We start from the raw sequence: 72,089 nt of genomic DNA on the forward strand, positions 1-72,089 counted from the left end.
CCTTGTACGATACAGTACAATGAATTAAGAAAATGTGTGTATAAAAATTAATCTGAAATTCATCCAGATGGTGTACATAATTGCACTGAATAAACCTCCTTTATTCAGATTTATACTACGCCTTTCATTTCTCTGTGTCTCTGCTCTCAACAGTGCATCAATATCATTTAACACCCCAATGCTGCAAACATTTAGGCACATGAATAGTCCTCAGTGACATCCATAGTACTTTTCACATGCAAAGTGTCAAACATTTACTTAAGTGTTTGCAGGATCAGGGACTAACTCTTTATAGCTTTTTGAGATAGCCTTTATTTGAAAGACACAAAAACAAAATAAAGATGAAACCATAATCCCCAAATCCAAATTCTGAAGATGCTTAAAATCTATGAATTCTTGTAATGAGCCAAACCAAAAATCCAGATCAAAACTACTCCAAATTTTGAGGTGTTAGAAACCAGGATGGAATTCCTGATCTGGAATTTGCATCTTGAGCTTTTCTCAAATTGATTATTCTGTACATTAATATTAATATTTAAACAAACCTATTTCATTAAGCATTTTTTACGCTATAAACAGTTAAAACAACACCCTGATCCTCTTTATTCAAGAAAGAGAGAAATAATTATGGTGAAATGTTACTCATCACGAACTTTTAGATGGGACCCAGATCAGCCTTGAGAGTCAAGGTCAGCATTAGGGGATTGTTGGTCCCAAGTTTGTGGAAATGGCCCTGGAACGACCCTACCCAGTGGACATGCACCTTCCTGAACATCTTGAATATTCCAGGCAGTTCCTGAGTGAGTGAAAAATAATAGGCACCCATCACCAAAACCATTAAGGCTGAAAAATCATGCACCAAAGGCAAAAGCAATAGCCTTCCCGTGAAGATAAAGCACCAGTGAAAATATAACTTCTTCACACATTAAAGAGGAGGTGGCTGGATATCCTGCAAGATATTATTTTCATGGAAGCAGAATTATGGGTAAGTGATTCTCCCTCTAAAGATTCTGGGTGAAATCCTGAGTCCACTGAAGTCAGTGGCAAAACTTCCATTGATTTCAAAGGGGTTAGGGTTTCACCCTCTGTCAGTGCAGGAATTTCACAACTGGAGAGTAAGTAGCTCAAAAGTGCCAAAGGAGAAAAGTAGTGATATAAAATGAAGGCAAACACCAGTTGGGAATAGCTCATCGTCTCTCACATAACATCAGAGAGCCAACATACATTTTTTTTTTCCTTGGCCGACTGAGGGAACAAACTGGTATTCTTCTTTCTTCACTTTTTTATCTCCTTTTTAGGGGTGTGTGTTTCAGTATTTTCTTATTTTCTTCCTGCTAGGACCATATTAATGATGCATGCTGATGAGACAATACTGAGCCCAATCCCAGACAGTCTTGGATCACTGAAAGTATGTTCTTATAAACAAACAGCTGAGGGGCTACCCATATCCTGCTTTTTCATAAATGATTCATTGCAGCAGAAATTGTATGTAATCTTAAGTGCCTCAACAGTCTACACAACATTATAAATGTTGAACTCCCGGGACTTAGCTAAATTGAATAGAAAGCAGGTCTAAGGTGAGTCCACAAAGATGGCTTGCAGCTCATCCTCTTCCACTCCCCTGAGCCTGCTGCAGTTCTGTGCAGGCTGGTCTTCCTGTGCTGTGTCAGAGCATCCTGCAGGCAGCTTTAACGCATGCTGGACTGCAAAAGTCATAGCCCTGGTCTACACTGGGACTTTAGGTCGAATTTAGCAGCGTTAAATCAATGTAAACCTGCACCCGTCCACACGATGAAGCCCTTTATTTCGACTTAAAGGGCTCTTAAAATCGATTTCCTTACTCCACCCCGACAAGTGGATTAGCGCTTAAATCGGCCTTGTCGGGTGGAATTTGGGGTACTGTGGACACAATTCGATGGTATTGGCCTCTGGGAGCTATCCCAGAGTGCTCCATTGTGACCGCTCTGGACAGCACTCTCAACTCAGATGCACTGGCCAGGTAGACAGGAAAAGAACTGCGAACTTTTGAATCTCATTTCCTGTTTGGCCAGCGTGGCAAGCTGCAGGTGACCATGCAGAGCTCATCAGCACAGGTGACCATGATGGAGTCCCAGAATCGCAAAAGAGCTCCAGCATGGACCGAACGGGAGGTACAGGATCTGATCGCTGTATGGGGAGAGGAATCCGTGCTATCAGAATTCCGTTCCAGTTTTCGAAATGCCAAAACCTTTGTCAAAATCTTCCAGAGCATGAAGGACAGAGGCCATAAAAGGGACCCGAACCAGTGCCACGTGAAACTTAAGGAGCTGAGGCAAACCTACCAGAAAACCAGAGAGGCGAATGGCCGCTCCGGGTCAGAGCCCCAAACATGCCGCTTCTATGATGAGCTGCATGCCATTTTAGGGGGTTCAGCCACCACTACCCCAGCCATGTTGTTTGACTCCTTCAATGGAGATGGAGGCAACATGGAAGCAGGTTTTGGGGATGAAGAAGATGATGATGATGAGGTTGTAGATAGCTCACAGCAAGCAAGCGGAGAAACCGGTTTTCCCGACAGCCAGGAACTGTTTCTCACCCTGGACCTGGAGCCAGTACCCCCCAAAGCCACCCAAGGCTGCCTCCTGGACCCAGCAGGCGGAGAAGGGACCTCCGGTGAGTGTACCTTTTAAAATATTATACATGGTTTAAAAGCAAGCATGTGAAAGGATTACTTTGCCCTGGCATTCGCGGCTCTTCTGGATGTACTCCCACAGCCTTTGCAAAAGGTTTCTGGGGAGGGCAGCCTTATTGCGTCCTTCATGGTAGGACACTTTACCACTCCAGGCCAGTAACACGTACTCGGGAAACATTGTACAACAAAGCATTGCAGTGTATGTTTGCTGGCGTTCAAACAACATCCGTTCTTTATCTCTCTGTGTTATCCTCAGGAGAGTGAGATATCGTTCATGGTCACCTGGTTGAAATAGGGTGCTTTTCTTCAGGGGACACTCAGAGGAGCCCGTTCCTGCTGGGCTGTTTACCTGTGGCTGAACAGAAATGTTCCCCACCAGCTGCATGTGTTTCAATGATCACAGGATCTTCTCCTTCCCAGAGGCTAGTGAAGATTAGAAAGAAAAAAAAATGCACTCGTGATGAAATGTTCTCTGAGCTCATGCTGTCCTCCCACACTGACAGAGCACAGACGAATGCGTGGAGGCAAATAACGTCAGAGTGCAGGAAAGCACAAAATGACTGGGAGGAGAGGAGGTGGGCTGAAGAGAGTAAGTGGCAGGCTGAAGCCAGGGCTGAAGCTCAAATGTGGCGGCAGCGTGATGAGAGGAGGCAGGATTTAATGCTGAGGCTGCTGGAGGACCAAACCAGTATGCTCCAGTGTATGGTTGAGCTGCAGCAAAGGCAGCTGGAGCACAGACTGCCACTACAGCCCCTGTGTAACCAACCGCCCTCCTCCCCAAGTTCCATAGCCTCCACACCCAGACGCCCAAGTACGCGGTGGGGGGGCCACCGGCCAACCAGCCACTCCGCCACAGAGGATTGCCCCCCCCAAAAAAGGCTGGCATTCAATAAATTTTAAAGTTGTAAACTTCTAAAGTGCTGTGTGGCATTCTCCTTCCCTCCTCCACCACCCCTCCTGGGCTACCTTGGTAGTCATCCCCCTATTTGTGTGATGAATGAATAAAGAATGCATGAATGTGAAGCAACAATGACTTTATTGCCTCTGCAAGAGGTGATCGAAGGGAGGAGGGGAGGGTGGTTAGCTTACAGGGAAGTAGAGTGAACCAAGGGGCGGGGGGGTTCATCAAGGAGAAACAAAGAGAACTTTCACACCGTAGTCTGGCCAGTCATGAAACTGGTTTTCAAAGCTTCTCTGATGCGTACCGCGCCCTCCTGTGCTCTTCTAACCACCCTGGTGTCTGGCTGCGCGTAACCAACAGCCAGACGATTTGCCTCAACCTCCCACCCCGCCATAAACGTCTCCCCCTTACTCTCACAGATATTGTGGAGCACACAGCAAGCAGTAATAACAGTGGGAATATTGGTTTCGCTGAGGTCTAAGCAAGTCAGTAAACTGCGCCAGCGCGCCTTTAAACGTCCAAATGCACATTCTACCACCATTCTGCACTTGCTCAGCCTGTAGTTGAACAGCTCCTGACTACTGTCCAGGCTGCCTGTGTACGGCTTCATGAGCCATGGCATTAAGGGGTAGGCTTGGTCCCCAAGGATAAAAATATAGGCATTTCAACGTCCCCAACAGTTATTTTCTGGTCTGGGAATAAAGTCCCTTCCTGCAGCTTTTGAAACAGACCAGAGTTCCTGAAGATGCGAGTGTCATGTACCTTTCCTGGCCATCCCATGTTGATGTTGGTGAAACATCCCTTGTGATCCACCAGAGCTTGCAGCACTATTGAAAAGTACCCCTTGCAGATTATGTACTCGCAGGCTTGGTGCTCCAGTGCCAAGATAGGGATATGGGTTCCGTCTATGGCCCCACCACAGTTAGGGAATCCCATTGCAGCAAAGCCATTCACTATGACCTGCACATTTCCCAGGGTCACTACCCTTGATATCAGCAGATCTTTGATTGCGTGGGCTACTTGCATCACAGCAGCCCCCACAGTAGATTTGCCCACTCCAAATTGATTCCCAACTGACCGGTAGCTGTCTGGCGTTGCAAGCTTCCACGGGGCTATCGCCACTCGCTTCTCAACTGTGAGGGCTACTCTCATCTTGGTATTCATGCGCCTCAGGGCAGGGGAAAGCAAGTCACAAAGTTCCATGAAAGTGCCCTTACGCATGCGAAAGTTTCGCAGCCACTGGGAATCGTCCCAGACCTGCAACACTACGCGGTCCCACCAGTCTGTGCTTGTTTCCCGAGCCCAGAATCGGCATTCCACAGCATGAACCTACCCCATTAGCACCATGATGCATGCATTGGTAGGGCCCATGCTTTCACAGAAATCTGTGTCCATGTTCTGATCACTCATGTGACTGCGCTGATGTCGCCTCCTCGCCCAGTATCGGTCTGCCAGGTTCTGGTGCTGCATATACTGCTGGATAATGCGTGTGGTGTCTAATGTGCTCCTAATTGCCAAAGTGAGCTGAGCGGCCTCCATGCTTGCCTTGGTATGGCGTCCGCACAGAAAAAAGGCGTGGAATGATTGTCTGCCGTTGCTCTGATGGAGGGAGGGGCGACTGATGACACGGCTTACAGGGTTGGCTTCAGGGAGCTAAAATCAACAAAGGGGGTGGCTTTACATCAAGGAGTATTTCAGGCAGGACTTCATGGAGGGTTCCAATAAGAAATGGTGCACCTAAGTTATTGTTCTTATTAGAACAAGGAGGTTAGTCTGGCCTCTGATTGATACATGGCTAGATTTATCTCGCTGCACCTTCTCTGTGATTGACTAGTGTGACCTAGAGGAATGAGTCCCCTAGACAGGGGATGGGGGGAAGCAAATGAGTACAAAACAAATCTGGTCTATTTCTTGTTTTGATCCACTCCATCTATCTTTTACAACTTTGGCTGGCAGCAGACGGTGCAGAAGGACTGCATTCCATCCACATCTCATGGCTGCCCGGCAGAAGATGGTACAATACGACTGCTAGCCATCCTCATCTCTTGCCTGCCCGGCAGAAGATGGTACAGTACGACTGCTAGCAATCCGTATCGCCTGCCTGCTCACCATAAGACGGTTCAATAGGACTGACTGCAGGACTAAAGAGAATGACCTGGTCAAGTCACTCCAAATTTAGTCCCTGCACCCATGTCTGCCCAGGCGCTCCTGGCCGATGTGGCCGGGAGCACCTCGGACATGACGATGACGGCTACCAGTCCTATTGCACCGTCTGCTGCCACAAGGCAAGGGGTTGCTGCTACTGTGTAGCAATGCAGTACCGCGTCTGCCAGCACCCAGGAGACATACCGTGACGGTTACCTGAGCGGGCTCCATGCTTGCCGTGGTATGGCGTCTGCACAGGTAACTCAGGAAAAAAGGTGCGAAATGATTGTCTGCCCTTGCTTTCACGGAGGGAGGGAGGGAACGGGGGCCTGACGATATGTACCCAGAACCACCCGCGACAACGTTTTAGCCCCATCAAGCATTGGGATCTCAACCCAGAATTCCAATGGGCAGCAGAGACTGCGGGAACTGTGGGATAGCTACCCTCAGTGCAACGCTCCGGAAGTCGACTCTAGCCTCAGTACTGTGGAAGCACTCCGCCGAGTTAATGCACTTAATGCACTTACAGCATTTTCTGTGGGGACACACACACTCGAATATATAAAACCGATTTCTAAAAAACCGACTTCTATAAATTCGACCTAATTCCATAGTGTAGACATACCCATAGGCTGGGAGAGAGGGTGTTGAACAGGCAGTCGAATATAAGTGTAGTGCACAGACATCTGTTTTCCTCAGGCCACACTGCCTTTCCCCCCTCCACTGGCAGCAGGGATGGTGAATGTAGTTTCCTACTGATGAGGAGAGTGATGTCAAGATAAACCCTTTATTATGAACAGAAACTATGTACAAAAATGAGGAAATCCACTTTCTATTACTCTGTAGCTGAGGCTGTGACTGCCCTGTCCTGGGCTTCTTTGTTTCTGTGTATCTGTCCCAGGAAACCAAAGATTTTGAGTGTATTGGAGGTGTGGAATCTCTATATTTCACAGAGGACTTACTCTATAGTATATCTTCCCCTTTTAAGATCCCCTTCTAAATTTCTTTACTGAATTAAAACAATATTAAACTATCAAACTATTACATGTACAATAACTAATGTTAGCAACCCTTCAGGTAGCTCTAAGACAACAATAGCATGTCTCAGTCAGTCTCTTTGGGCATTTCAGCAATCTTCCTGTATTGCAAACCATTTTTAGGCAAAGCCTTGTCTGTAACAGACTGTTCAGCCTCATGGTTGATAACAGGGTCAGTTTGTGAATAGTTTTCAACATGTATGTCTCTTCTCATTTATGTTTCTCAGCCAAGTTGTCCAGTATCTTGAGAAGATGCTTATGATTCCTTCTTAATATGTTTGCCTTTTTCTGATCACTGAGTATGAGTGGGGTGGCTCCACTTTTATAACTGTAGCTTTGACAGGCCAGTGCTCATCTTGCCAAATTCTCACCAAGTTTTTGTTTTTTTAACTGAGGAAGAGGTCTTTCTCCTTTATAGTACTATTTTATCTGACTGTACTTTCCTCGTCTTTCCCTCACTATCACAGACTCCTTAGTCATCCTTTGTTTTTGTCCCATGTCTGGTAAGCAAGTATTTATAAGTCTGTTCTAAAGGAGCTCAGCAGCTCACTTCCCACATTGTAGCAGAGTAGTGATAAATGTGGATCTTCTCTTGCATCCATTGCTTTTTTGAGCAAGTTCATCGCTTACTTGTACTTGAGAATATCTGGGACTAGATGTCTCATGATGAAAGTTATATATTGTAGCAAAGCCCAGGTATTCCCTATTCTTGAACTGTGGTCCACTGTCAGTTGTTGGTATTCTTGGAATTCCATTATGTGCAAATACAGATAGGATGTGCCTGACAATTGTTGCTGCTGTGGTATCTTCAAGTGTGACCAGTTCTGGGAAAATGGCAAAGGAGACTATTATAACCAGGTGATCATCTCTTCTTAGGCTGAACTTTGTCCCATGAAACTATGAACGTTTATGTGGTTATGCCATCCCCCAGGGTGCAACCTAAACTGCTGAGTTCCTGCCTCCCCTTAACTCTCCAGGCTGGGATACTTTTCTACACTGCTTTGCCACTGAACAACAAACCTCTCCGTAAAATCACTCCCAGCTGAGTACATGAATGCTATGCCCAGCCAACTCTGAATAGGTACTGGCACACCCCTCAGTCCCAGCCTTGCACCCCAGAAATGTGCATCTTGCTCTGTCCAGCACACAACTGAACAGAGCAAGCTCATTAATAGTTCATCATTTTATTTAAAAAAAAAGATTATGACTCAGCCTTTGTTAACCTTAGTAGAGATTCCCCAAACACTTCAACCAAAGCACACTGGCTTAAATAAAAGAATAAAACAGTTTATTTGCTATAGAAAGATAGATTTTAAGTGAGTATAAGTGTTTAAGACATAAAAGTCAGAATTGGTTACCAAAGAAATAAAAGACAAAACCACAATCTAACTCCTAAACTTTCCCAGGCTAAATAAGATTTGAAAGCAAAAAGATTTGACTCTCACCCAGAAACTTTCAGCAGTTCATGCTAACTGGAAAGCCTTCCACTTAGGAAGGATGGAGCATATGCTCTTAAAAGCGTGTCTGCCATTACTGAATGGCATCCAGGTTGGATCTCCAGGGTCATATCATACTCCTGTATTCTCACAAGTAGTTACTGTATCTAGATCAACTGTGCAGGTAGAACTTTTCCAAGTCTCTTTCTGTGTTTTGCAGTCGGTGGTTTATGATCATTTCTGCTATGAAACTAAAACCATATTGAAAGTCATGAAACCTTGAACATCCAATGCCAGACCTGTGCATAGATCTTCATTGCAGCTGTAATAGCCCTAGATGCATACAAGACTGGCAACCAATCAGTTCCATGACACTGAAACAACTCCAGGCCTTCCTTTCAAGGCATCTATGAAGATTTTGATGTCTTCCAATGGGTCACAAAATTGAAGCACTGAAGCTGATGTAAGAATGTGCTTTAAATCACTGAATTCTCTTTCGTGCTCTGGCTTCCATACTCATTCAATGACCTTGTGGATGTCTTAGACTAGTTGTGCAAGCTGTATAGTTAGGTATGAACTTGCTGATATAGTTCAACATGCCTAGCTGTCTTTGAATTCCCTTTCTTATCTTTAGATCTGGGGATGTTCACTATTGCTTGAATCTTTGTTTCATTAGGCAAGATTCTCTTAGAAGTCAGTCTCTCTCACTCTTCCAAGTATGTTATTTCTGTTGTTTGAAATTGACATTTAGCCTTATTCAGTTTAAGGTTATTAGCTCTCTTTCCAGCGCTCTCCACAGTCATTTCTGATCATCAGTGACAGTGCTGCCACAAATCATTATGTCCTCAATGTATAATTTTCACAGCGGCTAGACCCTCTAGCATTCAGCTCACTGTATGGTGAAATACTTCTGGAGTGGAGCATATTCCAAAAGGCAGTCTTAGGAAGCAGTATCTGCCAAATGCTGTGCTGAACGTGCAGATGTTAGAGCTCTCAGTGTCCAAGAAAAATCCTGCCAACACATCTCCTTTGCTGAAGAATTTGGCTCCTGCCACCTCAGACAATATTTCCCTTCTTGTGGGCAAATGGCAGTGTTCTCTTTATATGCTTTTGTTCAGCATCTTATTGTCCATACACAGCCATAGCTCTCCTCCTTTTATTTTTTTTCTATAATTTCTAAGGAGTTAACCCTATCTGTTGGTTCTTCCAACCTCCAAATGAAACCATTTACCGTCAGGTTTTGCAGCTCTTCTTCTAGACTCTTTCTTAAAGCTTATGGATTTTTTTCATGCAGCACAGCATCTTCCCTTAATTGTATTTTCTGTGCTACTTTCTGGCACCCATTTCTTGTGAATGCATCTTCATATGCTATTAATATTTTCATAACTAGCTCTGTGTTGTGTTTCTGTCTTTCTATGACAGACATCCTCTTAATGAAACAAAGCACCTCACATATTTGTAGGCCCAAAACTGGTTGCTTGCCTATGTGTATCACCACAAACTTATTTTATCATTTCCCAGTTGTATTTAAGTGTCAGCATGCATTCCCCCAACACTGAAATTGTTCCTCCATTATAGTATTTTACAGACACTTTTGATTCTTCCATCTCTATGTGCTCCTTGTATCTCTCTATTTCAGTTTCTGTTATTACATTTAGTTGTGCTCCAATGTCTATCCTGTATGTCACATAAGTGTCATTTGTGCACATTTTAATTAACCATCTGTTGACTTTATTATTGTGCTTAAGAACAAGATCTTCTTATTCACTCGAGGAATCCTTTTACCTATTTAATACATGCACTTTCCTGCTTTCTATGTATATTTTGCCATACTAGTTTATTAAAGTTTCTAAATATTTGCCTGAACGCTGGGGATTTCCTACATGCATGCTGGTTGCCACATTGCTGGCATTGTTTCCTACTTTTCATGTTTCTGTCCCTGGCCAATTTCATTTCTGTGAACTTTATCCCTTGCACGTTTAGCTGTGGTACTCATAGTCATATGCTCTGTGCCTTTCTCTACACACTTAATTGTCTGGCTATACCAGGAGGAGGACAGGAGATATTTGATATGGATTTTAATCAGGCCCCAACTTTATTAGATATCTGGGACTACTCGGTGGATAAAAGCGTACAGTGCAGGCAACTCCATGTTCATTCAATAACTACCCGGAGCTTCCATCAGCCCCCTTCATTTTCCATCCAGGTCTCCCAGCCACCCCATGGCTTGGACCTTACCATACACTTCCCCCCTCATAAGAGGGTTAAGGTAGGCTACAGAAAAGGTGGTTTGGCTCCCTGCCATACCAATCACAGGAGCCTCGAACTCCCCGCCCCATTGCATTAACCAGCATCTCCTTTTCAAGTCCATTACCAGGCCATTTATTTGGTCACTGGATGCTTTCCTTCTGGAGTACCTGCACGAGACATCCACCCCACACTTACAAAATACATTGCACCATACAGCCTACTCCCTTTTCTCCTCATAATAGGTTCTCCCTGACACCATCTGTGGTGAAGGCAAAAAACTCACCATTTTACTGAAGCCAATATGGTGGTGAGGGAAAAATTCCTTCCCATCCCCCCTATAAAGGAGCGACTAGCACAAAGTCCACAGCAGGTCCTAACCCAACTGGATATTAGCAACTCCAGGGGAGAGACAGTGGGTGCTGTTTTGACTGCTGTATGGAGAAAGGGCTTCCAATGCCTGGGGTTACACCTTGCATGGTGAAATACTTAGAGCTTTCCACCCTCACATTCCCAGGGGGTTAGTCAGCGCTGCAAAGCTGACCACAACCCACCTTTTTGCAGCAGTTTCTGACCTCCTCCATGATCCCTGCCATAAAGCACTACTCTTCCTCCAGCAAGCCAGGACTTAAGGTGTGGTGTATTCATTTGTGTTTCTGTTTGTTTTGTTGCTTGATACATACATATTGCCCTTTCTAGTGTCAGTTCTATGTCCCTTAGTGATTGTTCACAGACTTTTTATTGTTACATCCCAGGACAATCTAATCTTTAATGAGTGTCTTTTAATATTCCCTAATCACATGACTGACTTTTTAGTTTTAGTCTGTGACAAACTCCTCTATTGTTTCCCCTTCATTCTGTGTTCTTTTCCTGAATCTCTCTCTCATAAGTAACATTTTTGTCTAGGGACATGATGATTCTCAAACATTTTAATTATTTCTGCAGAGCTTTCCTCTTCTTCTTACCACCATCTTTATGGAATGTGTTATATATTTCCAGGGCTTCTGTGCCTACCACAGAGAGCAGAGGAATCTTTTCCCCATCATCCAATTTATTTGCCCGATTGCTTCCATATACAGTTCAAATTGCTGTTTGAAGCTTTTCCAGTCACATCCAGCATTTCCCATGAGTCTCAGGGCTGGTGGGAGGCTTACTTGCAGTTGCACAGGCTCTGTAGGAACCATGTCAACCTTACCTTTCACTAGGTAATCCCACAGGCTGTGCCTTCCATTCCTGGAAATATTTGACTGCCATGCTGAGACCAGTGTCAAGATACTCCTTTTATTAGGAGCTGGAACTATGTACAGAAATGAGGTAACCAACTTTCTACTCCTCTATGGCTGCAGCCTGAGATGGTCCTTTCCTGGGCTGCTTTGTTTCTGCCCCAGCAGGAAGTGTGACACCAGCAACCAAAGCCTACATCTAGAGTGTACAGCAGGTGTGGTATCCTTACACTACCTGGAGCACTTCCTCTATAGCACAGTGAATAGCATAAGAGCACCTATGTTTTGCCTTATACCACAGGAGGACCCCCTTATAAAAGCATGATCCTCTCTGACCCTATTAAGGTGGCTTAAGAGCTAGGTTCTGTCAGTGATACAGTACAAAGGTCAAATAAAAGTCACAGTTCATGCTGTTTTGGTTAGTTAAGCAAAAGTCATGCACTCAGGAAACAGTGAAAATACCACATGGCTCATCAAAGTAACAAACAGCGCAAATTTTAACTTGTGCATTTGATGGAATCCTGACAATGGTATAGGTCCATAACTGGATAGAAATTATGAAATTATAATAATAATACAGCAAAGGCAGAAGTGTTCAGCAAATATTTCTGTTCTGTATTTGGGGAAAAACAGATAATATTGCCTTATCAAATGGTGATAACACTCTTTCCATTCGACTAGTGTCTCTAGAGGATGTTAAACAGAGCTAATAAAATTAAACATTTTAAAATCAGCAGGTCCAGATAACTTGCACCCAAGAGTTTTATAAGAGCAGGTTGAGGAGCTCAATGGATGGTTAATGTTGATTTTCAATAAGTTTTGGAGCACTGAGGAAGTTCTATAAGACTGGACAAAAGCTAATGTTATGTTACACTTTTTAAGAGTGTAAATGGGTAATTATAGGTAATTCAGGTAATTATAGGCCTGTCAGCCTGACATTGATCCCAGGCAAGATGATGGAGCAGCTAATATGGGACTTGATTAATAAACAGTTAAAGTAGGGCAAAGAAATTAATGCAAATCAACATGGGTTTATGGAAAATAGATCCTGTCAGACTAACTTGATAACCTTTTTTGGATGAGATTACAAGTATGGTTGATAAAGATACTATTGTTTAGATTTCTATAAGGCGTTTTACTTGGTACTACAAGACATTTGGATTGAAAAAAAACCCCTAGAAAAACTAGAATATAAAATTAACACAGCACACGTGAAATTGATTACAAACTGACTAAGTGATAGGTCTCAAAATGTAATTGTAAACTGGGAATCATCACTGAGCAGGCATATTTCCAGTGGGGTTCCACCAGGATCAGTTCTTGGCCCTATGCTATTCAACAATTTTATCAAAGGCTTGGAATAAAACATAAAATCATCGCTGATAAATTTTGCAGATGACACAAAAATTGGGGAAATGGTACATAATGAAGAGGACAGGTCACTAATTCAGCTTAATAAATTGGGCATAAGAAAACAATACATATTTTCATATGGCTAAATGTAAACGTACACATCCAGGAACAAAGAATGTAAGCCATACTTAGACAGTGGGGGACTCTACCCTTGGAAGCAGAGACTCTGAAACAGATGTGGTGATCATGGTGGATAATCAGCTGAACATGAGCTCCCAAGGTGAGACTGAAGCCAAATGAGCTAATGTGATACTGAGATGCACAACAGGGGACTCTCTAGTAGGAGTAGAGAGGTTATTTTTTCCTCTATATTTGGCTCTGGTGTGACCACTGCTGGAATAATGTGTCCAGTTCTGTGTACATAGTTCATGAAGGACATTGAAAAATTGGAGAGAGTTCAGAAAAGAGCTATAAGAATGATGAAAGGATTAGAAAACATGCCATATAGTGATAGACTAAAAAAGCTCATTCCATTTAACTTAACAAAGGAAGGGTTAAAGGGCAGCTTGATTACAGCCCATAATTATCTACATGGAGAACAAACATTTAATAATAGACTTTTCAGCCTAGTAGAGAAAGATGGCTGGAAGTCAAAGCTAGACAAATTCAGACTGAAAATAAGGCATACATTTTTAACAGGTTAATTAACCTTTGGAACACCTGACAAAGGGTCATGGAGAAGTCTCCATCAGGGACAATTTTAAAATCAAGATTGGAGGATTTCCCAAAAGATGTGCTCTAGGAACTATTCTGGGGAAGCTCTATGGCCTGTGTTATACAGGAGGTCACACTCGATTATCACAATGGTCCCTTCGAGACTTAAAATATACGAATTAATGGTAAATTTTGATAAACTACCATTTGCTATTTGTTTTGTTGCTTATGTAACTAACAAATAGACTGTGAATTGCAAATGGTTAACTGGGAATTTTCAAATGTAATACATAATTCAAAATGTGCTTTCCATTTTTAACTCTTCCGAGTTTTAATTCCCTTTTTGTGAGCGTGCCCTCTCAAATGTTGTGTTCAAATGTTTGGTGGTAAGCAAATGCAAAAGGTACATGAATACAAGGGAACAAAAATTTCGGTTTTGAATTCAAATGAATACTTGCAAATAAGTTTTTCTTCTAGTCACACAACCATAGAACACCACACAGAAACAGTTAGTGTATATTTTTAAAAAATAATCAAGAATGGCCCTTTCTACTAGTGAGGTAACATTTGTCTCAGGCATGCAAATTTTTATTCTCCCACAGAAAATAACATTTTTGGTAAGAAGCACATTGGTATATATGCTTAGTGGACCTGCCCCAGTGGTTTTCCACTAAATTACTGACTCCCTCAGTTTGCCAGTTCTCCCACATTTAATTGAGTTCTGAAAACTATGATCAACTATTCTGCCATTTTTGGCCTGTTTTTCCAGTTTGTACTTTTCTCTTCTCTTTGTACTCTCTTTGGCTCACATGGGAAAACTTAATATTGCCATTCCAGAAATGCAATGCCTTTGTAATATTTAATGCTGTAAGAAGAAGTTCCATCAAATAAGTCAACTTGCGCATCAAGCTCAATTGAAACTTAGTTTCACAAATTAAAAAAAGCAAAATGTTATGAGTATATTGCTGTGTGTTATTAATAAGTGTGGTTATGTCCTTATACATATGTATAGCCTTATATATTTCTCAGACATGGACAGTGCAATTGGAATGGGATTGCATAAATACAATATATTTACTTATCTCATTCCCAATTGGGTTTCATTGGCAGTATCTGAAAAATATGTAAGGCCATTATTGTATTTTTTAAGAATATTTGTGGACATTAGCATTGATTGGACATGATTTGTTCAATTTACTGACAATTTATTCATTACATATACTCTCTATGTGCAGAAGCACTATACTACTAGAGCTGTGCTACTTATGTGTGTCTATGGCTACTAGTTTCTTCACTATCAGGGTAATTTGACCTAAGTTATGCTACTCCAGCTACGTGAATAATGTAGCTGGAGTTGACGTAGCTTAAGTCATTGCAGTGTCGTCACTGCGCTGCATCAACGGGAGATGCTCTCTGCTGGTGGCAGACACGTGGAAAGTGGATACTAATTTTCAGTGCTCTGAAGGATTTGTTGGTTGGTGTATGCGTGTGTTTGATTCTAAATGCTACTGATTCAGAATTAAGACTCTACTAGCACTGAGCTACTGCATCCTGTGGAGCTTTTGTGGTTTGGCATCTGCAGAGCCTAATTTCTGCTGAACAGAGCTTAGAGCATACAGCTTGTAGCCTTTGTGGTCAGCATTCTAGGCACGTACTATAATGTACACACTGTACTGGTTTCTTTCTTTTAAACAATCAATGGCACTCAAGAAAATATACTTCTGAAACCTGTGGGATTTTAATTTTCTTTTTGTATAATTATTCTTTGTTCCAGGTAATTATATTTGTTAATAATACTGAAACAAGATTTTATGTCTTACACTACTCTTATAAAACTGTCATTTCAAATAAATTAAATCCGCTTTGAGAATAACAACAACATATTAATTCATCAAGCTCTGATAATGGCAAACTGATGCATTGTAAACTGATTAGGCAAGCCAACATTCTTAGACCTTATAGGCTTGACATTTACACTTGTTATCCGTCATATGATCATAAATTTTATCTAGTATCAGAAGTATCTTAACTCCAGAGTCATCACTGTAATTACATATGCATGGGACTGTTTATATATATATATAGTGACAAAGTTCCTCCTCTGCCTTGGTGGGTCCTGCACTTATTGGCTGATTTGCTCACCTCAGAGGTTCACAACAGCCCTCAATTTGGCCACTTTCATGGCTCAAATCTGCCGTTCTCTCAGTTAGCCTCATCACTGGCCAGCATGGGGAAAAGGAAGAAGAACAATCCCCGCAGTCTCTGCTGATCCACATAGTGGATTGGGGAACAGGCCAGAGACCTTCCCCTCTGGTGGAACCCACAGTCCAGGTCAACTCCTCTGGTATCAAGTAGGGAATTGGGGGGATGGAGGGAACCCGGGCTCACCCTCTACTCCGGGTTCCAGCCCAGGGCCCTGTGGATTGCAGCTGTCTACAGCGGCTCCTGTCACAGCTGCGTGACAGCTACAACTCCCTGGGCTACTTCCCCATGGCCTCCTCCCAACACCTTCTTTATTCTTACCACAGGACCTTCCTCCTGATGTCTGATAATGCTTGTACTTCTCAGTCTTCCAGTAGTACGCCTTCTCACTCTCCGCTTCTTGTGCCTCTTGCTCCCAGCTCCTCGCACGCACACTACAAACTGAAGTGAGCTCCTTTTTTAAAAACCCAGGTGCCCTGATTAGCCTGCCTGTCTTAATTGATTCTGGTAGCTTCTTGATTGGCCGCTGGTGTTCTAATCAGCCTGTCTGCCTTAATTGTTTCCAGAAAGTTCCTGATTGTTCTGGAACCTTCCCTGTTGCCTTACCCGGGGAAAAGGGACCAACTTAACCTGGGGCTAATATATCTGCCTTCTAGCACTCTCTTGTAGCCATCTGGCCTGACCCTTTCACTAGAGAGAGAGAGAGAGAGAGAGAGATTGATTGATTTTATATATAAAATCAATATACATATATTATATATATATTACAAGGAACTAGTGGACATCCTATATTTAGGTTGCCCAACACATTCCATTTTAAAGGATTCTTGTAAACTTTTCTTTGAGAAGCTCTCACACCTCCATTGTTTCCTTTCAAATTTGACAAGTGGAATGCCTTCAGGCTAGGAAAGTGCCTTTTCATTGTCCCATGAAATTGCCAGGTTCCTTCGCTCCTTTATTTCCTGAGGAACACAACTGGCAGCTTACCATAATAACAATAATTAAATACACAAACATTCTCAAACCAGACTGCCAACGCAGCAGGCTTCCCTCTACTGGCCATCACTCTACTGGGAATGACTTGGAAGTACTAGAACAGATGTAGCTGGGAAACTGGGGGACAAGATGGGTTGGGTTCCTTCTTCCTGAGCCCAACACATGGTCCCAGAAGCCCATGCTTGCTTGCTCTGGGTGTACTACATAGAGCAGGAGCTCCAGAAACTCCCAAATAGAGAGGGGAAAGAGTGCTCCAGGCTGGGCAGCTCCTGTCCCAACAACCAACCCCAGGACCCAGTGTTCCATCTCCACTCTGCAGCAACAGACATCCCCTGCTGTCAGCTAGTGTAGTTAAACCTATAGCTTAAGTAGTTGCTGTCTGTACTGCAGTCCTGAAAGTTCATTTCATTTTTAATTTGTTGTATGGGTTTATTTTTCTATTATTTTGGTTATTTTTTGCATTTCATTTATTTAATGACATATCTGTAGCATGAAGTGTATTTTTATTTTATTTAAAAAAAAACTGTTAGGAAATTCCATTTTCCTTGAAATTCAAACATATTTGTTCTTCTTCCACTTCAGAATGAAAACAAATGTAAAAACATCAAAGTCTCCCATGAAACAATAATTCTGAGTTTTTGAGCAGCTTCTCAAAAGCTTGTGCATATGGTTAAGTATTAGCAGGATCCATTCCAATATGATGAAATAGGTTGTCCTACTGTTAAGTCCTGTGACCCTATGTTAACTCACTATATTGTGGGCAGATTAATACATAAAAATGAATTTATACATAGTATTGTGTGCAGAAAGGAAATTCCATTTCACAGACGATTTCAATGATTTTAAATTTGGTTTCATTCAAATGTATAATTTTTCATGAAAGAGAATTCCTGGACTCTATGACTCTGAGGCAAACTGCTGATGGATTGCCCCACAGCCACAGGCCCTGAAAGCCCAGGCTTCCAAGGATCTGCAAACCTGGGAGGTTGGGAGCCAGTGCTCCGAGCTCCTTGCCCACTCACCAGGTGCTGAAGGAGAACTGGACCCTTGGAAGCCCTGGCTAAACCAGAATCCTCACAATTTGGGAGCAGGAGCTGTCAGGGTTTTCAGGCTCTCAGCTTCCTGTCTGCCTTCAGGCAAGGTGTGAAGGAGTCTGGGAGCTTAGGAGTTGGGGATTCCAGGCTCTTGGCCCCCATCAGCCCTCCAGGCAGGCTGCCAAAGAGCCAGGTTGGGGAGTTGCCTGGAAAGCAGACAGGTTTCTGAAGGAATACCTGCTTACAGTTTAGCAGAGCTTAATCCACATTGAATTGTCTCCATGGAATGTTTTGATTGAGATGACTAAGCATTCTCCAACGGAAAAAAATGTGTGTTAAAGATTTCCAACCAGCTGTATTCATGAACAGCTAGAAAGTGAAATAAAGTGTCCAAAGCTGGAAAAATTCAAATTAAAATAGGCCATATTGTTTTTGGTGAGGGTTTTGTTTGGGTTTTTTGTTTGTTTATTTTTAAATTGTCCTAGCCTGAAACCCCATGTTACTTTCAGAGCAACTTCATAAATATGTATGGTGTAAATCGTTATGGCCCCCAGCAGGACAGTTATATTAGCCTAGTGCAGTAATCTACCTCTGGAGATCTGTTTTCAAATCTTAGCCTAGTTACATGCATTCTCCCCCTCTGCCATCCCCCACACTCCACTCCCCATCTTCATTTCTTTACTCCACAGGGCCAGAACATGGTGTGATATGACTAGCAGTCACTGTTTAAGGATTTTGCCTGTATGTGGTATGGAAGTACCCAGAAGGTGACCCTAGTCAAAGAACTGCTAAGTGTGCTAAGGATGGTGCTTGACTGCTCCTAATCCAATCCACTGCTGTAAAGCTAAGATATCTTACTCAGCAGCTAGGACCATCTCTAGGCACCAGCAAAGCAAGCATGTGCTTGGGGCTGCACAATCTGGCCACCCTTTTTTTTTTTCCCGCGCTTGGGCAGTTGCGCTCTCGGAGCTTCGGGTGGCAAATTTTTTGCTTGGGGTGGCAGAAAACCTAGAGCCGGCCCTGTCAGCAGCTAAGCAGATAAACATTCTCTTGCTATTTTCTACGCAGCATCTCCCCCTGCTCTACCTCTTTTTCCTGGCTGTTTTGAAAGCTGTCTCCAGACCTTTATTGTCAAACTACTACCTGGGCACCTTTGCTGCTGCTGCTGTTTTCCTTTCCATATGAATGTGTGAAGAAATGAAATGACTGATCCTACAAATCCACTTGAGATACTTTACTCACATGAGTAATCTAATTGATCACTGTGGGCCTGATCCTGACAATGTGAATAATTTTACTCATGTGAGTAGTCCCTCTGAAGACAGTGGAGCTAGTCACAAGTGGAAAGTTGTTCACGTTAAGTAATTGCATGTTCCAGATCTCAACTGGTAGTCAAAGTTATCATTAACCTGGCACTTGATAGAGAAATGCTGAAAGGCAGATTAATATTTAATGAAGTCTCTTCTTTCAAATCTCTCCTTAAAATGCTGTGATACTGTAATGCCTACAGAACACTTGACTGTGGTTAGGCAACTGGTATGCTGTGACCCCGGCTTGTTAGTCCTCTCATAAATTGTCTCACTGTTACTTTGTGTTCCCCTCATTGTTGGTTCGTTGTATCCACCAGTTGTCTTCTATATAGACTTTAAGCTTTTTGGACTGGGAAATGTCATTTTACTATGTGTGTGTTTTTACAGTGTCTATTACAACAGGGCTCTGATCTCTGACTGGAGTCTCTAGGAATTTCCACAATGCAAATAGTTAATTATAAATTGTAATTTAATCACAAGTCAATCGCAAGTCTTCCTACACTATGCGTGCACATTACATCGTAAGATAAAGAAAACCTGCATGGCAACTAATGATGATAAACAGCTAAAAGTTCAGATACAAATTTATAATTTCAGAAGTTTACCCAGACTTCTTTGCTCTATAAATTGTACTAAAATCTTTATATTCTGCAAGATTTCCAATAAACTGTTGATTTGGTCACGTCCATAAGCATACCCTTTTTCTGAAGGATTTTAGCATATCTGCAGTACTTTCAATGCTAGACAAAAGAATGACATACAAACATGTGCCACAATAACTGAAATAAATATTTGATTCAGTTGAAGTTTTAGGAGAAAGTTGATTTTAATTCTTATTTTATTCAACATGGACAAAACCACTAATTGGTGATTTTAACATTTCATTGGGTTTAAGGTACAATACAGTGCAGCATAATATAGGCTTTTGACACAGTCTAACATGACATTCTCACAAAAATACTAGGGAAATGTGGTCTAGATGAAATTACTATAAAGTGGATCCACAACCGGTTGAAAAACTTTACTCAAAGAGTAGTTATCAATGGTTTGCTGTCAAAGTGGGAGGACATACTGGCTCCAGTACTATTCAATATTTTCATTAATGACTTGGATAGTGGAATGAAGAGCATGCTTATACAATCTGTATGTTATACCAAGTTAGGAGGGGTTGCAAGCACTTTGGTGGATAGCATTAGAATTCAAAACAACCTTGACAAATTGGAAAGTTAGTCTGATTTCAATAAAATGAAATTTAATAAAAACAAGAGTAAATGGGGGATAACGGGCTAGGCAATAGGACTGGAGAAAAGGATCTTGGGAGGGGGGTTATAGAATATGAAACAACAACATGATTCAGTTGCAAAAAAAGGCTAGTACTATTCTGGGTTCATTTTAGAAGAGTGTTGTATATAAGACATGGGAAGTAGTTGTCCTGCTCTATGGAACACTAATGAGGCCTCAGTTAGAATACTGTGTCCAGTTTGGGGCACTACGTTTTGAGAAACATGTGGACAAATTAGAGAGAGTCCAGATGAGAGCAACAACAATGATGAAAGGTTTAAGGTTAAAAATAAACATGCATGTTTAGCCTTGAGAAAAGAAGACTGAAAAGGGACCTGATAACAGTCTTCAAATATGTTGAGGGCTGTTACAAAGAGAATGGTGATCAACTGTTCTCCATGTCCACAGAAGGTAAGACAAGAAGGGCAAGGAAGATTTAGGTTGAATATTAGGAAAAACTATAATGATAGTTAAGTGCTGGAATGTAGGTTGTGAACTCCCTATTATTGGAGATTTTTAAGAAAAAGTGGGAAAAATGCTTGGCAAGGATAGTATAGGTTTACTTGGTCCTACTTTAGTGTGGAGGAGTGGACTAGATGACCTTCTGAGGTCCTGTCAAACACTACATTTCTATTATTCTATTACCATAAAACTAACCACCAGGTTACCTGCTTCATGAAGATCCAAACCTCTCACTGTCTTAAAATTAGCAATAAATAAATAAAATAAATAACTAAATAAACAAACACATTTTCCAAACAACAACAAAACAAAAAACTGAATCAACTGCAGCAGGAAAACAATTGACCATCAAATCCACTAAAGTAGTAGTTAAGTTCCATTTTCTTGAAATTCTAATTACAGTATGTTTCTCTTGGACAGCAGAGAGCTATAATTCAGAAGAACATTCAAAGGTGAGTACAGATGAAAAAGAGAGGGACAATTAGGTTGTGTGAAAAATGTAAAGACAAACAAGGGAGACTCATCTGTTTACTGATTTTGCAGCATGGTGATTTAAAAACAAAACAAAACATAACTATATACACACACACAATTACACTTTTCACCTAATTAATTTTACACAAGTTACAACTGGCAAAATCGAAAGAAGATCTAATCAGAATGCCGATGAAAGGTATATTCACAAAGTTTTGATCTGAATCTTACTTTTGCCTTCAGCAGTCTTATTGTCCCAAATGAAAGATCTTAGCAGTGGAGGTGAATTGTGCAAGTGTTAAATTTAAATTTAGAAAGTGCTAGATTGTGACACTGACTATTCACTAGGGAGTTAGAGGGAAGAGCTTCCAGGATATCTACACACTGGCTTCTCAGACTTTGGGTCCACACATGTAGAAGTGAGTGGGACTTTTCATCAGCTTACCCCTTCCCAGAGTAAGCAGGTGAGAAACAGGCAGAATCTTCGCTTGACTTCGCAACTTTCTGGCCGGAATAGCTGAGACACCATGGGGGTTAGTAATCTATTGCTGCCATAGACCCTCAGTAAATTACTAGCACCCAGGAAGAAGGGAAGGAATTGCAATTCAGATGTGCCTCTGGTACTTCTAAAGTGCAATAAAAGACCCATTGCATGGCTGTGGCTGGCCCAGGCTTGTGGGGCTTGGATTGAGGGGTTAAAAATAGCAGTGAAAATCTATGTTTCCTGAGCTGTAGGGTGCACCCCCCTATGAAGGTATGCCCTATGCCCCCAGCCTCAGCCCCAGCTCCACTCCCAACACCAGCCCTGGTCACAGCCCCAGACCTGCCCCCAGCTGCAGCCCTGGCCTTGGCCCCAGGATCCTGGCCCAGCCATAGCTTCAGCCCCAGCCTTATGCCCCAACCACAGCCCCGCTCCTGATCCCGGCATCCAACCACAACTGCATGGAGTGGGGGACATGCACAGGAGTAAGGGGAGGCACAAGGTAAAAGGTTTGTGTGCCGCTGGTGTAGATGTTCAGGCTTGGTCTGGATCCCAGGCTCTGAAACCCTGCAAAGGGGGCTGGGTCTGAGACGTTCAGGCTCAGGCTGGAGCCCAGGTTCTATCCTGCTTTTTTAGCCCTGTAACCTGAGCCAATTGCCTTGGGTTCTGAGACTCAGTGCCAGGGGTTTTTCTTGCAGTGTAGACATACCCTCTGGGTCAGTGCCTGCTGGGGCTACCGCTGGAGTGATACAGTTTACACACCATCCCTGGTCAGGGCTGTGCCTAATATCACAATCTAGTTCTGAGAACAAGTCACACATTTATTTGGAAAACATCCATTCATTTCTATTGTTTGTGGATTCATAGATACACTTGCAGTTGTGTGCTGCACAGAAGCACTTACTAGCTCCGTAAAGACACATTGTTTTTGTTGTTGCAATGACAGAGACACGATGAGTGGAGATTTTTAAAAGTAATACTTCAAACAAATGTTTTTTTTTATGTGGAAAGTAAAAGAAAGATGTAAGAAAATATCAAAGCAAACAAATCTCAGCGAAAAGGTGGTTGGTTTGGGCAAGGGGAGCAACAAAAAAGACAGGAGTAGAAGATACAGATTGTTTTATACAGCTCAACTTCACAGTTCTCTTCCTGTGTGACTTTATCATTCTCTGCTATCTTCTCCAAGTTAGCCCTTGCACTCACTAGAGCCCCAAACTGTGAACCTGCTGTACGCTATGTTCACTATTCTGCCGAGGAGTTATTTTAAGAGTTTTAGTTAAAAGCTGAAGAACAGAACAGTGTTTTTTTTCATATACTCTAGTTGTTCACAAAGGTCAACACAGCTTATCTTAGTACAAATGTTAAAGACTAAAACTGTTCCTATACAAACCTCCTGATGTTCAAATGCACATCGGATTCCCATGCCAGGGGGAGCTGCCTGTGCCAGCTCTCTGTCATTTTTCACACATGCATCTCTTTGCTGTGTACCAATTAATAATGGCTAATAACATGAGGTGTGTAATATTTTTCCCAGGATGTCTGGGTTTTCACCATTGGATTGTGTCATGTTGCAATTTACATAACCCATCAAATTTATTACATGACATGACTAAAGGGCACACCACTCACTGCTTTTTCATGCACACACTTTCAGCTAGAATATAAAAAAACTGGACCCAGAGAATTCTTTAACAAAAGATTACTTTTTATGCATGTTATACATGATCCATGCATTCGAAAGCATCCTTATACAAAATATGGCAACATCAAAAAATATTTCAAATGTTAAGAAACGAAACAATGCTCTTGATATTTCTGATATATTAACTTTTTTTCTTCTATTGCACCTTCTATCAAGGATTTCAACAGGCATGAGAAATATTCATAAATTAAATGGATTTGGTTATTATTTCCTTTGATTTATCATATGCCAATCCTAAAACACTAGGATCAAGATTTTCAGAATGGAGTGCTGAAGGTCCAGAATTGAATACCTTAAAAGTGGCCTGATTTCTCACAGTGCTGAGTACACAGCTTTAGCCTCTGTGAGCACTGGGTTGCATTCTACTTCCCAGAGGCTCTCTGTGGGGGAGAATACAGTTCTGCACTAGCCTCAACACAAGTTTAAAATTGGCTATCAAGCTTTACGCATCAACTCAGCTATTTCCAACATGGTCGCAACAGCCACTATCTATATCAGTGATTCTCAAACTTTTGTACTAGTGACCCCTTTCACATAGCAAGCCTCTGAGCGTGACCCCCTCATATCAATTTAAAACACTTTTCAATATATTTAACATCATTATAAATGGTGGAGGCTGACAGCTCACAACCCCTATGTAAGAACCTTGTGACCCCCTGAGCAGTCATGAGCCCCAGTTTGAGAATCCCTGATCTATATTATCTACATAATAAGATACCACGAATGTCACTGTGTGTCACCTTGAAACTTAAAATGTCTCTAGTAAGTGTGAAGCAATGGAAGCAGCTACAAACATGGCTGAGAGATCTTTTCATTCAGAATATCACTAAATTGACTCATCGCTCACAGTCTGTTACCATCAAGTTTTTAAGTTCTTAGCCATTTTGACTTTACAAATTACACCTGGGTGCTGGTACAGCTACAGTAAGCCATGTATCTATGCCATGCCAAGAGTCCTAGGCCTTTGTGATAACAGAAGTAACTCAACAAAGTCCCTCATTACTAATTTACATGCAACAATTTCATTGGTTGTATGAGACTTCACAGCCAGTGTATAATTTGGCTCAACAACCACATTCATGCACCCAACTGCCACCTACACAAATCAAAAGAAATCTCTTAGCACAAGCCACCCCAACTCAAATCAACACAACCATTCACAAAACACAACCAGTACACACATTAACCCCCAAACATCACTCTGAAGCCTAGAATGTCTGTTGAGTCAGTGTAAAGAGAGGGAAACAGCTATAAGCATAGTTGTGAGCTCTTTTGTTTAGAATATCACCAGGTTCTATCGTCATTGGGATTCACAGTCTATTACAATCCATTTTTTAAGTTCAGTCATTTTGTGTGTGTGTGTGTGTGTGTTAGTTAAACACACATGATTTTATAACTACACTTGTTCAACAGAGTGGTCTTTCAGCTACTGTTTTCCAAACATACCTCCAAGGAAAGTGTTTCCCAGAAATTACAACACAGGTTCATCCAGATCAGTTTGTCTGGTCTCTTATGATATAATCTCTAAAACTGATCACTTTTTGGAGGCATAGGGCCAAATTTTCAGCCAGCCACAAGTGATCTCTGGTTTTGCACATACAATTGACTGAGCCTTCAAAAATGTGCTTACTTCCATTACTATTTGTATTACAGCGATGCCAACCAAGTACAGACCACATCAAGTTAGGCATCATACATACCCAGAAGAAGAGGTTTACAGTGTAAATGTACAAGACAGACAAAGGATGGGAAAAAACAAATATTAACGTCACATAGCCTATAAAGAATTAAGGCAGAGTTGGCTCCAACCAAAGCCCCTAGCATTAAAGTCCATAGAAACTCTCCCTTTGACATGAATAGTCTTTGGATCAGGTCCATTGAGATTACCTGACATGTTCAAGATCACACAGGAAGTCATTTACACAGGTGGGAAATGAAACCAGATTTCCCAAATCCCAGTTTTATACCTAAAGTACAAGACCAACCTTCCAGCTATGTGCCAAACCTACATCTGTCTACACAATTTGTGAAGCAAGTTCTCCAGCTTCATGGTTGGCATGAACAAACAGGTGATTGTGTGCACAAAATTGGTGTATGTCCAATTTCATAGACATGGAATCAATCCATCCAACTTCAATCAGACATGGAAGGAAATCTGAGTGTGCAAAATGAGACAGCAGAGAGCCAAGTATATCTGGATATGGAATAAGATTTTAAAATACCGGGTGTTATAACAGTGTTACTACACAGACTTAGATCATCAGTGCAAAATGTTGTGGGTTTTATTTTATTTTTCGTTAAATTCAGGTATTTAGTCAATACTACTGAGGCCCCAGAATAGAAATTTTAGCTCATTCAGATCCCACCCATTTCCAATAAACAGTGGATAAATAATACTACCCAGCTTTGGTGGCATTACTTCCAGCACTATGATCAACAAGCCCAGAGATTAAAGAAAGCACAGCATGCAACACTGAAATGAATCAATAAGATCAAAAAGGAAAGTGGTACATGCTTGTTTTTGGCTTAGAAAGGCGCTATTGATGAAAACAATATCTGCTTTGAGCAAAACAATGCAGCGGACAGGGTCAGCACCCACAGAGATAAATGGCGATGGCAATGTCTCCAAATGATAGGCCAGCTGTTCTCTACAAAAGATTAAAACGGTACGTTGGAAGGGATCAGTGAGAAATCAAACCGTAAATCTTGAAAGCACGCCACTAACTGTTCACACCACCCTGTCTGTTGAAAAACCTCTTTGAAATGCCGCATGGGGATTCAACAAAGAAACATGTAGAGACTCCCCACATTTTTTAAAACTCTTTGTTTTCTAGAGGCTGGAGGGGTCTTGGAATTTATACTCATGGAGCTGTGCGATGGGGTGTTCATCGCACACATGCCCTGGCAGGGTTAACCACAGGCTAATACGGGAGCCAATTAACCAGGCAGGCCACAGCTGAAGGGAATCTGGAGGTTTAAGTAATCCCCTGACTGAATGAGGGATCCCAGACGAGGAGGAACGAGCTGGGCAGAGTTTATAAAAGGAAGGAAGCTGATGGCAGAGGGGGGATGCAGGAAAGGAGTCCGCAGTCACTCCCTTGGAGAAGGGAGGTATGTTTGGGGACTATAGAGACAAGTCCAGGAGGAAGGAGTTGTGAGGCTGGCAAACACAGAGAAGTGGGGAGTCTCCGAAGGTATGGGAGAGGCTCAGGGGAAAGGCAGCAAGGTTCAGGAAGGAATAGTCTTTGGCGGCTGACTAGAGGGTCCCTGAGCTGGAACCCAGAGTATAGGGTAGGCCCAGGCTCCCCTACCAGCCACTGGGGAAGTGGCACTAGCTGGGCAGTGAATGGCCCCATTTGTAAGAAGAGACTTTGATACCCCAGAAAGAGGAAACACATATAGCGACCTGCCTGGAAAGCCAAGTCATGTAGAAGGAGTGCCCAGGGTCACAGAGACTGAGAGAGTGGCAGTAGGATGTGCAGCAAGCAACAGAAGGGGGGCCTGCACCTTGAAGGAGTTAATTCTCAGAGAGGTCAGGAGGAGGCGCCCCTAGCAGTGAGTGGACCCTGTGGCAGCCTGACAATTTTTTTTTTTTTGTTATCTGCATTTATGTTTAGAAATAAAAGCAAATCCATGAAAATAATAAGAGGATAGCAGCTTAGTAATTTACTTAATGGTTGACATAGCTCATGCATCCAGGTTTACCCATTGTCCATTGGCAACATCAAAGTTGAGGATAGGTCTTGCACAGCAGTCAGAGAGTGGGAGGCACAGTAAGCAGTCTGACCTCAGGAGCACAATCATCGCTCCTTCTCCCAATAGCCATGCTTCAGTAGAGGTTTTGTGTTTTTTTCATCCTCCATAATTGTAAATTTCTCAGTTGCTACTCAAGTCTAATCCATAGAAAACATGCTATCTCATGCTGAAAAATTCAGATCAACATCTGGATCCAGATTTCAGACCCCCTAAATCTGAGATTTTGATACAGTCTGTTATAAAGATAAGTCGGTGTTTCCAAGGTTTGGATCTAGATTTCAAACTCTTCCCAAATTCAAGGATGTTCAAAGTCAGAACTTTCAGTTGAGCTTATATAATGTTAAATTAAATTAAAGTACATGACGGATAGTTCAAAATTCTCAAGAGCAAGGTAGAGTCTTTGCAGGGATTTTTTTAAGTCAAGTGATCAAGTCTAGCAGGCTAGGAAGTCTGGGTGGTGGTTGTAAGGCAGAGTGTTGAATCCAAAGCCTTTCTACTTGGCCTACTCCCGTAGGTTTAAAAGATGCTAGTGGGCTTCCTCAAAACCAGCCTGCCTCAGAGGTTATACTCTGGGATCCCCAGTGTCAAAGCACAATCAAGGGAAGGTTAGCTGGCTATTCAGAATGGCCAGCTTTAGAGAGGGTTTTGTTAGCTGGTTCTTAGGCTAGGTCTACACAAAATGTTACTGGCATAGCCATGTAAGTTAGAATTGTGATCTTTCTATGGCATAGCTTTGTCTATTTGGCTATGTTGCTTCCAGGGTAACTCCCCGTGTTCCCTGTTCTGATGGTGTCCCCTCAATAACAGTCCCTTAAGGAAAATTGGGGCTTCTGCTCCAGATCCACTGACGATGATACATCTTCCCTGTATAATGAACACTTAATACAAAAATTAAAAACAAATAATTGATGCCCAGATCCCCACCTCATGTCCCTTTGGCCAGAGGTTGCTATCACAATGCCAAGTTGTAGTCTTGTCTTTACCACAGACTGATCTTCTCTATACTCTTTGAGATAGTTGGGTCTCCTCAATAGGCAACCACACAGGGAGTAACATATCTCTGTTTCCATGTCACCTGTCTCTGAGATGAGCAAACTGTTTTTCTTTGGAGCCTTCTCCCTTCCTCTGGTTTCGTCCTCCAGGTGGTTCTTTGTCTCTCTGTAGGGTCTCTCTGGGTGTTGTGTCTGCTAGCTCCTAAGTGTCTCCTATTCCTTTGTATCACTTGTCCCTATTGCACGGTCACTTTATGTGATTTGGGAGTCACTATATCCTTCATGACTCCATTAGTTCACACCTTCTGGCTGGATCCTCACAGGACTCCCTGTCTCCAGGGCTGATAGGTCCTTAACTGACCTTTCATACTCTACTCCCTGCTTTCTCTAATTGTTCGCAATCTGCTTTCAGAGTTATCTCCATCCTTCTGACCTCAACAGGTCTCCCCTCATAGGCTTTTGGTTCCTCATTCCATCAGTTTCTGCACTGGACTGTTTGGCACCAGTGTGCCAAAAATGCTAACAATGGGTCTGAACCACAAGAAACACCCTTGTTTTAACAAACTCTTGGATGTTTCCACAGCTGATTCCACCTTACATGTGCAGTGGAGGAGGTGTGGTGGTCAAACACGCATTTGTATGTAAATTCCTTGAATCCTTCTGAGGTAAATTGGGATCTATTGTTGATTAATAGTGTCCAGAATGCCATATCTCACAAAATGGGCTTCAGTCTGCCAGTCACTTATGTTCTTCTTGCATCAGGCAGAGCATCGACCTCCAAAAAATTGGAATAGTCCATTTTAATTAAGGTCTACATTTCCTTGAAGAAAAATAAATCCGCTCCCACCTATTCCCATGGTCGGATGGGCAGCTCATGCGGTAACAGAATCTCTTTATGCTGATAATTATCACATGACCAGAATGTGCCACACTCTTCGATCCAGGAGCAGAATTGTATGTTCATTCCCACCCAGTAAACACACACCTGAGTTTGCCTAGGGCAGCTATAAATGCCCAGGTGTGAGGCATGTATTTTTTGCATGGCATCCTTAGAGAATGAGGTGGGTATAACAGTTCTCTGTCCTCAAAATATGATTCCTCCTTTGCCATCAGCTAATCTGTAATTTGAAAATATGGTTATGTTCCTACTGACACTTGCTATCTTGACTGAGGAGCTCTGTGTGGCTCTAAGGCTTGTCTCTCTCACCAACAGAAGCTGGTCCAATAAAAGATATCACCTCACCTTGTGTCTAATATCCTGGGACAGACATGCTACAACTACTTTGCATGTAGAAAATCTTGTCATTTTCTGTCATGGTCTCATTCATCTGCTGTATCATTTCTTCTTTCTCATACAATGTAAATGTTATCTTCAATTATTTTTACCCCATGCAGTCCTCCAGCATCCAACACTCGGATGAGTCTTCTCTGAAACTCCTCTTGTGCTGGGGTAATGCCCATTGGCATACATACCCATCTGCAGGAACCAAATGTGTTGCAAAGTTTGTCTGCACGCTGGATTCTCTTTATCCAGGCTTATGTTCCCAAACCCAATCACGGACCATGAAGATTCTGGCTTTGGAAAGTTCTGGCATGATGTCATCAATTGTGGGCAAGTGGATAGTGAGTGGTATCTTTTCAATGCCTGGTTCAGTGGCTTTGAGTCTATACAGATGTGTAATTTGCCTGGTTGCTTCTTTACAACAACCATGGTGCTTGCCCAGGCTGTACAGACATCTGCAGGTGATGTGATACTCCTGGTCTGCTGACTTTTGAACTTCTTGAGTACCAAATTACCTAGCATCACTGGAATTTTCCTTCACAGTAAGCTGACACAGGTTCCAGTCACAGATTTCCTTTAAAGCACCTGTCATCTTTGAAAACATCCCCAATAAGTTAAAGTAACAGTTTTACTTTCTTGCTGTTGTTGTCCTCCTACATGGCCAGGTTCATGTACAGCTCAAACTCCTCCTTCCACCAGGTCCATCACTGGGCTAGGTTTGTGTCTGCAAAATCGAGGGCTCCGGGAGGCTTCACACCAAGTTCCATGGCTCATCCTGCCAGGTTGTTCACTGCAGAGAACTCACAGCTCAGCCACTGCCACCACATTACATTAGCAAAGAATGATGCTAATGCAGGGTAAACTGAACAACTGGAACTGTGGACTGCTCTGTCCCTGAGGCCAAGCTGCTTCTGTCCTAACTCCCCCTGTTTCTCTGGTGTCCCTTCAACAACAGTCCCTCCAGGGACCATGGGCCCTCTGACTCTATTTCCACTAATAATGATTTAGCATCCACCTCACTGCACTGCAGATTTTGGGAACCAGATGTGCCGTGAAGAGCTAAGTATAATCCTAAGGGACATTACTAGACTTCATTTAATGTTGAGTTGTGGTTACAGGGTTGTACTGTATTTCCCTGACATCAGAGTAGTCCAGGAGAGTTGAGATTCCTGGAGTGAAGAGAGAAACAATTGGAAACTGACTCAGACTAGGTGTTTCTATTCTATTTTCAACATGCATGCAGTTCTGGATATTAATATGAAGCTGGATTAATGGCAAAAGCAGAAACAGAGTTTACATTACAGGCGTAGCTCTGCTTGCAGAATTCCAGCTAAAGCAGCTGGGTTGAACACCATCAGTCAGCCCCACTAGGTTTCCTAATCTGTGTGATTTAGTGTGCTAATGCCCACCCCAAAGAGAATAAAAATTATTTTATAAGAATATTTGCTGGGGCTGTGGCACAAGAAAGCCATTGGTTCTGAGTCCCTCTTGCTCCAATTCTGCTCCCACTGAAACCAATGGGAACAACAGAAGCAAAAATAGACTTCAAATAGAGCAAGGATCTAGGCCTATTTCTTAATCTTAATCTCAACTCTTTTATTTTTAAACTTGTTGTTCTAAAGGAACTTCATCTTTGAGATCAGCTATAAACCCGACTGATAACAATTTTCTAGTACTCCATTTGCATGTATAGAATAATTATATGTATTACTTTTGTTTCAACATTTTATCATTTTAAGCACTTTAAAAAGTAATCTTTTTGTGCCAACAGAATCTTTCTTCTTAACTCCCACCCCTCAACTCAAAGGTGATATTCACCAGCAGTGCAAGACCTCTGCACTGCTGACATCCCAATAAAGCCCTTAAAACAGATCTTATGAGGGATTTCAGTGGTGCATAGACTTTGTGCTGGCTCTCTGCACCGGACTAAAGGTAGCAGCCAGCAGTAAATTCACAGACCTGGGGCCCTTTCCTACTATTAACTATCAATACTGACTAGCTAATACTATGTCTGTCATAACCCAATTCACATCCAGTCATTTTAGTGTTCCTGAGGTAATAAATATATTTCACCCAAATGTCCATAATGTTCAAGTTCGCAAGCAGATTTCTGAAAGCGACCACAATTTTTGTGCCAGGCAATATTTATGCATCCTCCTATTGTGTATTCCTGGCTCATGAATCACATTTTAATATTCAGAAAACAATTGATTATGGTATAAACAAACAAATTATAATTTATATTGTTTGCGTGAAGAAGAAATTATGTGTGTTAGTAGTATTTTCCAATAATTGGATTGTGGCTGGAAAATGTGTGTGGGGGGGAGTTGTTTGTTTGTGGTTGTTTTGTTTTTTTGAAAACCTCACCCTTACTCCTGGGTAAGGATCCCTGTCATGCTCCCTTGCATCCTGTAGCTGTAAGAGATCTGAGAGGTATGTGGACAGTCAGCTTAGAGCTCAGCATTCCATAGTACTATCAGCCAAAACTTGGGCAAAGAAAAGCATCTTGTTGTAGCACTTAAAATGTAGTTAGCTCTTCTCTTTCTATATGTTGTTAGGTAAATATACTTCCTGAGGTAGGAATGGGTAAAGAGGAAAAAGGCTTTGCATCTTCTAACCATGGGCCAGATCCTTAGCTGCTATAAATTGAATGAGGTCCAAAAAAATGGAACTATACTAATTTACTGAGGATCCGGTCCTATGTTTTTAATTATTTTCTACTTACAGCAGTGACATGAATACACCAAGTCCGAGCAAAGATGTGGTTGACTCTGGACTTAAATAAAACTAGCCCGTCACTGAACTTTAATGAACATCCAGTGTGATGAAAATTCCTGCATAAATAGGTGACCGAACCATGGTCGGAAAAAGAGGTTGTGGTTCACACAGACCCCATCACAAATAGGGAATTTGAGATGTTTCAAGTTATAATTCACACCTCTGGCATCACTTTGCAGTGATTCAATAAAGATTAAATATAAAAAGTAAATAAATAAATAAACCAAGCCCAAACTGCTCCCACAACTCACTTTCAAGTCAATACTGCCTAGATGAATCTTTGCAACTGCTAAAAATCCACCTGTGATCAGCATTTTGTGACTACCATATAATTTAAAATGACATTGTTTAAAATAGTGACAAAATGACAAAGTAAGTGCCTGATGTGTCCAAATGATGAACCACCAATCCCTGCCAAAAACGATAAAGTGGCACGCACTTATCAACTGGGTAATCCACTTCACTTACGTATTGCAGAGTAGCTTTTTCATAGCTGAAAAATGGCAGAGTACCAGCAGAGAAACATTTGCAATCTTGAAATTTTCTCCCGCTCTTCACAAATTGAATGGGAGTGGGAACAGTTGGAGGCTTCTAATCTCTATATTTTTCCAACATTTTCTCCTCGTGCTTTTACAACAGTTTCAGTCGTCATTCATGACTACTTAAAATGCACCTCTAAGAAAACTGTGTACTGCACCATCTGCAAAAATGTTACAAATTATACAGACTGAAGAAACAAACAGGTGTTTGATCATTTCACTGAACATTTGAGAGATGTTCAGAACAGCAGCAGCCTGTCATCTGTGAAAAAGCACATAATTACAAATGAACTCAGCACCAATGTCGTTATAATGTGTAGCATGGGTAACTGCCGTGAAATACATGCTCCACGGATATGCAGCGAGCAGGATTTTATCCCAAGGAACAAGAACTGAGGGGACATCCCTTTGGGCCTGGTGGAATAAACTGAGAATGGAAAAATTTAAGTTTTCCCCAGCATAAGTGAAAACACTAACACGGCCAAAGTATTTTTCAGGGCATCTTCCTCATTTCATTCAAGATGATATTTTATTGTCTGGAGATGCCATGCTTGCCTGAATTACTTTAACCACATTTATACAATTATGGCAAATTATTATTATTATTACATGCATTTATAAGTCATTGTGCACTACAATGTGTGTGTGGCACTTTACATGTACTAAACTGGATCATTAACATTTCCAAGTAAGTGTAGCGAAATGTCATGCTCCCTTGCATCCTGTAGCTGTAAGAGATCTGAGAGGGATGTGGACAGTCAGCTTAGAATTCAGGTCAGCTTAGAGCTCAGCATTCCATAGTACAATCAGCCAAAACTTGGGCAAAGAAAGCATCTTGTTGTAGCACGCAAAACATAGTTGGCTCTTCTCTTTCTTTATGTTGTGAGGTAAATATACTTCCTGAGGTAGCAAATTACAGCCATATAGCCCACCACCAAGAGTGCCTTTCCTCAAGTGCTGTGCACTTCTTTCTCCCTTGGGATAGTTAGCTCCAGGGTTTCAGAAAAAATATTGTTCAAATGGCAGGTTGGAGATGGAGAGGAATTTTTAAATAATTTGGGCCCAGGCCATTGATGTCAGGACATAGAATTTCACACAACAGTCAACAGCGCAGAGTGAATGTGTCTCTAGAATTTTTGTTATGACTGCACAGGATAACGGTCTAGTAATTGGCTAAACAGGTTTTGAACACAGGGATAATTAGAGCCCCACAAATAAATGTTTGCCTACTAAGACACTATCACTTCAGTCTCCATTGCTTTGGATGGCAATTTCTTTAAGTGGAACAGAAGTAATGATAGCAATGATTAATATGAGAGCCTGGATCCCTTCTCTGTCTCTATCAACTCAAATGTATACAATTTATTTAGATATAAAATATCACTTTACAAAATCCTAAAAAGGCCCTAACAATTCTCAAAAGATATTGATCTGTGAAATCAAAGTTTTAAGGAATGACATAAACATGTCACCTTGATCTTCAATATAATACCAAGAGTGGTTACTTGCCAGCCAGGCTGCTGGTCAGTCCTACAGAAAGGACCCAAAGAAGATCCCACTGTGAGTGTGGCTTGTTACTAAGCTTCTGCAAGATACAGGAGATCTTAGCTTGGGAGAGGGACACTGGGTAAACCGGACCTCAGGCTGTGGAATAGGGAGGCTGAGTTGAACTAATTATGGATTGCTAAGAGACTATTTCCTCTATTAGAAAATAATATTTTCACTCTCCTTATGTTAAAAATCTTATTTAATGTTTCTTAGTGGATGCCAAGAAGAAGATTTCATCACCTCTTAGTAAGACATATTGTTACCACTTGTCTCTATGACTTTTCATCTCGCTATCTATGAAGATAACAGTCTTCCATTCCAGTACATCAACTCTCTTTCCTCCCTCAAGTGCCTCTTTCAGCCACCCTGTCATAAATATAAGGGGAAGGGTAAACCCCTTTGAAATTCCTCCTGGCCAGGGGAAAGCTCCTCTCACCTGTAAAGGGTTAAGAAGCTAAAGGTAACCTCGCTGGCACCTGACCAAAATGACCAATGAGGAGACAAGATACTTTCAAAAGCTGGGAGGAGGGAGAGAAACAAAGGGTCTGTGTCTGTCTGTATGCTGCTTTTGCCAGGGACAGAACAGGAATGGAGTCTTAGAACTTTTAGTAAGTAATCTAGCTAGGTATGTGTTAGATTATGATTTCTTTAAATGGCTGAGAAAAGAATTGTGCTGAATAGAATAACTATTTCTGTCTGTGTATCTTTTTTGTAACTTAAGGTTTTGCCTAGAGGGGTTCTCTATGTTTTTTAATCTAATTACCCTGTAAGATATCTACCATCCTGATTTTACAGGGGGGATTTCTTTATTTCTATTTACTTCTATTTTCTATTAAAAGTTTTCTTGTAAAAAACTGAATGCTTTTTCGTTGTTCTCAGATCCAAGGGTTTGGGTCTGTGGTCACCTATGCAAATTGGTGAGGCTTTTTATCCAACATTTCCCAGGAAAGGGGGGGTGCAAGTGTTGGGAGGATTGTTCATTGTTCTTAAGATCCAAGGGTCTGGGTCTGTAGTCACCTAGGCAAATTGGTGAGGCTTTTTACCAAACCTTGTCCAGGAAGTGGGGTGCAGGGTTTTGGGAAGTATTTTTGGGGGGAAAGACGCGTCCAAACAGCTCTTCCCCAGTAACCAGTATTAGTTTGGTGGTGGTAGCGGCCATTCCAAGGACCACGGGTGGAATACTTCGTACCTTGGGGAAGTTTTGACCTAAGCTGGCAAAGATAAGCTTAGGAGGTTTTTCATGCAGGTCCCCACATCTGTACCCTAGAGTTCAGAGTGGGGGAGGAACCTTGACATGGTGGCATAGTGGTGGGATTAACCTGAAATCATTTTGAGATCCAGTTGAGATTTTTTGAACTAGAAATACAGATTTTAAAAAGGAATTTTTTTTTCCTGTGGCTTTGAAGCAGCTTTGAAACTGAAAGCATCTTGGGTTTTCCCTGCTTTGTGGCCAAGCAGAGACAAAAGGGGATTATCTTGTGAATTGCAGGTTTTCTTTGCCTGGAGGCAGGGTACTTAACTCCTGCAGGGAAATTCACAGTCTTCCAACCCAGAGGTTTTTTTTTTTTCTTTTCTTCCTAAAAGTAAATAGGGGGTGTGTGTTCTACCCATTTGCTTTTTCTTTGGGCTGGGTAAGCAGGTTTCCAAGTAGTTTGGAGGTTTTTTGCTTTAAGTTGGGCCCAGAACAGAGACAAGGGAATTGTCTTTTTCTGTAGGCTGACAATCACTATCAGAGAATAGGTATTCTATTCCAGCACAGCAAAATTTTACAGCCAAGTTTTGTTTGTTTATTTCTAAACCTCGGGTGTAAAGTTAGTTAAAAACAGAGAGGTTAGAATGACCAAATCCTCAGCTCGACTACAGCTGGAATTAGCCAAATTTCAGGCTGAGGAAAGACAAAGGGAACATGAAAGACAGATAGAACTCATGCGGCTGAAGAAGGAACAAGAAAGGGAGGCAGAACAACACCAAGCGGCTGCTCACAGGAGAGCTATGGAAGCGAGGGACAAAGAACTGGAGGAGAAGGAAAAAGAGAGGAAGTATGTGGAGGAGATGGAGAAGATAAAGGCTCAGCAGAATATCCCAACAAACCCTAGTAATCCTTCTCCAAGTACCACTTCCCATCCCAGAAAGTTCCCCACCTACAAGGCAGGCGATGATACTGAGGCCTTCCTAGAAAACTTCGAAAGGGCCTGCCTTGGATACAACCTCTCTACTGACCAGTACATGGTAGAGCTGAGGCCGCAGCTCAGTGGACCCTTAGCTGAGGTGGCAGCTGAAATGCCTAAAGAACACATGAACAAGTATGAACTGTTTAAATCCAAGGCGAGAGTCAGAATGGGGATAACACCCGAGCAGTCTCGTCGGAGGTTCAGAGCCCTAAGGTGGAAACCAGACATGTCATTTACCCGACATGCCTACCACATTGTGAAACATTGGGATGCCTGGATATCAGGAGCAAGTGTTGAATCTCCAGTAAATTTGCCCTTCCTAATGCAAATGGAACAGTTCTTAGAGGGTGTTCCTGAGGAAATAGAAAGATACATCCTAGATGGGAAACCCAAAACTGTAATCGAGGCAGGAGAGATTGGAGCCAGATGGGTGGAGGTGGCAGAGAAGAAGAAAACTGGTCGCAGTTGGAGCGGAGACCAGAAGGGACCACCCCAGACCACACCCTATTACCGGGGGCCGCCCAAGGCCCCACCTACCTCCCAAAGAACCCTCCAGACCCCTTATCGTCCTGCCACCCCGTTCTCCAGCAACCCTCCTCGCCCCAGTGACCCGTCAGCTGGACGATGTTTTAAATGTAACGAGCTGGGGCATGTAAAGGCCAACTGCCCCAAGAACCCCAACAGATTACAGTTCATTGCACCGGAATCACACCAGAGGTCCACAGGCCCAGATACTTCCCAGATACCCTTAGAGCGGAGGGAAACTGTGAGTGTGGGCGGGAAGAAGGTCACCGCGTGGAGGGACACCGGAGCACAAGTGTCAGCTATCCATGCTTCCTTAGTGGACCCCAATTTAATCAACCCAGAGATCCAAGTGACGATTCAACCCTTCAAGTCCAACTCTTTCAATTTGCCTACAGCCAAGTTGCCTGTCCAGTACAAGGGCTGGTCAGGAATGTGGACTTTTGCAGTCTATGATGATTATCCCATCCCCATGCTGTTGGGGGAAGACTTGGCCAATCATGTGAAGCAGGCCAAGAGGGTGGGAACGGTCACCCGCAGCCAGGCTAAACAAGCCGTGAGGCCTAGCTCTGTTCCGGAAACTGCTATCAGGACCCAGTCAGAGGTGATGGACCTGGACCTTAGGCCAATGTCTGCAACAGCAGTAGTGGATCCAGTCCCAGAGACCCAGACGGAACCAGTCCCAGAACCGGAACCAGCCGAACAACCAACACCAGACCCTGTGTCAGCACTGAATCCAGTACTTGCAACCTCAACACCAGAGGGCCCCACTGAACCTGAACTGGCAGCAGCCGATAACCCTACACAAGAGGCTCAGCCGGAGCCTGAATCCCAACATAGTGCACCAGCGGAGAGCGGTTCACAGTCAACAGAAACAGCTCCATCCCCTATATTGCTTCCAGAGGGACCAAGCCTAGGTCCACAATCCAATGAGGGACTGATGTCTCCAGCATCAAGGGAACAGTTCCAGACCGAACAGGAAGCAGATGAAAGCCTCCAGAGAGCTTGGACAGCGGCACGGAGCAACCCACCGCCTCTCAGCTCTTCTAATCGATCCAGGTTTGTTGTAGAAAGAGGACTTTTATACAAGGAAACTCTTTCTGGTGGACACCAGGAAGACTGGCATCCTCAGAGACAGTTGGTAGTTCCAACTAAATACCGGGCCAAGCTCTTGAGCTTAGCCCACGATCACCCTAGTGGCCATGCTGGGGTGAACAGGACCAAAGACCGTTTGGGGGGGTCATTCCACTGGGAGGGAATGGGCAAGGATGTTTCTACCTATGTCCAGTCTTGTGAGGTGTGCCAAAGAGTGGGAAAACCCCAAGACCAGGTCAAAGCCCCTCTACAACCACTCCCCATCATTGAAGTTCCATTTCAGCGAGTAGCTGTGGATATTCTGGGTCCTTTTCCGAAAAAGACAGCCAGAGGAAAGCAGTACATACTGACTTTCATGGATTTTGCCACCCGATGGCCGGAAGCAGTAGCTCTAAGCAACACCAGGGCTAAAAGTGTATGCCAGGCACTAGCAGACATTTTTGCCAGGGTAGGTTGGCCCTCCGACATCCTCACAGATGCAGGGACTAATTTCCTGGCAGGAACTATGAAAAACCTTTGGGAAGCTCATGGGGTAAATCACTTGGTTGCCACTCCTTACCACCATCAAACAAATGGCATGGTGGAGAAGTTTAATGGAACTTTGGGGGCCATGATACGTAAATTCGTAAATGAGCACTCCAATGATTGGGACCTAGTGTTGCAGCAGTTGCTCTTTGCCTACAGAGCTGTACCACATCCCAGTTTAGGGTTTTCCCCATTTGAACTTGTATATGGCCGTGAGGTTAAGGGGCCATTGCAGTTGGTGAAGCAGCAATGGGAGGGATTTACACCTTCTCCAGGAACTAACATTCTGGACTTTGTAACCAACCTACAAAACACCCTCCGAACCTCTTTAGCCCTTGCTAAAGAAAACTTACAGGATGCTCAAAAAGAGCAAAAAGCCTGGTATGATAAACATGCCAGAGAGCGTTCCTTCAAAGTAGGAGACCAGGTCATGGTCTTAAGGGCGCTCCAGGCCCATAAAATGGAAGCATCGTGGGAAGGGCCATTCACGGTCCAGGAGCGCCTGGGAGCTGTTAATTATCTCATAGCATTCCCCACCTCCAACCGAAAGCCTAAGGTGTACCATATTAATTCTCTAAAGCCCTTTTATTCCAGAGAATTAAAGGTTTGTCAGTTTACAGCCCAGGGAGAAGATGATGCTGAGTGGCCTGAAGGTGTCTACTACGAAGGGAAATGTGCTGGTGGTGTGGAAGAGGTGAACCTCTCCATGACCCTTGGGCGTATGCAGCGACAGCAGATCCAGGAGCTGTGCACTAGCTACGCGCCAACGTTCTCAGCCACCCCAGGACTGACTGAACGGGCATACCACTCCATTGACACAGGTAATGCTCACCCAATTAGGGTCCAACCTTACCGGGTGTCTCCTCAAGCTAAAACTGCTATAGAACGGGAGATCCAGGATATGTTACAGATGGGTGTAATCCGCCCCTCTGAAAGTGCATGGGCATCTCCAGTGGTTCTAGTTCCCAAACCAGATGGGGAAATACGTTTTTGCGTGGACTACCGTAAGCTAAATGCTGTAACTCGCCCAGACAACTATCCAATGCCACGCACAGATGAACTGTTAGAGAAACTGGGACGGGCCCAGTTCATCTCTACCTTGGACTTAACAAAGGGGTACTGGCAGGTACCGCTAGATGAATCTGCCAAGGAAAGGTCAGCCTTCATCACACATCTCGGGCTGTATGAATTTAATGTACTCCCTTTCGGGCTGCGAAATGCACCCGCCACTTTCCAAAGACTTGTAGATGGTCTCCTAGCGGGATTAGGAGAATATGCAGTCGCCTACCTTGATGATGTGGCCATATTTTCGGATTCCTGGGCAGACCACCTGGAACATCTACAAAAAGTCCTTGAGCGCATAAGGGAGGCAGGACTAACTGTTAAGGCTAAGAAGTGTCAAATAGGCCTAAACAGAGTGACTTACCTTGGACACCAGGTGGGTCAAGGAACTATCAGCCCCCTACAGGCCAAAGTGGATGCTATCCAAAAGTGGCCTGTCCCAAAGTCAAAGAAACAGGTTCAATCCTTCTTAGGCTTGGCTGGTTATTACAGACGATTTGTACCGCACTACAGCCAAATCGCTGCCCCACTGACAGACCTAACCAAAAAGAAACAGCCAAATGCTGTTCAGTGGACCGGAAAGTGTCAGAAGGCCTTTAACAAGCTTAAAGCGACACTCATGTCTGACCCTGTACTAAGGGCCCCAGACTTTGACAAACCGTTCCTAGTAACCACAGATGCATCCGAGCGTGGTGTGGGAGCAGTTTTAATGCAGAAAGGATCTGATCAAGAATTCCACCCTGTAGTGTTTCTCAGCAAAAAACTGTCTGAGAGGGAAAGCAACTGGTCAGTCACTGAAAAAGAATGTTATGCCATTGTCTACGCTCTGGAAAAGCTACGCCCATATGTTTGGGGACGGCGTTTCCACCTGCAAACCGACCATGCTGCACTGAAGTGGCTTCACACCGTCAAGGAAACTAACAAAAAACTTCTTCGGTGGAGTTTAGCTCTCCAAGATTTTGATTTCGACATTCAACACATCTCAGGAGCTTCTAACAAAGTGGCTGATGCACTCTCCCGTGAAAGTTTCCCAGAATCAACTGGTTAAAATCGTCCTTAAGATGTGGAAAATATTGTTAGTCTTTATGTACTTGGTAGTATATTTAGAGATGCATGTGTCTTATTAACTCTGTTTTTCCTAGAGCTCCAGGAAGAAATCCCAGCCAGTGTTTCACCCTAGCTGAGATTTGGGGGGCGTGTCATAAATATAAGGGGAAGGGTAAACCCCTTTGAAATTCCTCCTGGCCAGGGGAAAGCTCCTCTCACCTGTAAAGGGTTAAGAAGCTAAAGGTAACCTCGCTGGCACCTGACCAAAATGACCAATGAGGAGACAAGATACTTTCAAAAGCTGGGAGGAGGGAGAGAAACAAAGGGTCTGTGTCTGTCTGTATGCTGCTTTTGCCAGGGACAGAACAGGAATGGAGTCTTAGAACTTTTAGTAAGTAATCTAGCTAGGTATGTGTTAGATTATGATTTCTTTAAATGGCTGAGAAAAGAATTGTGCTGAATAGAATAACTATTTCTGTCTGTGTATCTTTTTTGTAACTTAAGGTTTTGCCTAGAGGGGTTCTCTATGTTTTTTAATCTAATTACCCTGTAAGATATCTACCATCCTGATTTTACAGGGGGGATTTCTTTATTTCTATTTACTTCTATTTTCTATTAAAAGTTTTCTTGTAAAAAACTGAATGCTTTTTCGTTGTTCTCAGATCCAAGGGTTTGGGTCTGTGGTCACCTATGCAAATTGGTGAGGCTTTTTATCCAACATTTCCCAGGAAAGGGGGGGTGCAAGTGTTGGGAGGATTGTTCATTGTTCTTAAGATCCAAGGGTCTGGGTCTGTAGTCACCTAGGCAAATTGGTGAGGCTTTTTACCAAACCTTGTCCAGGAAGTGGGGTGCAGGGTTTTGGGAAGTATTTTGGGGGGAAAGACGCGTCCAAACAGCTCTTCCCCAGTAACCAGTATTAGTTTGGTGGTGGTAGCGGCCATTCCAAGGACCACGGGTGGAATACTTCGTACCTTGGGGAAGTTTTGACCTAAGCTGGCAAAGATAAGCTTAGGAGGTTTTTCATGCAGGTCCCCACATCTGTACCCTAGAGTTCAGAGTGGGGGAGGAACCTTGACACACCCTTTCACTAAAAACCACTACTACTCTTAAAACTTAACCTCATATTTCATTCATGTAACTTACATTATAATTTAAATGCAAGATGTATTAGAAAACTAAGTGAGCTGGTCACTCACTTTGCTTTCACATTATATCCCTTCCCCATCCCTTCTAATACTTTTATATTTTTGTCCATTCAGATTGTATACGTACTGGGGCAGAGACTCTATGTTCTTGCTGGTCTGTGAAGTTAATAAGTAGATTGAGCTCTTTAATATCTCACTGTAAGGCATATTCTCCAGCACTTGGATCATTTTTAGGGCTGTTTTATACACCATAATTTTTCAGATTCCTTTTTAAAATGTGGCCCCCAAAATTGGACACAGTATTCCAGGATCAGTCTCATCAATGTTGTATAGAGCAGTTAAATTACCTCCCTACTACTACTCATTAATCCCTGGTTTATACATCTAAGTATCAGGAAAGCCCATTTTTCCCCACAGAATCACATTTAGACTCGAGCTCATGTTGAGTTGCTTGTTCACTATAAGAACATAAGAATGGCAACACTGGGTCCATCAATGCTGTCCATTTAGTCCATTCTCTCTTGCAACAGTGACCAGTGCCAGATGCTTCAGAGCAAATGAACAGAACAAAGACCCCTAAATCATTTTCAGATTCACTTCATCTAGGATACAGTTCCCAGTTCTGTACATGTGGCTTGAATTCCTCGTTCTTAGATATATAACTTTGTATTTGATATTAAAACACATTTTGTTTAAAAGCACCCAGCTTAGCAAGTGATTCAGATCTCTCTGTATGACTATTCTGTCCTCATCATTATTTATCACTCTGCCACTCTTTGGGTCATCTGCAAATTCTAGCAACAGTGATTTTATATTTATGTCTAGATCATAGATAAAAATGTTGAATAGTATCAAGACTAGTACCAATCCCTGTGGAACCCCACTGGAAACATCCTCATTTGATGATGAGTCCTCAATGAAAACTACTTTTTCAGAACTGTCAGTTAGCCAGTTCTTAATCCCTTTAAAGTTTGATTTATTGATATTGTGACAAAGCTCTGTCCTTGTCTCCATGGGTTCCATGTTTCCTGGCAGATTTCGCTAGCCTCAGAGGCTCACTGTGACCCTCCATGTAGCCCTTCTCTCTCTAGAGGCAAGGGTCACAGCCTACTGAGCCATTTTCATCATAAGCCAGCGAGGGACGTGAGGAGAAGCTATCCTCCCTTGCACAATCTCTGTTGTCTCCCAGTCTCAGGGGGGACAAAGAGAGGAGCCCAGGGACCCTAATAGTATCAGCTATGGTAGCTGACCTTTACGAAACATGACATGTACAATTCCCCGGTCTACTTCCCCACAGCAGCCCCCACTTCCTCAAGCTCCACTTCACCCTTACCTCAGGGCCAATTTCCTTGTGCCTGATATGGTGTGTACTACTCAGTTTCTCCAACAGCGCAACTTCCTCCCACAGCTCCTGACATGTGCACCCACCTGACTAACTGGGAGGTTTTTAACTAGTTTCAGCCAGCCCCTGATTGGCTTCAGGTGTCCCAATCAACCTAACTGTCTCTACTGCTTCCTGGAAGGATCTTAATTGGCCCCAGGTGTCTTGATTAACCTTGAGCAACTGCCATTTGGTTACCATGGTAACAGGGATTTGTTTAGCCTGGGGCTAACATACCTGTTTCTCACTACTTTCCTATAGCAATCTGGCCTTGCCCCGCCACAATATGTATATCATTATACTCCCATGTTTGTAAATGTTTAATAAAACAATGTTCCCAAATGCAGCACTTATATATTATTGGGTATAATTTTTCTCACGTTAAACATTGAAGAAAATCTTTAAAAATTCATTCCAGACATTTTCAGTTGCTTCACATTCCCATAAGTGGATATAAGCTCCCAACTCATCACTGCATCAACAACACTCTTTTCAGCCTCTCAGGCGTATTCTACAGTTCATTAACTATGTAAAATAATGGATCAGGCAATACTGAGATCTTATGGCTAAAGAACTGATCATCTTACAATTATTCAAACACTCATCTGAAGAAATCTGCATCCTGTGAGTACTCTTCCTCAGAACAGTCAGGTGAAGGACTATTGGTATAATGTTTTCAATTAATTTAGTATACACAAAGGAGATAAAGTCTGTCAAAATAAATGGCTTGTGCAAATCTGCTTCAGTGGAATGAACCATTGCACCCTTCACATCTCTAAAAAAGATGAGTACAGGAACTAATAAAATTGTTTGAAATTTTAAGCATCTCTAGGGACTTATCAAAGGACACAGGAAAAAAAACCTGCATCTGCTATTAAATTTCCCAGTAACCCAACGTTATAGTTAGAACCTGTGGCATACCAGGGTACAAGCCAGACCACTGGGGAGTTGTGTCACCTCTTCCCTCTAATGTGGGGTGCCTTGCAATGCCTTGCTGTTGTAGCTCCCAACCTGGACTGTTCACAACCAGCCACCTGCATGCAGGTCACTTCCAGATGTTTGCATAACTGCAGCCTGCAAGTCACATCCTGGCTCTCACCATTCTTGGTTATACTGGAGGGTGTTCAGCGCTCTCCTGGACAGTCCAATTGTATTAAGTCTATTATTCCTTTAAAGGAATAATATACACTAGCTTGCTATCTTAAATTGAGTTACCCAGACACTTCAACTTAAACACACTGGATTAGATAAAACAATAAAACAAGTGTATTAATTACAAAGAGAGAGATTTTCAGTATGAGTAATGAGGCATAACAGTCAGAATTAGTTACAAGAAAAAAATAAAGATAAAACTCTTACTAGTGCCTAATTTAACAAACTATATTCTCACCACATGCTTCCAGCAAGATTACTGATCAAACACTTCAAGTCAGGACTCCCCCACCCCAGAGTCCAACAGTTATTTCATTCAGTACAGAAGTTTGCAGGATTTCTGAGCAGAAGAGAAAAAGAGAGCAAAATGCACCGCCAACTGAAGCCACACAAGGCTGGTGGTAATCAGATCCACCTTTATTTTCCCCTTTAAGTGTCCTTTTCTTCATAACAAACTTTGTCTAGGTGCCTTCACTACCACTGAATATTTTACCAGTCTCTATCATTACCTTTCATTTTTTATCCCAGCTCCATGTTCTGTCCAGAACTTGGTTTGGTTTGCTACCTAATTTGTGCAAGCAGCTCAAGTCGGGAGAGAACCAATGAACCAAGCCATATGAAATTTTAGTTTCAAACTCAAACCTCAGTTAGGGTTAGTCAAGTGATTCATTAAAATTGGCAAATCTAGCCAGGGAACCTACATCCATTTTTGAGCAGATCTGGGTTGATTTATAGCTTTCAATACATTTTGATTTGAGTTTCTGAGTGCCTTCAAAACTCAAATGGAAACAAGTCAGTGGGTTTAAACAAGAATCAGTACTGCACACAGGGTTGACATGTCAGATCCACTATCTGCAGGTGAAAATGGAGAGTAACTATTTTGCTATTGGCATAGCCCTATTTTTGATGGTAACTGAATGCATTTTGTTGACGCTAAGAATACTGGAATGCTTGTATATGGTCAAGTACTGCTGCTTTTGATGAATTAATATGTCTGTATAGAAAACAGAACACTGAGCTGTCCTTAGCATTGAAATAATAATTGACTGACCTTAATAATGGCACTGTTTGAAAACAGAATACCATAAAAACTTCAAAGCTATAAATACGAAGAGAGGTTAAAAGAGGAATGTGTCTGGGCCCATTAGTTAAGGTTAATTTAGGTTGGACGATCAATGCTACAGGGTCAGCATATCAGTACAATTTGTTCTTCCTGTCCCCTTCGTAAACTGTAGGGTAAGCCTTTTCCTGTTATAAATTGCTACTAGGTGTTTACTAACCATTAACTTAAAAATGACTTTAATTTCTCAGGTTGTAATTAGTTATGGTGACTGCTTCAGATCAGGCATCAGCCTGTCAGCTGTCTCAGATTATGAATGCAAGTCATCGTTCCCTCTCTTCCAGTCATGGCAATTCATTAGTTCTGCTGTTTGAGAGCAGCTGTACCATTTGAGATGTAATTTATTCAGATTCCCTCAATATTATTGCTGAAGCATGGGAAGATAAGTGATTTGATTAGGCTATGTATTTACTGTCAGATAACATTATAGGTTGGATATGTGGTCAGAAGTGATAGGAGTTTATGTTTTGTCACAAATGTTGCCCTTTCTAAGGGAAAAGATTAAGTTACATGAGGCAAAGGACAAAATCCTCTGACACGTCAGTCATGTCACATGCTGTTATCCATAAAACACTCCAAAGGAAACCTTGTTGACATGATTAAAATTTTACCTCACTGTCCCTGTTTACTGATACATTTTGTAAAAGCAGCTGCTCTAGTTAAACAAAAGTGTTAAAAGGAAAGGAAAATATAACACATTTTGCCTGGTTAGTGGGCAGCATAGGGTGTATCAAACCCAAATCCACTTTAAATGCTAAACTGTCATTGAGAAATGTGGAGATTCAAGGTATAACTCACACTCAGAAGGTTATTCTTTGTGGAGAACATCACTGAATGTCTTTTGAGCAGGGCTGGAGAAAAACTAAAACTCCTTGGACCTCACTGCATCTTTTACTCACACAAGTGCTCCATTAGTTTCATTGGGAATACTCTCAGAAACACTCACCAGTGTTAGTGAGGATTGCAAAGTCAGGTCCATAATGCCCACCTCTGGTTCGACAAGCAAGTAGAGCTGTTCTCTTCTCTAGCACATGTCTGTGGGTTTTCAGTCTTTTAATATTACACTGGTATCAATGAGAGCTACTGCTTTTGATCATTAGCCTCTCTGGGCCTATAATACATCCATCTTTCTAATACCAAGAACAAAGAGATCTCAACACAATTGTTCATTATACAGTGCTATGGAAGGGGCTGATTTTCTAACCTGTATTCGTTCTGAGGTGTATGTTACTCCAAAAATAGAAACTCAGAGCCGGATCCAAAGTCCACTGAAGCAAAAGGATGTCTTTCTATTGACTTATATGGGCTTTATATGAGGTCCTAAGTGATAATGTTCTAAAAACAACAGCAAATTAAATATTTTGAGAATTCTAGCCATATTTAATGTTATTTCTTCCCCTAAAATTAATTTAGTTTAGAGGAAAATATGTATTTCCATAAAACAGAGTTCTTTACTACATCCCAACAAGCTGATACTTATTCAAAATGGTTCTTATTTGGGTGACTACATTTATAAACTTTAAGAGGCCCTTTTTCATGGGGGAAAAGACAAGAGAAAAGAGATCCCTCCCCCCAAAAAAGTACTTTACCTCACTAGTAACTATCTGAATTCTAATTTCCACTTTTAAAATTAGGTGTGGTTGACTACAAACTCATAAGTCACCTCCTCCTTCTGTTATAAAAAGTGATGGGTGAACCTCAGAAGATTCCGTTTGGATAAGCATACAAAAAGTCTAGAAAATTCAGACAAGTTTTGCATATCTCCTCCCCCTCCCGACTTGTGCCATGATCCCTTCAATAGTTTTTAACTCATCTCCCTCTCGGTGTCCAAAACCAATAATTTGACCTGGATCATCTGGCTGTGGGTTTGCTCCTCACTCAAAGGAGCAGACAGGTCCCTCTATTGTCAGTCTACTGTCCTTCCCTCAACATCACAGGTAGGGGAAAGTACACTGACAACTCCCCACTTCCAGACAGTATCTGGACATACCCAAATCACAGGCAGACAGTTCAGAAGCATTCTGGTAATCTGTATTTCTGAAGTACATCAAATTAAAACAAAAAAAAAACATAAATCATATTGATGTCACAGCTAAACAAGGTTTGCAATGCAAACTGAGGAATCAAAAGCACATCATTCCCATTGGAAGTCAATAGGACTTATGTTCCAAAAGTGCTTAAGTGCTTTTGAAAATGTTACCCATTAACTTTGATAAACTTTGTTCAGGAAGTGTATTTTGAGTGACTCCAAATGGGAAACTGCTAGAGGTGCAGTGTCACCAAAATAATATTTGTTACTCACAACATATTCATTCAGACGAACGTCCGGTCACCATATCTTTACTGTAACTTTAAGATGGTCAATGAAAGACTTAATGATGAAGGTTGTTCTGAGGCTTTGATTTAAATAAGATTCTTTCCACAACACTAGCATCCAAACACACACACCCACACACACACTCAGAAATCTGCTTTATATTGTCCCATTTTTCTAGCAATGAAATGTCATAGAATCATAGAATACCAGGGTTGGAAGGGACCTCAGGAGGTCATCTAGTCCAACCCCCTGCTCAAAAGCAGGACCCATCCCCAATTAAATCATCCCAACCAGGGCTTTGTCAAGCCTGACCTTAAAAACTTCTAAGGAAGGAGATTCCACCACCTCCCTAGGCAACGCATTCCAGTGTTTCACCACCCTCCTAGTGAAAAAGTTTTTCCTAATATCCAACCTAAACCTCCCCCACTGCAACTTGAGACCATTACTCATGAACACTAACATCCCCTTCATGGTTTTAAATTCAATATCCTTGTGGTCTCACTAGCTCCTGGTGAAATACAGGAAAACAGGTCAAATATCGCTAAATACATCTCAAGAGAAAAAACTGGGAGGTTGACTCTTATGTGAAGAACTATTGTTTGGTTTTTGGTGTTTTTTACTTACACCGAGATAAAATACTACACACTTCCAAAAAGAATGCTCCAGGTATTAAAGTGTCCTCTCTAACCCTGTGTGGAATCTACATCTTTATATCTCTATTTTCATATATACATATACAGACATCAATTTTAATCAGGAAACCTGCATTGAAATGCCAGTAGAGAAGGAGTTGTTATGCATGACACTTCATTTCTGGATATAGCTAGGAAGATTAATGCCTAAGCCTGCAGCTTGTCCATTACTATCTTCAGATATCCAGAAATGAAGTGTAACATATGACAACTCATCCCTCATTGCTTAAATGAAAACCCCAGTGCCATTTCATTTTAGTTCCCAGTGTTTATCCATCAAAAATGCTAAATCAAATATGAAACCTAAGTTCAGATCATTTTGAAGAAATTCAGAATGATCACTTGCACTATACATCGTCCTTTAATCAGTACTTTCAATCTTTTTACTGTGTGAAACATGAGAAGTAAAATGGAGATAGTTCTCTTACATGCAAATCAATACACCTAGAACCTACTGCTTGGAATCATAAGAGATAGAACTGAGTGATTAATTCCTCCTGAATAATTTATTTCGTAGTGGTTGGTTTTTTTATAAGTTGTCCACAAGCATCACAAATTATTCACTCAATTTACACACACAATTCATACTCTATACAAGTAGTGTGTGGGTAGCACAGCATATAATATCTGATATCAGACAGGTACTGTTCTCCTCTGGCTTTGTTTGGACACATGCTATTGTTTCTTTTCCCTAACTGGATCAGAGTAACTGTTAAAGTAAGGATTCTGGTGTGTATACGCACCCTTTAGAAATTGAACATTTGCTATCCACAAATTGGGCCTATTTCTCCTTTCACTTGATCTACTGATTTCAACGGAGTGACTCCTGATTGACACCATTATAAGAGAAGAATCAGGCCCAAACTCCCTAGTATTCACTCAAAACTTTCTGTTTCTCTGATAGGTTATACTGGCTGTAGAATGACCATGCCTAATAGGGTACAGAATGTGAGCAAGGCCAAACAGCAAAAATTAAGATGTTTGTACACCAATGTGAGGAGCCTAGGTAACAAAATGGAGGAACTAGAGCTCCTGGTGCAGGAAGTGAAACCAGATATTATAGGGATAACAGAAACATGGTAGAATAGTAGTCACGACTGGACTACAGATATTGAAGGGTATGTGCTGTTTAGGAAAGACCAAAATAAAGATAAAGGTGGTGGAGTAGCACTGTATATCAATGATGAGGTAGAATGTAAAGAAATAAGAAGCGATGGAATAGATAAAACAGAATCCGTCTGGGCAAAAATTACATTGGGGAAGAAAACTATTAGAGCCTCCCCTGGGATAGTGCTTGGGGTGTACTATAGACCGCTGGGATCTAATTTGGATATGGATAGAGCCCTTTTTAACGTTTTTATAAAGTAAATACTAATGGAAATTGTGTGATCATGGGAGACTTTCACTTCCCAGATATAGACTGGAGGATGAGTGCTAGTAATAATAATAGGGCTCAGATTTTCCTAGATGCGATAGCTGATGGATTCCTTCATCAAGTAGTTGCTGAACCGACAAGAGGGGATGCCATTTTAGATTTGGTTTTGGTGAGTAGTGAGGACCTCATAGAAGAAATGGTTGTAGGGGATAATCTTGGCTTAAGTGATCATGAGCTAATTCAGTTCAAACTGAACGGAAGGATTAACAAAAATAAATCTGCAACTAGGGTTTTTGATTTCAAAAGGGCTGACTTTCAAAAATTAAGGAAATTAGTTAGGGAAGTGGATTGGACTGAAAAATTTATGGATCTAAAGGTAGAGGAGGACTGGGATTATTTTAAATCAAAGCTGCAGAAGCTATTGGAAGCCTGCATCCCAAGAAAGGGAAAAAAAATCATAGGCAGGAGTTGTAGACCAAGCTGGATGAGCAAGCATCTCAGAGAGGTGATTAAGAAAAAGCAGAAAGCATACAGGGAGTGGAAGATGGGAGGGATCAGCAAGGAAAGCTACCTTATTGAGGTCAGAACATGTAGGGATAAAGTGAGACAGGCTAAAAGTCAAGTAGAGTTGGACCTTGCAAAGGGAATTAAAACCAATAGTAAAAGGTTCTATAGCCATATAAATAAGAAGAAAACAAAGAAAGGAGAAGTGGGACCATTAAACACTGAGGATGGAGTGGAGGTCAAGGATAATCTAGGCATGGCCCAATATCTAAACAAATAGTTTGCCTCAGTCTTTAATAAGACTAAAGAGGATCTTAGGAGTAATGGTAGCATGACAAATGGGAATGAGGATATGGAGGTAGATATTACCATATCTGAGATAGAAGCGAAACTCGAACAGCTTAATGGGACTAAATCGGGGGGCCAAGATAATCTTCATCCAAGAATATTAAAGGAATTGGCACCTGAAATTGCAAGTCCATTAGCAAGAATTTTTAATGAATCTGTAAACTCAGGGGTTGTACTGTATGATTGGAGAATTGCTAACACAGTTCCTATTTTTAAGAAAGGGGAAAAAAGTGATCCGGTTAACTACAGGCCTGTTAGTTTGACATCTGCAGTATGCAAGGTCTTGGAAAAAATTTTGAAGGAGAAAGTAGTTAAGGACATTGAAGTCAATGGTAAATAGGACAAAATACAACATGGTTTTACAAAAGGTAGCTCATGCCAAACCAACCTGATATCCTTCTTTGAAAAAGTAACAGATTTTTTAGAGAAAGGAAATGCAGTGGATCTAATTTACCTAGACTTCAGTCATCCCCTCAGAGTGACTGAGCATGTTCCATCCCAGGGCTAAAGGGGCAAAGCTGGACTTGCCCTGCAATGGCTTCTCCAGGCCAGACTGGGGTCAGACACCAAGAGTGACAGCAGGAAGCATATCTCTCACCTGCTAGGACTCAGGCACTGTGGAGGAAGAAGCCATCTGATTAAAATGCACAAGATACAAAAGCTGAATTGGGGCGGGGGGAAGGAAAAGGGTAGACTGGGACAAGGAATCTGATGAAGCAGGGAGAATAACTGTGACTGGGAGTGGATGGAGGGCTGGTACTAGCTTTGCAAGCAGACTGGAAGCTGAGGGAGGCTGGAAATGAAAGCTGCTGAGAGAAAGGGAAGCTGGGAGCCATTTGGCTGGCATGGGGAACAATGAGATCAGAGGAGGGACTGGCTGAGGGAGGGACACTGGGCTAGGAACCAGTGAATGTGTGTGCGGGAGGGCAGGCAGGGACAAGAAGGGAGGAGAGACAGATCTGACAAGGAGCTGGGACTCTGGGGGAGAACTGGGACTGGCTGGGCAAAGAGACTGGGATAAGAAGCCAGGGGAGAGGGAAAAAAGGGGAGACTGAGATTGAATGAAGAACCCAAGGAGGGAGACTAGAACTAGGAGTTGGTGGGAGGGAGGAGAGAGGTAGATCAGATGAAGAGCTAGGAGGAGTGAACTAGGACTTGCTCATCAAGGAAACCAAGGCCAGCAGCTGGGGTGGGAAAAGACAGGACTGGGACAGATACGGATTGGAAGGGATGGGACAGAAGGGGTCAAGCTTGGGAGAAAATGGGTAGAAGAGTCTGTACCCACTAAAAGCACATTCCCCAATATTCCTGAATCTCACAATTCCTCAGCTGTCAGAAAATATCTGTGAAACCCACTGACAAAGTATCCCATCCTCCTCTAGTGCTGGTCCTCACAGAGGAGGACAACCTACTATTGCTATCAATACTCCATTAATTCTAGTAGCAGAGTTCTGTGTGGTGGATCTAAAGGTTCCAACCCTACTGATATCCCTGGTGGAGTCAATATCATGCTACATGATGAAATTTCTAGTCTTTTTCACTTTGCTTTTTTAAAAAACATAAGACATTGAAAATAAAAATACTATATTAAAAGAATGTTACTCAAATTGCAAAATCAAGCTGTCAGATGTTAGGAAATACCAGAATTAAGATTGCCTGTGGAAAAAATAATGTGTGATCATGTAATTAAAGAGTATATCATAATGCATGCATACAAGTGGAACAAATTAAGCTTGCAAAGGCAGCCTTAATTCTGGCATTTTCTAACATTTGAGTGCTTAACTTTGTAACCTTAATAATACTCTTTTAATGTAGTTTTTGTTTTTATATATATATATACACACACACACATATATGATATTCTTTGTCATTATATATATATATATATAATGGGACCCGCGCTCCGTGGGACCCGTGCTTCCTGGTGGATTTCGCTAGCCTCAGAGGCTCACTGTGACCCTCCATGTAACCCTTCACTCTCTAGAGACAAGGGTCACAGTCTACTGAACCATTTTCATCATAAGCCAGCGAGGCAGGTGAGGAGAAGTTATCCTTCCTTGCACAGTCTCTGTTGTCTCCCAGTCTCAGTGATTAATCAGGGGACAAAGGGGGGGCGGGGGAGAGCCCGGGCCCACCCTCTACTCCGGGCTCCATCCCAGGAACCCTAACAGTATCAGCTATGGTAGCTGACCTTTTAGAAACATGACATGTACAATTCCCTGGGCTACTTTCCCCACAGCAGCCCTCACTTCCTCAAGCTCCACTTCACCCTTATCTCAGAGCCAATTTCCTTGTGCCCGATATGGTGTGTACTACTCAGTCTCTCCAACAGCACAACTTCCTCCCACAGCTCCTGACATGCACACCCACCTGACTAACTGGGAGGCTTTTAACTAGTTTCAGCCAGCCTGATTGGCTTCAGGTGTCCCAATCAATCTAGCATTCTCCCTGCTTTCTGGAAAGTTCTTAATTGGCCCTAGGTGTCTTAATTGACCTGGAGCAGCTGCCATTTCACTTATCCTGGTACCAGGGATTTGTTTAACCTGGAGCTAATATATCTATCTCCCACTACTTTTCTATAGCCTTCTGGCTTTGCCCTGTCACTATGTATATGTGTATATATATAAAGAATATCATGTGTATATACTGATATGTACAATATAGTATTTGTGGACTTATTCCTGATCCTAGTGAATTTGATGGAAACTTTGCCATTAACTTCAATGGCAGCAATATAAATTATATTATTATTGTATTACAAGTAGTGCTTAGATGCCTCATGGATCCATTTTGCCAGATATGGTACATCCACCTATTAAGAGGGAGTCCCAACCCCAAACAATTTATATCTAAATTGACAAAGCAGCTTAAAGGAAGTAGTAGTATCTCAATTTTGCAGAAGGAACTGAGTCACAGAGATTAAGTCACTTGTTCAAACCACACAGGAATTCTGTGGGAATACTGGGAATTGAACCCAGATCTCCAGGGTCCCCAGCCATTGCATTAACCATGAGACCATGCTTCCCTTTTCTGTATTCTGTCTATCTATGTTATGTTAAAATAATTTCCTTTTGTTGTCATGGTAGCCCTAAACATAACAGGCTGGTTAGCTTTCTATATTATCCAATGAGGATTTGACTAAAAAATTGTGTAGCTCACCAAGAACTTAATTTCTTTCATTAATTGTTCTGGTTCAGCTGACAGAACTGTAAAGAAAGCAAAGATTGAATGGTTGTATCTGGGACAAAGCATAAATGAAGTAATTCAAGGGGCACGACACAAATTCATTATAAAATGCTGAAATAAGAAATAAACATTTTCCCCTTCCTTAATAAAATTAGGATGGTCTCCTCCTCACTGTAATGAAAGAGCCCCAGGAGTTATAATGGAAAAATCCAAGAGTTATTATAGAAGTTCAACAGTCAAGGGTATTCTCTATACAAAATTATACAGGGTCTAAATGAAATCTTGCATTCTCCTTTATGATTCATCCAAGGAATGGTGCTATTCCTACATGGTAAACACAGTCATATCTTAATCCTTGCATACAATCATGCACATACAGCCAATTCAGCAGTGAGACTGATGGAAAATCAAGGATCATTAACATGTATTCATATGATTTTACTCAACCTTTTTATTAACTTCAGTGAGCTTTGATTCAGGCCCCTTGTAGTATAACTATAGCACCTTGTAGTAGAATTAGTGCAGCCGATGAAGTGAGCTGTAGCTTACGAAAGCTTATGCTCAAATAAATTTGTTAGCCTCTAAGGTGCCACAAGTCCTCCTTTTTCTTATAGCACCTATAGGAGCCCGAATTATGGGCAAGGTGATGTACAAACATCAAAGAAAAAGACTATCCCAGTGAGCTGTTTAGCATATGTACCCCCCTGGAAAGCACACAACAAATTTTCAGTGTTACCACCAGCAAATAACAACAATTGTAATAGGAGAAATTCAGTTTGGTTTGTACAAATATATTTGGCCATGACCCTACAGTCCTACAGATCAGGACATGTCAGTAAATCTAGCAAGCTCAGCTGTAATCATTCATTAGTACTGCATAGTAAATGGGGAGGGGCAAAGTCTGTCTTTATTAAAAAAAATAAAAGTTATCACTAAAGTAGTGGCAGGGCTTAGCTAAATATTTCAGTAAAGCATTGTTAAATAGTCTAGCATGCACTAAGTATTTAATGTCAAATGACAACCTGATGCCTTTTTCATTTTGCAGAAAGAATGGTTTTGCATAAGGTTAGACAGACTGGGGAAAATGTTATTATAGAAAATCAGTGGAGGATTAATTATTTACAGTGAGGTTGGGATTCATTGCCTTCCCTCATTTAAGATGATGCATTGACTGCTAACATCAGGTATTTTAGAACACAGCTTTCTTTCACTTGGGAGCATTTTTTTTTTTTTTGTGGAACAGTGAAAATGATGGACACTTGGCAGACACACCTTAAATGTGCCTCTTTTCTTGACATTGGAATTGTCTTTGGTAACTGAAAGAGAAACTCATCTGAGCAATTTTTTCCACTGGGAGTATTTGTCATCTCTTTGGACTTCATGTTTATTGTGTTTGGAGTACTCAGAGTAAAGAGTCTGATTGACATTCAGGTTGCTTCCCGGTAAGAATCTCATAACTAATTTGTAATGCCTGTCATTCTGGAAAAAGCTGGTTGTGCTGAAATCAGGATTTTTTTTCCTGGATGCGGCAGGGAATCAACCTGTTAAATAAATCTCTGGAGGATTAAAAAAAGAGAGGTAAATGAATGACAGGTCTTAGGAAAAGCTATTAACACATGAACACCATAAAGGAGCACTAGAAGAAACTTGCTCATTAGAATGGTCCAGGATTTGGATGCACCACTTGAAATAAAGAGATTGGTACCATTCTCTGCTTCCCACCTCATGTACTAAAAACCAGAATAAATATACTGTAGATATAAGGAGAGTTTCTTCAGTATGAATATCTTGATTCTTTAATACCTAGTTCTTGCCTTCCTTTGCACTGAAACCTTAGTGAGTATTCTCTGCATTTGTGTTTTCTAATCTACCATTAACATTGCAAAGGCAAATGAGTAAGTAGTTCTCTGTATTGATGCCTGGCCATGCAGTAATTTCAGAAGCAGTTTTACATCACAGGAAAGGTTCATTCTAATGAATGGGACATTAGGTCAAAACACTTGCTGTTTTTCTTTTTAAAAAATCAATGAAATTAAATGCAAAAATTCAGGCAAAGGTCACACAGTTAACAACATGTAATGGGAATACAAATGATCATATTCCCACATTAATGTTCACTTGGTCACGTTGTACACTTTGGGACACTATGTATTTCAAAATATAAAGTATTTTAGTAAGCCAAATGTTGAGTGTTATTTTGTGGCTTGGAAAAGAAGGAGAGTAAAGAACCTCTCCAGCTCTTTGCTCTGCCAGCCCAGATTCTGGGTCTGTGTTGGGCACACTCTTCTCTCCTCACTTTGGAACAGCGGGGAAGAAGAATAGGGAGTGGAAGAAGCCCTCACGCTATTCACATTACTGTTGCCAGAATAGGTGACTAGCCACAACCGAGGAAATAAGCTGCATCCTTTTACAGGTCACAGCAACTTGTTCTTCCCTCCTTTTTGGGCAAGAGGGGAGCAAGGAAGGAATTGTACCTCTGAGGGACAAGGCCTCCTGGGATGGTACAACTTGTTCATCACTCCTTGATCAGGGCTCTGCCTAAAGACAATTATTAACAAACATTAATATTCCACAAATATATTTGTATTGTGATAGTGCCTAAGGATCATAACCAACTTGGATAGCGCTGTGTTAGTTAATTATATGAAATATGGTTGGCTTAGTGTTGTTTAACGTTTGCATTCCTGGGCTTTTTTTAAATGTTAAAAGCACCAACTCTGGCTGCTTTAGGAGGGGTGTTCCCAGAAAGAGAGGATACAAAGAACCTCTCCCACTTTCCTAGCACTACTATAGAACAGAAAGCAATACTTTGGCTACACACACTCCAGGAATGCAATGGGGCATGAAAGCTGGCCAGTGCTACCAGGAGCTTATTCTGCACCCAAAAGGGTGTGTTTAGGCAAGGTCTCAGGGTAGCCATGTCCAGTCAAATCTCCTCACTTCCCTATCAGCCAGATGTTGTGGAGTTGCCCTAGGTAAGCTCATGCTTCACAGGTTGCTATAGCCACCAGTGAGCGTATACCTACAAACAGCCCTGAGGCATGATGCCCCGCCCCCCCGGCTGGCTTAAAGAGGCGTCATTCTTCTAGGGACTCCTGCTCGGCTGTTATCTGTCTTCATCCTGCCTAACTGCAAGATGCTTAATTTGTCCCCAAATGCACAGTTTTAATATTGCATTGGGAAAGTTCTCTTAATAAATTGCATTTTTATTTTGCCTGACAATAAAATAGTATGCTGCATTTTGTGTGTTAATTTCCTGGAATTTGTCAAAGGTTAATACTTTAACCTTTGAAACTTGGAAAGGATGGGGACATTATTGTAGCTTACAGAGCTATTTCCTGCAACCACTGAGTTCTCCGAAAAGTGGTTCATTTCCCCCCTGCCCATTGCTCTTCTGGCTACCATCAATACCAAATTGCTGTTCTGCCATTAGCCTACTCTTTGTTGCTGAGAGCAACCACATCATGCTGGATCTGCTATCCCTCAAGCAACACAGCTAAAACAGACCTAAGACCTGGAGCTTTTTGATGGTCCTTGGTGTGACTGCTGTTAGCTGTCAATACAATTGGAAACAATTTTTTTTAAGTTTAACTAAAATGAAGTACTACTCTTATCACAGAAGCCCCGGAGGACTGCAACAAATATACACATTTTACCAGTTTTATTGGGAGATCACAGCTTTTTCGCACAATCCACTGGGTACAGTTAACTGTTCTTTTGATAATCAAGTCTACGCTTGTGAAACTGGGGCTGAGTTTCGACTCATATGCTGCTATTGCTGCTGACATCTGCCAAGATTCTGAAAAACTTTATCTTCCGACACTCCGTCCCCTATTGTGTGACCAATGGTGAATTTTAAGGAAACAATCATAATTTATAGTCAATCTGAGGATGAGTTGCCACAGTGCATTTAAAAGCCCACTATTTCAGAGCATGCTACAAAATCCTATAATCTCTACAATGTTTGAGTTTTAGAGTCTATCCGAATTTTCACTGTTCTGGAAGAGTAAAATCAAAATACAAACTGTGTGTCACTGATTGTTCTTCATGGCCTTTAATATTGGCCATACCCCTACACTCTCATATCCTTCTACCCACCTGGTTCAGTTAATTGGGTCTTCTGATAACACCCACTGCCTCAACATATAGAAAGAAACACAAAAAATATATAGAAATAAATGTCTGCAGCTGTGTTGGTCCCAGGATATGACAGAGACAAGGTGGGTGAGACAATATCTTTTAATAGACCAACTTCTGTTGGTGGAAGATACAAGCTTTCAAGCTGCATGGAGCTCTTCTTCAGGTGAAGTTGGTGCATTACAAGATATCATTAAAAGACTCCCAGAGAGAGTCCTTTAAAGTCTTGTGATACCTCCAATTAATAATCATTTTTACATTGTCTTTCATCTAAGGATTCCAAAGTATGTCAAAAGGAAGCATTTCTTCACACAACACATAGTCAATCTGTGGAACTCTTTGCCAGAGGATGTTGTAAAGGCCAAGGTTATCATAGGGTTCTAAAAGGAACTGGATGTTAATAGGTTAATGGCCAGAATGGGCAGGGATGGTGTCCCTAGTCTCTGTTTGCCAGAAGTTGGGAGTGGGCGACAGGGGATGGATCACTTGATGATTACCTGTTCTGTTCATTCCCTCTGAAGAACCTGGCATTGGCCACTGTAGGAAGATAGGATACTGGGCTAGATGTACCATTGGTCAACCCAGAATGGCCGTTCTTATTTTCTAACAAACAATTCACTTCTAAAGGAAGGTGAGAAAGGATGGTCTTGTGGCTAACTCAAAAGACTGATACTCAGAAGATCTGAGGGCAGTTACCAGCTCTGCCACAGACTTCCTGGGCGACCCTGAGCAAGTCACTTAATCTTTCTGTGCCTTGGTTCTCCATGTGTAAAATGGAGATAAAACTTCCTTTTCTCCGACCCTTTGTCTATCTGAAATATCAATTCTGCTGGGCAGGTACTATCTCTTATAATGTGTATTTACAGTGCGTATCACAATAGGGCCTTTATTTCTATGTGCTATGTAATGGAAATAATAGTAATAACCTGGAAAAAGTGAACATTCATACATTTCAAGTGGAAAAACTTGGAAGTAGTTTACAAAATAAAACAAAACCTATCCCTCTACCACAGGTATTTAAGACCAGAGGTATTCTAATATGATACTTCATCTTGTAATGTCACCTCATCTTGTAGCCACCCAACAGTATATGTGGAAATCTCTTCCTGTATATAACATATTACATCTCACGGCCAAACTAGCATTGATTAACTCATATGTTCTGTTTGAACCCTTACAAATGTATAGAATATACAAATGACTTTTAGATTTAAGTTGGATGAAAGAGATGCTGGGATGTATGAATAGCACTGAGACTACAGAACAAAGCCCATAGACAATGAATATTTATTAAAGATGTGACTTACTGTGCTACCAGGATTAATTTGCTAAAATAAAATGATGGGGTCATAGGCGGAAGCAGCCGCTATTAAATCCAGACACACACATTCAAATGGCAATTTAGAAATGAAAGTGCTGATCCCTGACTCCAATTGCGGTATACATTTGGGGAATAGAAGAATGTGTGTAAAAGGGTGGTTAAGCCACCTTTGTGATCCCCCATTACAATGTGATCCCCCATTCTCTAATGGAAATTAGAGCAACCTTGCTGTATGACCCCAAGAGACCAATATGTTAGTAAGAGTGCACTTAATCCCTGGACTCCCCTTCTTTCTTTTGGTCACACCTCCTACACGGGTCACAGACAGGGAGAGACCCAGAACATCAGTTCTACACCACTAGAGGATCCTCCCATGCTAAGGTGAGCCTACTTTATTGAGTTAAGCTGCCTTCACCACTGCAAAGTGGTTCCAGTGAAAATAAGTATCAAGGTCAAATTCTGAAGGCTTGATTCTGATCTCATTTGCAGTGGCGTAAATTACAGAACTCCACCGTATCGGCAAAGTTACCCTATATAGAACTGGTGTAAAGCAGAATCAGGGCCAGTATACTTCTTTGCATGGTATCCCAAACTCAGCTAGTTTAATAAACAGAAGTGTTTCTAGGGAATGTCTTGTACATTGAACAAACAAAATAAGACAGAACAGTAATGACATGCATCCCACAGTCCAGAAACGCAGGAGGCCAGATTACCAACCCTAATACAGCCCTTTTGTACCTCTCCACCAATCTAAAAGAGCCATAAAACTGTTTTTAACCATTTGACTAGGAATTCCCCTTGCAAATGGGGTGATGGTATTGGTCCAGTATACTGTGACATGATCACAGCATGTCGCGTGCATTTGTCGGGGAGAAGGTGTGTGTGCCTGGAGGACTTTCACTCTCCAGCGACCCCCAACAGTCCCTTAGTGTGTAATTTAGAGCAGCCCAGGATTGGTGTGGAATGCAGGGAGGGAGGAAGGGTGGTTTTAAAGGTGATGTAATGACAGGTACAGCTGAGAAATGAACCAAGTCAGCTTGCATTCAATGAGGTGATTTAGTCAAGTTGTGGAAAATTTATTTTGAAGGGTGTTGTCCAATATGCAAATAATGGAATACTATAAATTCTTTCCTGTGCCCAGAAAGCTTTTGGTGGTTTCGTTTTTTTAACAAAAACCCCGAGAAGAAATTTGACATTTTTTCCTCTAAAAGTTTTACAAGGGGAAAAGAAACATTTTCTGAGCATCTCCACTCAAAACAAGTGTGATTTAAGGCCTTCTATCCTTCTTCTATCAGTTCTGTAGCTTGCAGTTTAAAACTACCTTACAAAATATACTCTAGCACTTTGGTAAGATAAAATGCATTTAGGTAATGCTTAGTAGGGCATATCACCTAACTTCATTGAATTAATTAATGACTACATTAGTGATCTCCAAGAGGAAGCAAACAACTCATTAAAGAAATTCACAAATTGGAAGGACTTGCAAAAACCAGTCAAGAAAGAAGAATATCACAGAGGTAGGGTTGCCAACTCTGTAATATTTAAAAACTGGACACTCCAGCAAGAGTGCCAAAACCTCTCCCTCCCGACCTCTTCCCCCTGAGGACCACCTCTGCTCCACCCACTAGGCCCAGCCCCTTTCCCGAGGCCCCACCCCCAGTTCGCTCCTCTTCCCCTCTCTCTGTGTCGCTCATTGCTTTTCCCCGCCCATCCACCCGAGTTGGGAGGGACTCGCCTTCGGAGCCAGGGCTAAGAGCTTCAGTCACCTGATGCAGGTAGGAGGTGGCTCTGGCTGAGTAGGGGCTGATGTGGGTGATGACCTGGCACCTTCCTACCTCCCCCGTCCGCAGTTACTGGACTTTCGGTATCTGGTCAATTGATCTAACTGGACACTGTCAGATCACTTTTTCGACTTGACTTTCCGGTTGAAAAACTGGGCACCTGGGCACCCTACAGAGGGTTTTAGAAAGAGTAGAAACATGGGTAGAAAATAAGATTCCACTTGGAAAAGGGCAGGCTAATAATGCATTTAGATAGTATTGACCCTTTTCAACCCGAGCAGCTAGTCAAATTTTGGGGCTCTGAGGGTGTTGGAGCTGGGAGAAATTGGTGGTAGCCAGGTAGTTCTTTAGTGAAGTCTTATTTACAAGAAACATACAAAGTCCTGTGTCTCTGAACATAGATAGAACCACCAACAAAAAGGAGCAGTTTCTTAGCTTACCAGTCCTTACAAGCCTCTTTAGCCAACATCAGACCCAAAAGCTCTCTCTCTAGCTTTTTTCCCAGGGTCACACTGTGCTTATAGGCTCCTGCTTAGCTTTTCTTTCTTTTTTCCTTTATCTCTCTCTCTCTGTTCTTGTCTGTGACCTATGTATCTCTCCCACACACACCTACCCAAAACAATATTCAGCCCCAAAGCTCCTAGGCAGCTTGACACACATTATCTTAGGTGGGGCTTATAGTTATGGTTATGCTAATTGAGGGGTGAGTTCACATCTATCAACCTCAATAGGGTTTTGATTCACATAACATAACAAGGTTTCACCCAGCTCATTATCAATATAAAAGAAACATTCAAAGGGAAAGAGAAACCTGAGACATATTTATTTTATATGCACACAAACCCCTTTTGATAATTAATTATAAAAATAGTTCCTAGCAAATTGAGTTCAAAGATCTTAATCATACAGAAATTATAAAACTGAAATGACAATTAAAAAAAGGCAATCCAATCCATACCATCATAGCAAAGGATCAGACAAGTACCTCCTAATCCAATTCTTCCCTGGTCTGGCCACTCAGATATCTGGGAAGTAGATGGGCTTTGCAGAGTTCCCTAAAATCAGCACATCCACGCTGTGGTTCAGTTCTACAGTTTGGGGGCAAGCCGTGATAAACGTTTTCCCACTGAAACCAAGGAAGTGCCAGCTTGTGAATTTCTAGAAGAAACAGCATATTTAACATATGCCGCAGATATGATGATGCCACGCTGAAGATTGTTGCAAGCACCACCAGTCAGGGCAGAAAAAGGTGAAACCTAAGGTTTGATTTAAAGTTCCCTGAAGTCATTGGGAGTCTCTTCTAATGGGCTTTGGATCCAGACCCCAAGAGAAATGTGGAAAATTAAATTCAACCTGCGGAAAAGCTAGTTAATACATCAAGGAGTTGGAAGGTGAGAAGAAAGGAAATGAACTGAAAGTTACTTAGCAGGAGGGAAATAATTTGAAAATGTACAGAAAAAGGCCTAAGGCTGCAAGTGGACAGCTAATTAGATATGAACTTTTAATTTGATAAGGCAGCAAAGAATGCTAATGTGATTTTACACTACATTCACAGAGGCATCATGTTATGGACCACAGAGCTAATTAAACATCCTCCCATAGAGAACTGAAGGAACCAAATTTAGAATACTGCACAAAGTTCTGGATGTCACACCAGAAAGATATACAGACAAACTGGAAGGAATTCAGAGAAGAACTCAAATGATTAAGGGACGAGACAAACTGATTTCTGAAGATTAAAACAATACTTGAATTATACAAATGTTATATAAATGACAACGAAGGAAGGGTGTTGACAACATAAAAGAGGAATTGTTTAGGTGTTTGAGATGCTATAGTTATGGGATGAAACTGAGCAAGGTGAAATTAGGCTAGAGGCGAGAAAATACTTTCTAACAATGAACCAGGCAGGACAAAGCAGTCATTAATATACTGTAATGAAGAGTGCTGCATTGGCAGGGGAACGGACAATGCAGTATTGTCAGGAAAATAGATGCAGCACTTCACAGATATTCTCCCCTCCAGTTTCTAATCATATTATCACATAGCTCTTTTTAGGTCACATAGATTTCACTCCAATATAAATCACTTAAAATTGGAAACATCTATTAAAAGAAGTGATCAGGCACACTGTTGTGAATCCCACAGGTCTTATAGAGAAAGCTTCATATTTACTTTGATTCCTTTCCATTCCCTGAGGCCACCACTTTATAACATATGGCAACAAGAGAACCCAGGTACTATAATATACAAGTCCCTAATGAACGAGGGCACTAACAAATTATATGGTAGGAAAGAAATCAAATACATTCACCTACAATATATGACTTTGCTGCTTAAGAGGGGAACTAAGGGAGGTCTTGGATTGTTAGAAAAAAGGGAAGGAGCAGTGGTTAGTTGTAATACTTCTGCTTTTGTATTTGATCTAACAATCAAATATTTACTCTTAAGAAATATTATACGTTGAACAGATCTTCTAGCTAAAAGACTGGGAAACAACGGAAAGTATCTCCTCTTCAGTTTTCAGAGAAGTTTCAATTCATTATACTCTTCCTATCTGTTGTACATTTATCAGTAATATCACTATAATCAATGAAATTATCAGCGTATGTGATCCATTAGCCTCCTACTCCCTCAACTAGGTGTATAGCTTTGAGAGATCAAAAAGCTTTGAAGTTCAAGAAAAAATTTCCAACTTCAATTTTTTCATCTGCTGGTGGAACATCCTTGGCAAAAATGCAGACAGTTTTCTTAAGCTTTTATGGAGGGCACTCAACCTAACTTAGCTGGGCATGGATGAGTGAATGAGCTATCTGCAGAAAGGGAGCTGGACATACATGTGTGTTCCTTGAAAAGGCTGTCAGAAAGTTCTTAATTGTTCAGTGAATATTAAAATGTTTCAAATAGATCTGTTTTGATCTTGACAGATTGTTTTGTGAGGGAGAACTATTGTAATCTTTATGAGATTTAAGTAATTGATATATATATATAATTAAACCAATATCATATGCCAATCTAATTTATAATGATGGATGTAGAATCAAGTCAATATTAAGAAACTAATTTTTCACTCTATTTCCCTCCTGGGTTTAACAGATCAGTCCTCAGCTATAATTTTGAGCTCCGTTGAACTGTTGGGCATGTTCCATTCTAAAGAAAAGAACATGTGTGAACTGAAGTCTTCCTTCTGCAGCTGAATGATGCCACTGACTGTGTTCTAAACTCACAAATGGCCTCCAGGGATGAACTAATAACTTTGATTATTTGGGTAAAACTAAGACTCTGGTACCAAGCCCGTTCTTTTGGTTGGAAAGCTGTCAATCCATAATGCCAGTTTGTTACTTTAGTTAGTCATGCAATTTAAAAATATAAGTATAGAATCCATATAGTTTTAATGTTACAATGCATATAATAATAATAAATAATATAATCATAAACGATAATACCTAGCTCTTATATAGGGCTTTTCATCACTAGATTTCAAAAGACTTTACAAAGGAGGTCAGATGGGGAAACTGAGGCACAGAGTGATTAAAAAAGTTGTCAACATTTCAATTAAAAAAAAACTTGACCAACTATACTTGAAATATTGTAACAAAAGTTCCTATATTTCCATTGTATTAATGGTAATAGTTTTGGTGTATTGCAAAGCACAAACTTGTCAACACTTATGCATGCAGTAACTTTCTGCACATGAGTAGTCCCAATGCAGCCTATGAACCAGATTTGGATTCCCTCACTCACACTGGTAAGTACTCACCAAGCAGTCCCTCTGAATTTCCAACCAGCTCTAACAGTAACTTGAATCTATTGCCAGAGGATGAGAAATGGACTTGTGGTTAAATAATAAAATTCGGAGACAGGAAATATGAATTATAAACTCAGCTCTGCCATAAACTTCATGTGCAATCTTAGACAGGACACTTAATATCCCTGTGCCCTACTTTCCCAGACTGAGAAAGCAGGATAATATTACATTCTTCACTGGGGTGATATAGAGCCAAAATCCACTGAAGCTTGTAAATTTCTTTGTGATCCTCCAATATAAAGTATATTATAATCATCTGGTGATTGTTCATCACACATGTGAAATGAGTTTAGTACTTGGTGGACAGGTGGACATTATAATATAGCACAAACCAATTTAGCTATTGTTTTAGATTGTTCTTTAACCATTTGTGCATTAAATATGTGTAATTAATGAATGAGACTGTAAAGGGGATGAAAAATACAAACAGTTTTGCACTGATGAGTGACCCATTTAACCTTTCTTTATATTAAGGGCCAGATTCTGATGAGCTTATCATACGAATATAACTGACTTCAATACAAGGCTACCTTAATCTGGCCTTAAAAGATCCTGCAGTGTTTTTGTGGGGATCTCACAACAGGTTACATTAATCTCAAACCATATATTTCCGCAAAATCAATCATTTGTGTTTATCCATGTTGGCGGCATCAGATGATCTTGTAATAAACATGCTATTCAATGCATGTTACCATTGTGTTTGCATGTGCTCAAAATTACTTCATATCTCAGAAGGGGTGAAACAAAGTGAAGGGCTGGTAAGTAGTTTTTAATAAATGCTAATATAGGACCAGACAGCAAACCCCTTTCTCACATTGGTGAGCAGCTACTCAAAATTCAGTGGGTGATCTTATGAGATATAAACAGCAAACTACATGGAAAGGCTCTATATCATATTACCAATCTCACTGATGATCCTGGGCCCCTGAAGATCACTATCACAACGAATATTAGCTTGTAATCTCACTGGAGAGGACAAAGTATGGATACTGAGCCCCTAGCTAATCTTTATTTGGTCCCCTTGGGTTTGGTCACACTGGTATGACAGTGCAGAGAAGCTTGAGCTCCTTTTCCTGAGTCTGTACCCTTCTTTGGATAACTAGGTTGTTTCACTTTCCAGGGCTGTCAGTCCAGCAGCTTTCCCAAGCATTAAATTCCCATGAACAAGTTTTTAAAATCAATAATTGGTTAGGCAAGTGGAGAGCTGAGACTATTTTCCTCCAGTGCTCGGTCCACTTTTCATCTTGTCCTCCCACTGCACTATGCTGTTGGTGCTACTAGATGGTATGTGTCACCAGGGGGCAATAAATGAGGTAACACAGTGACATATTTAACTTGCTCAATTGTAGCTTGGAATTGCCATATAAGAAAGAATGGAATTCACTATTTCTTGTTTTATGATGTATTTTACAGATTTATATGTGGTGAAGTAAAAGCCTTTGAAAAACTTTGGTTCCTGCATTTTCTCATCTGAAAGTCCTGAATATATAAATATTTAGATTCAATCTACTATTGTTTAACACAACTGACTTTTGATTTTCAATTTTAAAAATACCTTAACACAAAATAAAAGCACTTTTAGAGGGATTTCTACTGTAATTAATATGAGAATTTGTACACACTTGCTAAAGTTAAAGGGTGAGGAATTTTACTAATATGCAAAAAAGATTATGCTGGACTATTGCATAAATCATTTTCTTTGCAGAACAGTATATATTTTCCAGTGTGTAAATCTGCCTCTCTGCCACAAATAATGGGTTGAACCAATATATTATTTTTCAAAGTAATGTATTTTTGGTTCCTTTAAATATAAGTAAAAATGTATCTATTGTTTATAGTTAATTGGTTTTGGGAGGTTAACAACATTTTAAATGTAGATAGCACATGTTGCAGTTGTTCTCAGCAAAAGGCGTATTCCCTGTTATACGCCTGCAACACTGTAATTTAATTATTGTCAAAATCCCATACAGACATGCTACATTAATTAATTAATACAAATTGAAATGCTTAATGTAAGATATTACATATATGGATATCTAAAATTGTCTCCACTTTTCTGTATAGGTCTCCATACAAAACAATTTTGGTTTAAACAATAAATCTGTCTGGCATTATTTGGCATATTGTAGATGTCAGCAGGGCATGGTCATACATATATATGGTAGCTTTTAAATATGTTTTCTTAAAACAAGTTTAATCTATCTTTGACACAAACTCATGTACTTGCATTCATTGAGGAAAGTTTAGCTCAGATTACAGTGATTTTGTCCACCTTTTGCATTGCAATAGCAAATTTTCAGAAGTGAAAGAGTAAAGGGCAAAATAGTTTTTCTTTTCAATTAACCTTTAAAATATTTCAAAATACAAAATAAATTATTTGCGATGAGTGCATCTGAGGATGAATGCACTATGGATTCAGAACTATTAACACAAGCCTCAGCATTAGCCTATTATTTTGTTACATGGTCTCTGGCCAACAAGCCATATGCTTGGTTGAAAGACTTCCAGATCATTTTAAAACTGATCTTGTCCCTTTTTAAAATGTGCTTCTCTTAGAAGCCTGGAGGGCATGGATGGCTGTGAAGATGGATACTATATGGAGACTAGCGATATTGGTAGTACAGAGGATTAAGATTCAGTGGCAGAGATTTGAAATGGCATGGTGTCTAAAATGATTCTTGCTCCTTAATTGTGGTCTCTACTGAACAGGGCTGGCTCAAACACATTGGCAGGGCAGTATAGGTGTAGGAGGAAAGCTTGCATTGCTACTGCCCATGCTGCATCTTTTCTTCACATCAGATAGTCACATACGTATCCCAGGACTGCCAATCATACATCATTCACGAGCATTAAAGTTGCTTTTCTAAGAAATATAATATCCAATAGCATGTGTCTATGTTTATGTTTGCCATTGTGGATCCATTTGTTTCATACACAACCTGCTATTTGCTTCAGCTAATTTGGCTGGGTGAGGATCAAACAATGAGAGAAAGTCCAAATCACATTTGTAGAAAGGCATTGTTTCTTTCCTTAGTGCATTTATATATCATCTCCTTTAAGTTTTTGTTTCATTCTCTTTAGTTTGGTCCAAATCCTTCAGTCCTTTCTCACTGATGTCAATGAAAGCTATGGCTGAAAAGATTAATTGCCTGATTTAAGATTAATTTAGCCTAATTTAAGACTAATTTATGAACAGTGTGTTTTAGGTTAGGTTATCCAAAAGGAGAGAGATTACAAACCCAGAAGCAGTGGTTTTAAAACTGTTTTCGACCCTATGTGTCTGTGTCATTCATGGGTATGTCTATCCATGTCTGTGTCTGAATATGTCTATCCATGATCAAAATGAAAGAATATTTAGGATTTTGGCACCTCAGCAATATGTGTATATATATATATATATATATATATATATATATATATATATATAAATACGCCTTAGTCATTTCATCCTAGTGGTTATAAACACTTGACAAATCTAGAAGTAATGATCAGATTATGAGAGTGCTATCAAGACACAAGTGTGGAAGAATGAATTTAAATAAAGTTATATGGAACACCATGATGATGAACATAGTACAAAAACACAGATATCATAGTCAGCCAGAGTTTTAAGTACTGAACTGGGCTTCCAAGTTATGCACCAAGTTCAGGCAAGAGAAGGAAGCCACTAGAAAACCTACCTTGTAGAAGATTTCTTTCCCCAATCCTTGTTCTCTTAAAATTTACAGAGGTAATTTTTAAGTCCTTCCAAACAAGTAGCCACAAAAAGTCCCCAGATGAAGCCTAGGAATCAAAACGCACAGTCCATGTGTATATACATGTATATTATCCTGGCAATAGACCTGTTTATACATATTCTGTGAAGATTATTCATGCTAATCAGTATAGAGGAGTCTCTGTATGGATGCTGTTGGTCACAGGGTGTATATGTTCTTTTCATTCTTTAGCACATTAGATCCATTGCTCTGCAAATGAAAGGCTTATTTGGTCGATATAAACATTCCAATGAAAGTTTCCTACATTAATTTTAACTTCTGAAAACATCTATCTAGACTATGTATATCTAAAATTAATCTAGCTAACCAGATCGCCATATTTGGCGTCAGGAAGGAATTTTCCTCCAGGGCAGATTGGAAGAAGCCCTGGGGGTTTTTCACCTTCCTCTGTAGCATGGGGCACGGGTCACTTGCTGGAGGATTCTCTGTACCTTCAAGTCTTTAAACCATGATTTAAGGACTTCAATAGCTCAGACATAGGTGAGAGGTTTATCGCAGGAGTGGGTGGGTGAGATTCTGTGGCCTGTATTGTGCAGGAGGTCAGACTAGATGATCATAATGGTCCCTTCTGACCTTAATATCTATGAATCTATGAATATCTCTCAAGGATATTTATAGACTATCAGTGCCTGTAGTATCTAGCCCTTATTAAACATATATTACTGGGAAAAACCTATATCACTCTTAGTGCAATCTTGAAGTACAATATAGTGTGAAAAAGCTCTGTCCTTGTCTCCATGGGTCCCGTGTTTCCTGGTGGATTTTTGCTAGCCTCAGAGGCTCACTGTGACCCTCCACATAGCCCTTCTCTCTCTAGAGGCAAGGATCACAGCCTACTGAGCCATTTTCATCATACGCCAGTGAGGGAGGTGAGGAGAAGCTATGGTAGCCAACTTTTTAGAAACAGGATGCGTGCAATTCTCTGGGCTACTTCCCCACAGCAGCCCCCACTTCCTCAACATTAAATATTTTAAGAGAAAAAAACCTGATATGAAACATAAATGCTAAATCTATGTTGTTTCTAGGCTAATATATTTTTGCATTTTATGTTCGCATCCTATTTAAGTTCAAAGCCAAAGAAGAATTTAATAACTTTAATATATTTTGACTAATAATTTTCATTCTTTGTCATGTTGCTTGAAAAACATTAGCTTCTCTTTACTTATAGAAAATATGATTGGACTAAAAGGACCACTTAATCTTAAAGGGGCTGGGAGAATACATTTCTGCACACATTCACTTCACCCTTACCTCAGGGCCTCGTTCCTTGTGTCTGATATGGTGTGTACGGCTCAGTCTCTCCAACAGCGCATCTTCCTCCTACAGCTACTGACATGCACCCCCCACCTGACTGACTGGGAGGTTTTAAACTAATTTCAGCCAGCTCCTGATTGGCTTCAGGTGTCCCAATCAACCTAGCTGTCTCCACTGCTCTCTGGAAGGATCTTAATAGGCCCCAAGTGTCTTGATTAACCTGGAGCAACTTCCATCTGGTTATCATGGTAACAGGGATTTGTTTAGCCTGGGGCTAACATACTTGTTTCTCACTACTTTCCTATGGCCATCTGGCCTTGCTCCATCACAATAGTTATTACAATTTGTGTTTGAGATTCAGATTAAAGGTAAATATGTGTATCTTTAAGACATAATTTAGTTTTACATATTGTACAAGTACCTGCATTTCAGTTTTTGTGTTTTATTGGAAAACAATATTTGATAGTAATACCATTATTTTGTGTACAACATTGACATACTGCAAATACATTTTTACAGGCAGTGGCATAGTACAATTCTCTGAATATATTTATTTCATTCTCTGTAAATATTTTAAGAGAAAAAAACCTGATATGAAACATAAAAGCTAAATCTGTGTTGTTTCTAGGCTAATATATTTTTGCATTTTATGTTCGCATCCTATTTAAGTTCAAAGCCAAAGAAGAATTTAATAACTTTAATATATTTTGACTAATAATTTTCATTCTTTGTCATGTTGCTTGAAAAACATTAGCTTCTCTTTACTTATAGAAAATATGATTGGACTAAAAGGACCACTTAATCTTAAAGGAGCTGGGAGAATACATTTCTGCGCACATTCCAAAGTGGAGCCACTAGCAAGGCATAGAGTGCCTTCTGGTGATCAGAGCCTGGGGTACATGAACTCCCTAGAGAATGAGAGACAGATTTTCAAGGGAATGTTGGTGCCTATAGATGCAGATAGGCATTTAATGGAAATTTCAAAAATGCAAAGCAGGTTTGGCATGTAACTCCCAATGGAAGGTAGTTGTTTCCCATACCCCATTAAAATCAATTGGATTTAGGCACCTAAACTGCTTAGGTTCTTTTGAAATTTCCATTAGGTGCCTATCTGCATCTTTAGAAACCTAAATACCCCTGAAAATCTGAAATCCTCAGAAATCCCTCCACCTCACCCCACCCCACCCCACCTCGCCAAGTAGTATATTTATGTCTTATTTTACCTCTCTGGGTTAATAAAGCCCAGTCCCATTCTTCCCAGTCTCCCAACCACAGCATTATTTGTAGTGCATACCAGAGGATGGGTGAATGTCACAGTACAAATGCATCATCATCAAGCATTAAGATACAATTGTATCCATGGGAGTTAGTACAGCTTCAGTTTTCTCCTTTTTTTAGGCTTTTAGAGGGAGGAAGGGAGGGATGTGGTAAGAGATGACTTTTTACTATTTATTTCAGTGAGAACAGTAGGTTGTTAGATAGTCGGTAGCCAGTTCAAAATATTAGCCTCATATTCACTACAGAATGTATCTGCTATGTACAGTAGCCCTGATATATAGCTGAGTCACAGAAAAGAAGGGATTTTTTATTTAATGACAAGTCATTTTAAATTACAATTTAAAATTGTAAGTTTGACAAGTATAGACCTAATCCTATAGCATTGAAGTCACCATTAAAGATCCAATTTGCTTCAGCATTGTAGGACAAAGGCCCATTTGACTAGCAGCACTTTTTCTAGAATTTCAGACTGTATCTCGGGTTAGTACTTTGATACTTCTAGGGTGACTAGATAGCAAGTGTGAAAAA

This window comes from Eretmochelys imbricata, chromosome 11, assembly GCF_965152235.1.
Source record: "Eretmochelys imbricata isolate rEreImb1 chromosome 11, rEreImb1.hap1, whole genome shotgun sequence".
In the NCBI taxonomy this organism is placed as follows: domain Eukaryota; kingdom Metazoa; phylum Chordata; order Testudines; family Cheloniidae; genus Eretmochelys; species Eretmochelys imbricata.